Source organism: Hemitrygon akajei, chromosome 10 (assembly GCF_048418815.1).
Source record: "Hemitrygon akajei chromosome 10, sHemAka1.3, whole genome shotgun sequence".
Lineage (NCBI taxonomy): Eukaryota > Metazoa > Chordata > Chondrichthyes > Myliobatiformes > Dasyatidae > Hemitrygon > Hemitrygon akajei.
Genome location: NC_133133.1, coordinates 50,891,281 through 50,963,369, shown reverse-complemented (window position 1 = coordinate 50,963,369; position 72,089 = coordinate 50,891,281).

Genomic DNA, 72,089 nt, shown 5'->3' with positions numbered 1-72,089 from the left:
CCATCAGGAAGAAGGTACAGGAGACTCAGGACTCACACCACCAAGATCAGGAACAGTTACTACCCCTCTACCATCAGACTCTTGAACCAAAGGGGATAACTTCACTCAGTGTCACTTGCCCCACCATTGAAATGTTCCGACGACCAACGGACTCACTTTCAAGGAATCTTCATCTTGTGTTCTCGATAGTTATTGCTCATTTATTTATTATTATTATTATTTCGTATTTTTGTATTTGCACAGTTTGTTGTCTTCTGCACTCCGGTGCAATGCCCTAGTTGGGTGGTCATTCATTGATTCTGTTATAGTTATTATTCTACAGATTTATTGATTATGTCCACAAGAAAATGAATCTCAGGTTTGTATATGGTGACATATATGTACTTAGATAATAAAATTTAGTTTGAACTTTTCTCACCTGCATGAATTTAGACTGTGATTGGGAGCAGGATAATTTTAACAAAAACGCTTGTTAAGTTGTTGTCCATTTCAATTCTCTTGTTGTCTTCATTCTCAGCTTCAGAGAAGAGAGGTTTAATGTTTTTGTTCTATTTTTCAAAGTTCTTCCATTTTCTCTCCCTAGTCATTGAGTGCAAATTGTGTTAGAGTATGGGATCTGTGGACATCACTTTTCCAGAATTCAAGCTTTGGTTATTGTTTGGATTACCTTGGAGCGCATTAAAGCCAAGGTTAACTTTATTCTTCCCGTATTTAAGCAGACAATTATCAGCCACAACAGAAATCTGGAATGGTAGCCCAGGATAAATATTCCCCTATTCTCTTGAGATAAGTGTGATATGTCCAAACCATTTCTGCACAAGACCAGGGATTTCTCAACTTGGTGCCCTGGGAGCAGACTTGGTTGCAATGTTCTTCACAGTAAAATATGAAGAATCATTGTTCATGCCTAAACATGAAGGACGGCTGCTTGAACAAAGTTCTGGATGGTTGCCAAACTACAAGGCCCTTTTGAAACTGCATCCCAATCAGAATCAACGAACTCACAAGGAGCAGTGGGAAAAAAAACTTATATATTTCAAATGATAGCAGATAACATCTTTATTACCATTACTTTTTGTTAATGTTCCCACACCAGCATGAAACACATTCTTAAAAAGTCATATTATCCCTTAATTCAGTTAAATTTATTTTTAAGTATTTTGTAAGGTAAGTTGGTCTTAATTTCCAATTTTCATTTATCTTAGGACCCATTTGCTAGAATGCTGAAATACTGCCCCAATCATCTCTCATCCATAACAGCAAAATATTGTTTTGGATGAGTGCCAGGCCCCTCTCCTTATGCAGTAAAATGTAAGATGCAGTTTCACGGTCATCGCTGTTCTTATAGCCCAGAGAATGGGACCCATTTCAATTCTAGACTGCAGCCTAAGCTTGAATTAATGAATGAAAATATTTTCAAATTTATATTGAATTAAGGAGTCACTTTGACTCAATAGCTTATTGATCTATTATTCTCGATTGATGCTTACTTTTGGGTGTGGCAGTTTTCAGTGAAACTTTATGGCAAACATCTTTTGGGGGAGTTGAGTGAAGGGAAATTGTTTTACTGAGAAATAATGTTATTGAGCAACAGTTTATATGATTGTCTGTAGTTTGAACACTTCTCCGTAACTTCATATCAGCCATCCTTCAACTTCCATATAGATAACAGGTGATTGCTGCAACCATATGGAGTTTACAGGCACTTTTCTATGGCAATAGTGGAAGTGACCAGTTACACAAGGTCCATTATTACATCCCGATTCTTACTCAACATTCCTAGTCGACACTGTAACAGGCCTAAAAGGAGCTTATATGCCTTAATGATGAATAAGAACTTCCTGATATTGAATCATTTTAACATTGATACTAAGTAATTTTTGGTGAACATTGAAAAGTGAACAATATATTAATCATACATTTCAAGGCAATTAGAAATTATAATAAAAATCTGTAAGTAAATAATGATATAACAAAGTAGATGCATTCATATGAAACACACTGTTTACTGTAAGCCAATAGTACTCAAGTAAAACCTGAGGATATCTTCAGCCTGCCTACATTTCATAGGTGAGTTTTGGCAACCTGCTGTTTTGCATGCCACTTGTTATCTTTTTCTGATTTGTCTAGTGATGAATGTTTGCTGAGCTGGGATTTCTTGCTGTTCCTTATCCTTTTCTTGTTCTCTCAACATGCCTCTGACCACTTAGCCTCTGAAATCTCTCCCAGAACCCCAGTCCTTCTCTCTCTCTTTCATACTTTAGATCATCCCTTATAATGACTTTCCTTATCAAATTTCTTCAGTCATTCCATTTAATGCTTCCTGCTTCATTTTTTGCATGACTGTATCAGTGAAACACTTAACATCCTTACTTTGAAGACCCTATGTAAATGTGCATTATTGTCATTGATGACTTCCAAATGCAAATCTTTCTTTATTGACATATCTTCAGATTGAATGCTTGAATTTGTTGCCCTGGGAGAAAAGAAAGCTGAAAGGGGACTCAGCAGAGGTATACAGAATTCTGCGGCACACTGATTGGGTGGATAGTGAGAAACATTTCCTCATGATGGAGATGCCCAAAATTAGAGGGCATATATTTAAGGTTACAAGTACATGAGTTAGAGAGATCTGAGGAAGAAGCAGTTACTCTCACAACATTTAAATAGTACCAGATGAGCATTCAAATTGCCAAGGCATGAAAAATATGCGCTGAGTGCTGGAGATAGAAAAGGCATTTAAAGAAGGCAATATTACAATAGTCATAGGGACTTCAAAATGCTGGTGGATTGGGAAAAACAGGTTGGAGCTGTGTCCCGAGGGAGAGAACTTTCCGAATGCCTATGAGATGGCATTTAGGATAGCTTGTGGTTGAGCCCACTGGGGGAAAGACAATTCTGCAATGGGCATTGTGTAATGAACAGGATTTGATTAGGGAGCTTAAGGTAAAGGGGCTCTTGGGAGGCAGTGATCACAAAATGATAGAATTCACTCTTCAGTTTGAGTTGGAAAAGATAAAGTCAGATGTATCAGTATTACAGTAGAGTAAAGGGAATTACAGAGGCATGAGAGAGGAGCTGGCCAAAGTTTAGTGGAAGGAAACGTTTTCAGGGATGACAGCCGAACAGTATGGCTGAAGTTTATGGTAATTTCTAAGGTAGGGACATGTTTGGCACAACTTTGTGGACTGAAGGGCCTGTATTGCGCTGTAGGTTTTCTATGTTTCTATTAAGTTTCTGGGGACATTTTGGAAGGTGCAGGACAGATACATCCCAAACAAGAAGAAGTCTTCTGAAGTGAGGATGAGGCTGAGAAGTGAAAGCTAAGAGAGCCTAAAAGCAAAAGGGAGAGCATATAAAACAGAAAAAAATAGTGAGAACTTAGAGGATTGTGAAGATTTTAAAAACAAGCAGATGGCAACTAAAAAAGTAATGAGAAAATATGAAATACAAAGTTAAGTTAGGCAATAATATAAAAGTTGATACCAGAAGCTTTTTCAGATATACAGTTTAAAGAGCAGAAGAGAGGTGAGACTGCTGAAAAATGAAGCTAGAGAGGTAATAATGTGGAACAAAGAAATGGAGGACAAACTTAATAAGTATTTTCTGTCAGTTTTCACTGTGGAAGACAACAGCAGTATGTCAGAATTCAAGAGTTTCACTCGGCATAAATGAAGTGTAGCTGCTATTATTAAGGAGAAAGTGCTTGCAAAGCTGAAGGGTCTGATGGTAGATAAGTCACCTGGGCCAGATGGACTACACCCCTGGGTTCCAAAAGAGGTAGCTGAAGAGATTGTGGAGGCATCAGTAATGGTCTTTCAAGAATTCTGAATGATTCTAGAGGACTAGAAAAATTGCAAATGTTATTCCACTATTTAAGAAGGGAGGGGGACAGAATAAAGGAAATTATAGGCCAGTTAGCCTACAGTGGTTGGAAAGATGCTGGAGTCCTTTATCAATGTTGAGGTTTTGGGGTACCTGGAGGCACATGAGTTTCCTCAAGGGAAAAGCTTGCCTGACAAAACTGTTGGAAAATTTTAAAGAAATAACAAACAAGATAGACAAAGGAGAATTGGTTGATATTGTGTACTTGGGTTTTTAGAAGGCTTTAGACAAAGTGCCACACATGAGGCTGTTTAACAAGCTATGAGCCCATGGTATTACATGAAAGATAGTAGCATGACTGACTGGCAGGAGGCAAAGAGTGAGAATAAAAGGGGCATTTTCTGGTTGGCTGCCAGTGACTAGAGGTATTCCGCAGGGGTCGGTATTGGGAATGCTTCTTTTCATGTTATATGTTAATGATTTGGATGATGGATTTGATGTCTTTGTTGCCAAGTTTGCTGATGATGCAAAGATATGTGGATGGGCAAGTAGTGTTGAGGAAGCAGGGAGTCTACAGAAGGACTTAGACAGATTGGGAGAATAGGCAAAGAAGTGGCAGATGAAATATAGTGTTGGGAAGTGTATGGTCATCTACTTTGATAGAAGGAATAAAGGCATCAACTAGTTTCTAAATGGGGCAAAAAATCAAAAGAACTGGGAAGCCTTGTGCAGGATTCCCTAAAGGTTAACTTGCAGGTTGAATTGGTTGTAAGGAAGGCAAATGCAATCTTGGTATTAATTTTGAGAGGACTAGAATATTAGAGCAAGGATGTAATGTGGAGGCTTTATAAGGCATTAGTCAGACTCACGGAGTATTGTGAGCAGTTTTGGGCTCTTCATTTGAGAAAAGATGTGCTGGCATTGAAGAGGGTCCAAAGGAGATTAATGAGAATGATTCAGGGTATTAAAGGGTTAATCTGTGAGGAATGTTTTATGGCTCTGGGCCTGTACACACTGGAATTTAGAAGAATGAGGGGAGATCTCATTCTGAAACATATTGAATATTGAAAGGCCTAGACAGAATGGATGTGGAGATACTGTTTCCTATGTGGATGAGTCTAGGACCACAGCCTCAGAACAGAGGGAAGTCCATTTAGAAAAGAGGTGAGGTGGAATTTTTTTAGCCAGTGGGTAGTGAATCTGTGAATCATTGCCACAGACAGCTATGGAGATTAAACCATTCCGTATATTCAAAGTGGAGGTCAGTAGGTTCTGATTAGTCCAGAGTGTCGAAGGTTACAGGGAGAAGGCAGGAGAATAGGCTTGAGATGGGTAATGGGTCAATGGCCTAATTCTGCTCGTATATCTTATGGTACAAATGGTAGCTGATGGCTGGCATTGGCGTAATAGGCTGAAGGGCCTGATTCCCTGCAGTATGAGCCTATTAAACCAAGGTCGGAAATAAGGATGTGTATTCACATGTAACTGAGGGACTTGCAAAGTTATTTTGACATCATCTCACCCCAAATTTTTGAACTATAGTCTAAGTAACATAAAAAAGTTGTTGAAAAATCATGAGACTGTTATTAGAAGGAAGCAACAGATTCCATTACATTTCGGAACAGCAAAGTACTCCAACCCCATGTCCTTATCAACATTCATCCTTTAACCAACAGAACAACAGATTATCTGTTGAGATTATCCTACAGACTACACCCCCCCCCCATAACTACAGAGACATTAAGGAACAGATATCCATGCAGAACAAAAGGATTTTTATAGTGGGTGGCTTCAACTTCCCAAATGTAGACTGAGCCTAACTTAGTGCAAAAGGTTTAGATAGGGCAGAACTTGTTAGGCACCATCCAACAAGATTTCTTAAATTGAGATGTGAATAATCCAAAAACAGGAAGGCCATACTGGACCTGGTATTGAGGAATGAGCTTGGCCAAGTGACTGACGTTTCAGTGGGAGAACAGTGATCATAGTTTCCTAAGTTTTAAGATAGCTATAGATAAGGGTGGTTATGGACCTTGTGGGAGAGTATTCAGTTGGAGCAGAGCAGGAACCAGGGAGAGTTAATTGGGAACATTTGTTTCTGGGCAAGTCCACATTTGACATGTGGAGGGTGCTTAAAGATCTACTGCACATGTCCAGGACAAGTATTTTCCACCAAGAGAGAAAGACAAAGGATGCAGGGTAGGGAGGGGCCTTGGATATTAAGAGAGCTGGTGAATTTAGTCAAGAAGAAAAAGAAAATGAATGCTAAAATGAAACAGATCCTTTGATGATCATAAAAAAGCCCCAAAAAAAGAACTTAAGAAAGGAATTAGTAAAGCCAGAAGGGACTATAAAAAGTCATTGACATATAGGATTAAAGAGAATCCCATTACATTCTATACATACATCCAGAGCAAGAAGGAGTAGGTAGGATAAAGGCTGCAAACTCTGCTTGGGGACAGAAGATGACTGATGTCCTAAATAAGTACTTTTGCATCTGTTTTTACCAGTGAGAAGGATGTGGAGAATAGCGAATCAGTGTGGGACATACTCATTTGCTAGGACACTTCAAGATAAAGTAGGTAGTGTTGGGTCTCCTAAAAAACTTTAAAGTAAATCAGTCCCTATGGACTGATGACACATACCCCAGGCAAGAGATGAGTTTGCTGGTGCCTTGACAAAGATCTTTGGGTCCTCTCTAGTAACTTACTGCGTGATGTTTCCTTATTCAAGAGGGGAAATAGGGATAATCCTGGAAACCTTAGCAAGTGAGTTTTGTGTCAGTGGTAGGGAAGTTTATGGAGAGGATTCTTAGGGATAGGATTTATGAAGGATTTGCAAAACATGGCCTAATTAAGGACAATCCATGACTTTGTATGGGGAAAATAATGTCATACCAACTTGATTAAGTTTTTCAAGGAGTTGATGAAGATGACTGATGAAGGTAGATCCTGGATGTTGCCACATGGATTTTAGTGAGGTATTTGGCATGGTTCCTCATACTCAGCCAGAAGCTTACCATGCATGGGATCCATGGTGACTTGACTTTGGGCAAGCTAATACTTGGATTCAGTAGTAGCTTGCTGGAGAAGACAGAGTAATGGCTGTTGCCCCAATATAAGAAGAATAGTGAGGCTTTAAAGTGGATGTAGAGGAAGTTTACCAAAATGCTGCCTGGATTAGAGGGCATGTGCTTTCAAAAGATGTTAAACAGACTTGGTTATTTTCTCTGGAGAGGCAGAAACTGTGTCTCTGCTGTACTGTTCTGTGTTTTGTAAGCCCGTATGTTTAATTCTGCAGATGATGTGTCATCTTGTTTCAACCAAGGTCCTTTAACCCGGGTGGGGATTTACACCACCAGCGAACATGCAACTCAACTGTGGGATTATCGGAGATCCGCAGCACGGACCTTCAGCTTCCAAAGCATATGATGTGGGAGAATCGCGATTCGGGCTCGAAGAAGACTGGAAAAATACGGAAGCTTCAAGCAAGAGCAGCGGAGTTCAATCCACCTATAGAGTTGGTTACCGAACCAGGAGCAAATGTTGTGGAGAAGACGGGTTTCCTCAAACTCGCGAACTCTTTCTCCCCTGCTCTCTCCGTGGTTTCGCCTAAATAAAGTAACGAAGCGATGAGAAATACACCGCAGCCCCAGCCCCTGAGAGATTCGAGTAGAAAGGCTCGGTCAGACCTCTGTATAACACCCATCATTGTTATAAAACACACGCGCTCAAAACTGTCTTCCGTTTTACTGGAAAATACAGATTCTGACTACTGTGCATATTATGGAGGGGGCGGGGCGGGGCGGGAAGGAGTAATGTTTAGTATCAATATTAAACAGCAGCGTCCCATTGCTGGCCAATGAATATAATGGACACATTTTTCTAGTGCCTGCCGAATCACTGCTATTTTTAACAGCACCCTGAATCCTTCCTCTATTTAGCGGAAGTAAAGCGATATACGAAACTACATAGGCTGACCGTGACAGAAAAGTTCACGTTAATGACAGACTTGAAGCAAGCGTCGCAGACTGCTTTAAACCACAGAAACAGGGCGGGCTGGAGCGGAGGCGTATCAGGGAGTGGGTCGGCAAGACCGAGCGGAATCCTGCCAGACCTTGAGACAGATTCCCATTGCCTCGGTTGTGAGCCAATGAGCCCGGCTGAGATCTGACACTGTTTCCAGACCTAAATCCCCGGGATTAGTTCAAGAACGCACCCATTCTTCTGTGTCCGCGTTCTCAAATATATTGTGCTTATACCCACGTTCGCGTAGATTTATTTCTGTTAATAGATGTCTTTATTGGATTAATTCACAGCCGGCCGATCGTCCAATCCTGCGAATCCAGACACACAGGATATTGGCACCTGACCATCTCGATCTGATCTGTGCAAAAGCCGCGGGCTGTTCGCAAACCCAGGGTCCTAGCGTAAGGTAACCTGGACGGAAAGCAGAATAAAATCAACGAACTCTGCGATCTTCACACAAACTGCGACTCGTCCGCTCATTTTCAAATGTCCGGTTCACAATACAGGATAATCAAAACATATTTAAGAAGCGAAATTAAATCATTCATTGTCCTTTCAGTACGTATCTCAGCATGAAAATTCACAGGTAGTAACCGATAAAAGATTACGTGAAACATCAACTGTTCTGCCATTAAATTTATTGCATTCGCACAAATTCCTTTATTAATAATCCATGATGTGTTATCTTAGCATTCAAGTGAATATTAACATCGTATTTATCGTCCATTAGCCCCGTGATTTTTTTTTACCTATTCCATATCGCAAACAGCAGTGAAATGAATCAGTATTTTGAATGTATTGATAGTGTTTTGTATTCTGAGCAAAATGATATATATATATATATATTCAGAGAAAACTTCCCAGTACATTCAAGTTTATTATTTAATCTAACAGGCACGTCCACCAAGAATACAATCCTTTCTCACTGGTTGCCTCCTGTTATTTATTTATTCTTTGAGAGATACAGCGTCGAACAGGCCTTCCGGCCCAACGACCCCAGCAACCCGGGCAACACACACACAATGCTGGAGGAACTCAGCAGGCCAGGCAGCATCCATGGAAAAGGGTACAGTCTACGTTTCAGGCAGGACTGGAGAAAAAAAAGATGAGGAGTCGGAGTTAGAAGATGGGGGGAGGGGAGGGAGAACTCAAGGTGATAGATGAAACCGGGAGGAGCAGGATGAACTAATGAGCTGGGAAGTTGACTGCTGAAAGAGATACGGGGCTGGAGAAGGGGGAATCTATTAGGAGATGACACAAGGCTTTGGAAGAAAGAAAAAGGGGCAGGAGCACTGGAGGGAAGCGATGGGCAGGCAAGGATAAGTTGAGAGGGAGAAAAGGGGATTGGAAATGATGTGTGTGTGTGGGGGGGGGGGGGGGGGGACATTACCGGAAGTTCGAGAAATCGATGTTCAACCCATTAGGTTGGAGGCTATCCAGACAGAATATAAGGTGTTACTCCTGCAGCCTGAGTATGGCCTGCCCATTGCCTCCCTCTGCTGCTCCTCCCCTATTTTATTTCTTCCATGGCTTTCTATCCTTTCCTATTAGATTCCCCCTTCTCCCGCCCTGTATCCCTTTCACCAACTTCCCAGCTCACTACTTCACCCTCCTCCTCCCATTTTACCTAGTGTTTCTCCCTCCCCTCCCCCCATCTTCTAACTCTTGCTCATCTTTTTTTCTGCAGTCCTGCTGAAGGGTCTCAGCCCGAAATGCCAACGGTACCCTTTTCCATAGATGCTGCCAGGCCTGCTGAGTTCCTCCAGCATTTTGTGTGTGTTGCTGGGATTTCCAGTATTTGCAGATTTTCTCTTGTTTGAGCCCAGCAACCCACCTATTTAACCCCAGCCTAATCATAGGACAAATTACAATGACCAACTAACCTACTCACCAGTATGGCCTTTGGACTGTGGGAGGAAACCAGAGCACCCGGAGGAAACCTACACACTCATGGGAAGGATGTACAGACTCCTTACAGGCAGTGCTGAAATTGAACTCTAAACTCCATCGAACCACTATGCTGCTGGGGCAACCCAACTGGCGATGGGCAAGACGATGGAATCCTTACTCGATGCAGAAACATTTAGAAATTGTAAAATGTAATAAAGCCTAGACAGCCTGGATTTGTAAAGGCTATAGCAACTATAGCACCCTCACTGAGCTCCACAGAACTTGCAGACTAACACAAGAGACTTTTATATATGGATTTTCAATAGACCTTGAACAAAGCAGAATCATAACTAAAGTCAAGATCACATGGAGTCATGGTATATGCAGCAGAATGGATAGCAAGTTCTCTAAAATAGGAAGAAGAGACTAAAGTTATTGGCTTAGACTTGAAAGGGATAGGAAACAACCCCTTACAATTAATGATCATAGCATCGCCACTGATTAAAAGTTGGGAATCAGAAGCACAATTCCAAAATTTGCCTGTGACTCCAAGTTGGTTTCAGCATGAAACAGGGCCTTGGTCCATGCTAAGCAATGCTCCCACCTAAACCAGTCTCATTTGCCCACATGTCTGCTTTTTACAGAGGAAGAATGCGCCAATGTGATAGAAGCCATGAATGAACTTGCTGAACAGCATGTAATTGTCAAATGAATTTCAATAGTGCTTTGGATATCTTGGGTGTAAAAATAAAGAGACACTACAAATAATTGCCAAAATAGGATAGAAGGAATAGAGAGGGCTACCACATAAGAAACATTAGCAAAATTGGAGACTGTGAGGTTAGTGTGACAGTGGAGGTATGTGTACACAATTGGTAAGAACTATGTCATAGAGTGATGCTGCCCAGCGTATGTAAATAGGGTAGATAATCAGAGTCATTTTCAGGGTGGAAGATTCAAATACTAGAGGACATATCTTTGAGGTGAGGGGGGAATGGTTAATGAATATATCTAAACAATTTTTTTTGCCCAGAGAGTGGTAGATCCCTGGAATGTTTTGCCAGTGGAGACAGTAGAAACAGATAATGATGATGAAAGGGCATTTAGACAAACATAGGAATAGGCAAGGATTAGCGGAATATGGACCATGTGCAGATCGATGGGATCGATACCCTTGTGATTGGTGCAAAATCCAGAGTCTATTCTTACGCTCTGCCGTTCTATATCAACCTTAAATCCTCATCTACTCTACCATAAGCTAATCATAAACCAAAGCTACAGGCCAACTTGAAGCCAAATGAAGACGTTTACTATTGTTAGGTGGCCGGCGATGTCTTCTGGAGCTACAATGACGTTTTTGGGTTTTAATTGTTTGGCACAGACTAGATGGGCCAAAGGGCCTGATTCTGTGCTCTAGTGCTCTATGACTATGACTCCGATCTCCCACAAAAGTGAGCAAAATGATCACTCCAAGCAATGCTGCTTTTATAGGCTCTAATTTGAATGTTTGCACGTCTTATGAAACTTCTCAATCTAATTGTAATAGTAATAGTAAATGTAATAGCAAATTTCAAGTGGTGTTAGTAAAAAAGGAAAAAATGGGCAAAACAATCAGCTAAAATTTAATAGAGAAGAATGAAGGGGTACATATTGGCAGAAAGAATGTGGACAGGCAATATAAGTAAAAGGTTACAATTTTAAAAGCGAAGCAGAAAAGTATACCATAAGACCATAAAACATAGGTGCAAATTAGGCCATTTGGCCCATCAAGTCTGTTCTGCCATTCCATCGTGGCATTTATTTGTAGGGATTTACACTTTTTTGATAGTGTAAGAACAAATTGAGCATAAGATGCTACAAAAATAGAAAATATTAGCTTTATTAATTGAGAAGTAAAGTTCAAAAGTAAGAAACTTATTAATATAAAAATGTTGTCTTGGCCACAACAAATAATTGAGGCAGCAGAGATACCTGGAAAGCGAGGTTGGATGAATACATGAGAGTGTAAAGGTAGAAAGATATGTTGATGGGGTCAGCCAAAAGTAAATGTAAGGAAATTTATGTTGAATATAAACATTGGCAGGGACCTATTAGGTCAATTGTCTTGGTTTTCTGCTTAAATAATACACATCTACCTAATACCACGGCACTTGAGAGGCTGCAGCTGCTGAAATCTGAAACAATACACACAAAACGCTGCAGGAACTGATGAAGGATCGCAACCTAAAATGTCGTCCATCATTTCTCTCCGTAATTACTGCCTGACCTGCCATGTAATGCTTTGCAAACTCAAAATAGTTAAAGTGTTTAAACTTGTGATCTTCAGTGCACTCCCAACTTTGCCTGACTGATACTGGCTACACAGACTAATTTTACAGTATACCTTATAAAAATATTTGTGTTGTTAGAATGGTAACATTGAAATCCATTCTGGATACATTTATAGCCGTGCTTATACTATAGAAGCAGTACATTAATGCTACCACATTACATTGGACCTTGTACCACTTTGTGTTGCAAACAAATACTAGCAACCAGAAATGTTAAAACATTTAAATATTGGAATGATATTTTCAGTTACTAGTCAATCATGTGCCCAGAGCATCACCTTAGTGTATTATGATAATCAGTGAGAATCCTCATGTCGTATACCTCACACGTCAATGGGGTTGGCCTGTCTGTGCTTCAGTCTGAGGTAATTTTCCTATAACTATTGTTTGCAGCTGTTTCAAGTTGCTGACTCTTGATGGTTATCAACCACATACATTTTGGTAATGGTAACTGGCCCATTCAATATTTTCTAAAGATCGCCTCAAAAGTCTGGTCTCACCACAAATCAATGGCAACGTAAAGCAACCACAGCAGACCCCTCCATCCATTATGAAAAGATTTTACGTTGCAAACTATATCGGATAATGCACATCTCTACTAATGATTTGCAGATCCAAAGGTACTGATTACCTCCCTAACTGCAGTTAGACATTAAACTTCACACTGGTTGACAGGTCAGTGGAAAACTCTTCCTGTTGGAGAATGTACTACGAGTGAGGCTGCTGGTGAATCTCTGTGCACAGACTACAAAGCTGACTTCTCCAAACGCGTGAGCTGACAGTGAAAGATCACCTCCAGTTTGCACTCCACTGTATTTCCACGTTGTTTGAAAATGCTGTTGATAGATTTGCCTCCTCTTTCACTCTCTTTTCCCCCATTCTTTCTAACTTATTTAATACCTTTTTATTAACAAATATAGAGGTACGCTGAAGGAGAATTTTTCATTTTTCTGAGGGTGTGGGTCATGTTACCATGTCCATATTTATTGTCCACCCCTAGTTATCCTGACAACTGTTCAGAAGTCTGCAGATCTAAAGAGAACGTATGCATCAGTTTCACAATGTGGCATCAGAGTAATGTATACACCAAAGAGGTGGGGGAAGGGCAGGTTACCGGCCGCATAGGAAATTAAGAGATCAGTTTTTATAATTATCTGGGAGCTACCATTATTATTTTTCTTTATGACAGTGCACAAATCATCAGATGTTTCAAATTCAAATTACAACTTGTTATAATAGTTTTTGCAGTAACAATTTCTGAATCTGTAGTCCAGTAAAAAAAGATTTACATAGAGCCTTTCACAATCTCAGGTCATCCTAATGGATGTCACCACTGAAGCAGTGCATGGAAAGGAAAGAAACTGCTCATTTTCCTATCCAGTCCATACCAAACTATTATCCTGCCTAGTCCCATCAACCTGTACCTGGACCATAGCCCTCCAAACCTTTCCATCCATGTAATTATCCAAACTTCTCTGAAATATTCTAATCAATCCCACATCCACCACTTCCAAACTGTCAATGAAGAACTTCCCCTTAAATATTTCATCTTTCACTCTTAACCCATGACCTCCAGTTCTAGTCTCATCTGACCTCAGTGGAAAAAGCATTCATGCATTTACTCTATCTATATCCCTCATAATTTTATATACCCCTATTAAATCTCCCCTCATTCTCCTATAATCTGGGAAATAAAGTCCTAACTTATTCAACCTTTCCCTATAACTCAGATCGTCAGGTCCCAGGACTATCCTTGTAAAACTTCTGTGCACTCTTTCAATCTTATTGATATCTTTCCTGTAGGTAGGTGACCAGAACTGGACACAATACTTCAAATTAGGCCTCATGAACACCTTCTACAACTGCAACATACCCATGTACTCTGTACTTTGATTTATGAAGAGCAATGTGCATAAGCTCTCTTTGCAACTTTATCTATCTGTGATGCTACCTTTACGGAATTATGGATCTGTATTGCCAGATTCCTCTGTTCTACAACACACCTCAATGATGTTGGTTGAGGAAGCAGTGTTGGGAACTTCTTTGTTAAAGCACCTTAGGATCTGATAGAGATTTGTTTAATGCCTTCAATGATAAGAACATAACAAGAAGAAACACCAGACAAGCAACCCTGAAACTGTTCTGCCAATCCTTTAAATTCTGTTGCTCCTTAGTACATTTCCCAATCAAGTTACCTTAACTCCTATTTCCTTAGTGTTCAAAATTCAGCTGCTCTCACCTTAGGATGTATTCAATAATTGAGGATTTACTAGGATGGCCAACAATAAGCAGATTACAAAAAAAATTATTAAAACTTGCACTCAAATCAGAAAAATGTACTGTAGATAATATGTTTTTTTTTCAAATTTTAGATTCTGTTTCAAATAAGGCATTTGTATCAATTTTGCTTTTGCTCACAGATAACCATTTGTAAGGAGGGGCAGTATACATACTGTTTATAGTAATTTATCTGCAAGTCTACCCATCCCTCCCCAGCATCAACAAGCATTCCCCCATTTTGACTATTTGCTCCTTTGATCCTTTCACTTCACTGTTAATGCTAGCACCTTCTGAAACCTCAGCACAACTACTGATATTCATTTCTTAAATCTCTTTTCCTCTTCACTTTGATTTCTTCCTTCAAGACCTTCCTTAGAACACAAGAGAGTTGAGCAAGGAGTTCCAGGACTTAGGCCCAGTAATGAGGAAGGAACAGCGATGAATTTCCAAGTGATGACAAGTGTAAGAACTGGAGGGGAGCCTGCAGCTGCTGGTTTACCACGGTGCAAGCTTGTCTTGTCCTTGCTGGAAGAGGTTATGGTTTTGGAAACTGATGTTGGGGTAGTGTTTTGTCTGTGCACCAGCTGATATCTTGATATACCTTTTGATTGCACCTGCATAATGCACCATAGACTGTTCTTCTATTATAAAGATCCTGTGGAGATGTGTCGATAACTGTGCATAACCAAGTTAGCATGGAGAGATTTGTGAAGTAGTAGATTGGTAAAAAGCCTCCTGTTTGGTTGATTGTAAGGTGCATTGTAAGGTTTGGCAGTTGTTCCCCATTTAGTTGGAATGGACTAGAACTATATATGTTTGGTGTGCTGTTCACTCTTACAACTGCATTAATAACAAAGCTACAAGAACAAACCAAAAGCAAATTATAGACACGGGTAGAAAACAAAGTATTTTTCTGGAAAAACTCATTACCCCTGAAGAATGGTTGCAGGGACCTTGCAGACAATGAGAATATATGGGACAAGAAGCTCAGTACTGTTAGCTTTAAATTCCAAACTGTGGAACTGCTTGCCAGATGCGCTCACCCACTGTTCCCATGAGTGTGTTTGGCCACATGCTGATATGCCTTCATCACTTCAGGAAACCAAAAAAGCCCAAGGCCTGTGTACTCATACCCCGTTTGCTCGACTTATCATTGGCAGTAGACATGACAAAACACATTGACTGTTACAGTGAAACTGAAGCTACATCTATGAGCCACACTGAAGTTATTTGCTTAGACTATGCAAAAAACACCTCACAAAACTACACTCCCTACACCCAAGAAAGGCAAGGGAAATGGCCATATGGATATATCAGAACCTGAAGATCCCTCCCCTCTCCCCAAGTCAAACACTAGACCAACTTTGGATATACACTCTGTGGCCACTTTATTAGGTACCTCCAGTACCTCCATATGTATGTGTGTGGTCTTCTGCTGTTGTTGTCCACCCACTTCAAGGTTCAATGTACTGTGCATTTAAAGATGCTCTTCTGCACATCACGCATGGTTATTTGAATTACTGTCGCATTCCTGTCAGCTTGAACCTGTCTGGCCATTCTCCTCTGACCTCTCTCTTTAACATAGAACTGCTGCTCACTGGATACCTTTTTCTTCTCAACCATTCTCTGCAAACTCTGAAGACTGTTGTGCATGAAAATCCCAGAAGGTTTGCAATTTTTGAGATACTCAAACCACCCATTCTGGCATCAACAGTCATTCCATGGTCATAGTCACTTAGATCACATTTCTTCCCCATTCTGATGCTGGGTCTGAACAACAACTGAACCTCTTGACCGTGTCTGCATGCTTTTATGCATTGAGTTGCTGCCACATGATTGACTGATTAGGTAGTGGCTTTACCGAGCAGATGTACGGGAGTACTTAATAAAGTGGCCACTGAGTGTGTATTGACATTTCTTCATTGCCACTGAGTTGTAGTCCTGGAATTCACTGTCCAGCCAGACTGTGGGAGTATCATCATCAGAAGGTAATTGTCCTTTATCAAGGACAGAAAAAGGCAATTGTTAACTATTCAACATGCAGGTGGAATCTTAAAGCAGAACCTCGGGCTTGGAAATTTTTACTGTGGAATTCTCCAGAGTGTCACAGATAATTTGTCTTCAATCTGACTGGGGGGCCATGACTAGTGGATGCCCCAGGCACTAATGTTGAGACCTCTGTAAGTCATTACTTGTGTAAATGATTTGGATATGAATGTATATGGTTTGATTAGCAAGTTTGGGGGTAATACTAAATTAGGGGGCCTTGTGAATAGTGGAACAGCTTACAATGAATTGCAACATGATCTCAATAAGTTAGGGAGATGGGCTGTGGGAGGGCAAATGGAGCTCAGCTTAGTTAAGTGTGAGGTGATGCATCTTGGATAGTGAAATTGGGGTATGACTTATACAGTGAATGGCAGGGCAGTAGGAAGTGTAATGGAATAGAGGTGCAGAGGAATATATTGTTGAAAGTAGAGTCACAGGTTGACAGAATAATGAAAAACGTGTGGAGCATGCTGGCCTTTATCAGTCACGTATTGGGTACAGGAGTTCGCTGTGTGTTACAGTTAAATAAGTTATTGGTAAGGACTGCAGTTGGAGTATTGTGTGCAGTTTTGTTCACCCTGTTATAAGAAAGACATTGTTAAGCTGGAGAGGGTGCAGACGATTTACAGTCCTGGATTCCCCCGTGTTGAGGAGTCCAAAAGTAGAGGATACAGATACATGGCAAGAGGGAGATATTTATTTATTAGAGATAGAGTGCAGAGCAAACCCTTTGGGCCCAAGCAGCCATGCTGCCCAGCAACCAATGTTTCCTCTAAGCTGCGCATGCACACATCTTTTGCTACTAGCGCAGAAAGGATTTTAAATCGCACACTAAAGGTTGTCACCCTTTACCTCATTGGCATGTTAAGTATATTTCACAGTTGTAGACAATCACATTTCCTCTTCTGGTTTCTGATGCAGACGGTGTTGACAATGTGGATTTCGTGATGAATGTCCAGTGCGAATGTGTTGATGTCACTGGGCAAAAAAATCGTAATGTGTACGAGGAATGAACTACCCGAGAAAGTGTTCGAGGCAGGTACAATTGCAACATCTAAGAGGCAACTGAAAAGATTGGTGGAGGGGAGGGGCTTGGAAGGTTATGAGCTCAATGTGGAAACTAGGACTAGCAGGGATGATGCTGTGATCAGCATGGACCAGTTAGAACTGACATGGTGAATATCATAAATGACCTGACTTGGTCTAACCAAGCAGAGTCCACTGCCAAGACGGTCCACCAGTGCCTTTACTTCCTGAGAATGCTGTAGAAATTTGGCCTGTCCCCTAAAACCTTCACTAATTTTTATATGTGCACCGTAGAAAGCATTCTTCTAGGGTGCATCACAACCTGGTATGGAAGTTGTCCTGTCCAAGACTGGAAGAAGCTGCAGAAGATTGTGAACATAGCCCAGCACATCACACAAACCAATCTTCCATCCTTGGACTCACTTTACACCACACGCTGTCGGAGCAGTGCTGCCAGGATAATCAAGAACGAGACCCACCCAGCCAACACACTTTTTGTCCCTCTTCCCTCCGGGAGAAGGTTCAGGAGCATGAAGACTCGTATGGCCAGATTTGGGAACAGCTTCTTTCCAACTGTGATAAGACTGCTGAACAGATCCTGACCTGGATCTGGGCCGTACCTTCCAAATATCTGGACCTGACTTGCACTACCTTACTTTCCCTTTTCTATTTTCTAATTATGATTTATAATTTAAATTTTTATTATATTTACTTCGATTTGTACTTCAGGGAGCGCGAAGTGCAGAAACAAATATCCCTGTGATGATTGTACGCTCTAGTATCAATTGTTTGGTGACAATAAAGTAAAGTTTCTGGTGTACTACTCTGTGACTATGACGTCCACCATAAGTCTGCTGTGCAAACAAGCTTAATGGAGGTGGAAAAATAGGAGAGGTAATGTTCTGAGAGAGTAAGTGAAAACACAATGAGGTATTAGCTCTCAAATCTGTCAACAATAAAGGAAGGTTAATGCCCCAAGAACTTCAATGAACTTCAAATATCTTTGTTGCCTCTGTATTCAGCTATCTCAAGTTCTCCTGGCTGGTCTTCCATTTTGTATAAAATTGAGCAAATCTAAAACTGCCCACATTCTTGCTTGCTCCTGGTCCCATTCATTTGTGTTTGTTGAAGAATATTGGCTCTTGGTCATGCAGTGGCTTCATACAATTATTTTCAATACCTTTGATTGTGCCATTATTTGTAAGTCCATCCAACCTACAACCCTTCATAAGCTTCGAGTTCTTCTGCATCTTTGACTTTGGTCATTTCCTCAATAGCAGCACTATCTTTGGCTGCCTAGGCCAGAGATTTGAAATCCTCTCCCTAATGCTCCATATCATTTGTCCCCTTTGAGTTTCAGCCTAAACCTTCCCCTTCAACCAAACCTCCTGTCATATCTACCAATATTTTCTTATACAGGTCCTCTCCAAGTTGACAGGTTTCTGTTCCTGTGAACTGATCATAATTTGTAGTTTGCAAGTCAGAAGTGTGGCTGCAAACGGAGTTCTCACATGGTAGAAGATTTCTGCATCCTTGCAGCAGCCAGCAAATCCATTCTGCTGCTCTCCTCAATGTTTGTTTATAAATACAGGCTATAGCCAAGTGGGGTATTCATACACAATGTATGAGGGCAAAAGCTTTTTCATCCTATTTCAATGATAACTACACTCACCTTCACTTGTCCCATCATTGAAATGTCCCCACAACCAATGACCTCACTTTAAGGATTCTTTATCTCATTATCTCATGTTCTCATTACTTATTGCATTTGCACAGTTTGTTGTCTTCTGCACTGATCCTGTTATAGTTACTGTTCTATAGATTTGCTCAGTAAGCTCGCAGGAAAATTAATCTTTGACATACTGTATATGTACTTCAATAATAAAATTTGCTTTGAAGTTTGGACCTTCTTTAATCTCGAAGCAGGAATGTAATTGCAAATTACTGTTTTTGTTGTTGTAAGAAAGGCTTATCCACCAAGAATGAGCTTAAAATGTCTTCCAATGAATGTTGGAGCTGTCCCATTTTTCAAAAACTGGATAATGACTTTACCAAAATATCTACTGTGCTGCTCCTTGGAAATTGTCAATTCTTACCTTAAAGTATGCCTCTGCTTTATTCTTATCCATGACGTACAATTACTTGATGTACATTTAAATGCATGCAGTGGATTTATTTGATTTTATGTCTTTATGTGACTATGATTGTTGAATCTTGCTTCCACTTTATCCTGTCAGATGCTGTATTACATTCAACATCTAACCTATCTCAGCTTGGAAACGTCTCTCAAAAGTACATTTCCTTGATGGCGTCAGTGTTTCACTGACAGCCTGCTGGGTTTCTGGAAGTCCTCCACCTTGCTTTGCATCCACTGACGTTGCAGCCAATGCTATCCAATAGGCTTTACGTGCTTTTTTCAGGAGAATCCAAAATTATTTGATGGTCAGACAAGTTGTTGGTTCAAGAGTCCTGAACTTGATCTTTGCAGAAATTGATCATGATACCAGTCTGCCTGACTGCACAACATTGAATCTCTGCTTGTGGTGCCCTGTTTAATTTTCTAACACTTCTAAGCTGGTCAAGAGCCAAAAAAGCAATAACTGCTCTATCAGCCACTTTCAGGCATGAAGGTTAGAGCAAAAGTTCTATACATTCTGTACTTTCCTTTTCTCACTCCTTTATCCCTCTGCTTGAAGTCAGGGACAACCAGAGGTTTTCCATTCCTAAACAATGGGCCCTTTGTACTCAGGCCTTCACAGTGGGAGACTGTGCTTACATGAAGGTCCCTGCTCCCTCTGTATTCATCCGTATCGAGAGAATGCGCTTTCAACTTGTTGATAATACAGGCAAAGTCACACTTACTGACCATACCTCATTACTTTCAGAATGTATTGTGGACCTTATCCATGAACCACTATAATTTAATACAAATACTTCTCCAATGACAATTTTGGACAAAGAATTCCAAGATTGTGAACCTTACATATCCCTAAGAATACAGATCAAGATGCCAACTTGAGTGATTATATTCATGTGCTTTTCCATTTCATGATTTATTTTTTGTGCTGCTGTGCAAGCCTGGAATTGTGACCAAGAGATGGTAAGTCACTGGGACAAACTACATGTATTTATGTTACACGCCAAGTCCCCGGGAAAGCCTCCATCTTCACCAGCACCCACTTCTTTGATACGTCCCCAGAAAATTATGACAAAGGTGCTCATTCAATTCCAGTCAAAGGTTTGAATTGTTCAGGGATGTCACAGGAAGACTTCATTTCATGCTGATTAAATGGTCTCTTGTCTTGAAGAAGAATAGCAAAGAAAGTGGACAAGTGACATGATTATACAAGTTTATAGTTCCACTAATGTACCACAAGGTACAATATGAAAATGCACTATCCTTGAATTAAGTTCTTATAAAAGCTGTTAGTGATCTCATTAATTGCCACAAACGGCACCTAATTATAATATCATAAATCCCAAGTGACCCAATCAAGGAATCATATTTTGCTGTGCTAATGTATCATTGGATAATCTGCTTTATTACTCATTAGCTTATAAATTTTTCTGCCCATAAGTAGCTACACTAACCTGCACCACAGGGAGACCCGGCTCCTGTTCAATCTAGTGTGCTTATGTATGGTTTTCAACCATGTTTAGCCTGTTACATGGTAAACAGATTAATATGTGACTGCCACACACCTGTAAGAGACATCCATCACTGATTAATGTCAGAGCTCCTACTTTTAAAGGTAACTTACAGATAGCCACACACATCCAGTCCTTCCTGAGTGCAATTCTGCAAAGATTCTGACCAGGTTCAAGCGGGCAAGCAGTTCTGACCTCTATATCCTGGCTGAGCATATGCAACGGCAAACACTCCATGCAGTAAAATACCTAGAGCTGAGTTTGGGAGGTGACCAGGGAAATCAATGCCCGAAGTGAACCAGCTTGGAAGAGGGGAGACTGCACTTAACGTTCCTTAAGCACAGTTGAGCAGGCTGAGATTGGAGTTCCGATGGTCGAACGAGGTCCTGCAGTGCATTCTGTTCCACCACGTGCACATGCGCCCAAACCCGAATATATGACCAACAATGATAATAATAATACATCGTTTCATCAAAGCTCAAAGTAAACCTAAGGAAGAGCGACTCACTGCGTAAATACTACCTTTTGGGCTCAACATCTAGTTCAGCAACGTTACATTTCAAGAGCATTTCTAGCAATTTTATTTCAAATTTTTCGGTTACACATCAGTACCCTCAGATAATTACTCTGCATTTACACCTCCTCCGGGATGATCTTTTATTTTGTATCCTATTTACACCTTCTTTCACCTTGCACTATTATCATTTTGTCAGTTCATCTTTCTTGCCTTCCATCCACAGTATTCACACACTTCCCTTTTGTCCCCTCCTTTCCTCCTCACTGTAGTTCTATAGTGAGAAAACTTTACTTATGCATTCAGTGCGGAACAGGCCATTCCAGCCCATCAAACCACACCACCCCAGCAACCCACCTAGTGAACCCTAGCTTAATCACAGGGCAGTTTACAATCACCAATTATCCTACTAACCAGTACGTCTTTGGACTGTGGGAGGAAACCGGAGCACTCAGAGGAAACCTACGTGGCAATGGTTCTAATGTATAAGCTCCTTACAGACAGGGCTGGGTTTGAACTCTGAACTCTATAAGCTTTAGAAGCATCGCGCTAACCACTACGCTACAGTGGCATCCGGTTTATCTTTAACTTGTCCCAGATTTGGCGTAAGGTAATCAACCTGAAGTGTTAACTCTGTTTTTCTCTCAGCTGTCTGGCCAGCTGTGAACATTCAATATTTTCTGGCTTTATAAGAAGGCCATAGTTGGAAGCAACTTTGTATCAAAAGACGGGCAGGAAGGCATAGGTGGTGATGTTCGTAAGACATGCAATTATATGTATCTTTAGAAAGCGGTAACATAGGGTCAGAGAATGTTGAACCTTTCTGGGTGGAGTTAAGAAACAGCGAGGGTAAAACAAACCATTATGGGAATCATATATAGGCCTCCAAATAGCAGCCAAGATGTGGGGTTGAGATTGTAAAGGGAGCTGGAAAAGGCATGTAATAACGGTAATGACATAATTGTAATAGGGGACTTCAACATGTAAGGGGATTGGGAAAATCAGATTGGTGACAGATCGCAAGACAGGGATTTTGAATTTAACCCAGATCTTATTAGGGAGTTTAATTAAAGGAACCTTTAGGAGGCAATGATTATTAATATGATTAAATTCATACAGCAATTTGAGAAGGAGAAACATAAGTCACATGTATCAGTACCGCAATGGAATAAAGGGAATTACAGGGGCATGAGAGAGGAGCTTGTCCAGGTGGATTGGAGGGTTATACTCGGGGGGATGACAGCAGAGCAGGGATGGCTGAAGTTTCTGGGAATAGTTCCCAAGGTGCAGGATAGATACGTCCCACAGAAGAAGTTCTCAAATGGCAGGGGTAGGCAACTGTGACTGACAAAGGAAATTCAGGACTGCATAAAAGCTAAGGAAAGGGGACATAAGGTAGCAAAAGTGAGTGGGAAGTTGGATGATTGGGAAGCTTTGTAAACCCAACAAAAGGCACCTAAAAAAGCTACAAGAAGGGAAAAGATGAAATTTGAGGGTAGAATAGCCAATAATATAAAGCAGGATACTAAAAGTTTTTTTTTAGTTATATAAGGAAAAAAAGGGAGGTGAGAGTTGATATTGGACCACAGGAAAATGATGCTGGTGAGGTATTAATGAAGGACAAAGAAATGGGAGATGAACCTAATGGGTACTTTGCATCTGTCTTCACTGTGGAAGACACTAGCAGTGTGCCAGAGGTCTGTGAATGTCAGGGAGCAGGAGTCAGTGCCATTACTATTACAAAGGAAAAAGTGCAGGGCAAACTCAAAGACTTAATGTGGATAAGTCACCTGGACCAGATGGACTACAGCCCAGAGTCCTGAGAGAGGTTGCTGAAGAGATAATGGATCCATTGGTCGTGATCTTTCAAGGAGCACTTGATTCTGGCATGGTCTCAGAGGACTGGAAGACTACAAATCTCATTCCACTCTTTAAGAAGAGAAGAAGGAATAAGAAAGGAAATTATAGGCCAGTTAGACTAACCTCAGTGCTGGGAAAGTGTTGGAGTCTATCATTGAGGATAAAGTTTCAGGGTACTTGGAGACTTATGATAAAATAAGTCAAAGTCAGCATGGTTTCTGTAATGGGAAATCTTGCCTGATAAATCTGGGGTCAGTATTGGGACCGCTACTTTTCACATTGTTTTTCAGTGATTTGGATAATGGAATCGATGGCTTTGTGGCAAAGTTTGCTGTGGAGGGGTAGGTAGTGCTGAGGAAGCAATGTGATTGCAGCAGGACTTAGACAAATTGGAAGAATGGGCAAAAAAGTGACAGATGGAATGCAGTGTTGGGAAATGTATAATAATACATTTTGGTAAAAGAAATAATAGTGCGGACTATTATCTAAATGTGGAGAAGGTTCAAACATCAGAGGTACAGAGGGACTTAGGAGTCCTCGTGCAAGACTTCCCTAAGGTAAATTTACAGGTTGAGTCTGTAGTAAAGAAGGCAAATTGAATGTTGGCATTTATTTCAAGGGGAATAGAATATAAGAGCAAGGAGATAATGCTGAGGCTTTATAAGACATTAATCAAGCTGCATGTGGAGTATTGTCAACAGGTATGGGACCCATATCTCAGAAAGGATATGTTGTCATTGGAGAGAGTCCAGAGGAGGTGATTCTGGGAATGAAGGGGTTAACATATGAGGAGTATTTTGCAGCTTTGGGCCTGTACTCACTGGAATTTAGAAGAATGCATAGGGATCTACCAAAACCCACCGAATGTTGAAAGGACTAGATATGGTGGATGTGTGGGGTATCCAGAACTAGAGGGCACTGCCTCAGAATTGAGGGGTAATCTTTTAGAACAGAGGTAAAGAGGAATTTTTTTAGCCAGAGAGTAGTGAATCTGTGGAATGCCCTGCCACAGACTGTGGTGGAGGCCAAGTCCATTGGTATATTTAAGGAGGAAGTTGATAGTTTCCTGATTGGTCAGGGCATCAAAAGATATGGAGGGAAGGCAGGTGTGTGGGGTTGAGTGGGATCTGGGCTCTGCCATGATGGAATGGCAGAGCAGACTTGATAGGCTGAAAGGCCTAATTCTGTTCCTATGTCTTATGGTTTAATGTCGGATTTCCTATTTTCATGGAACTTTGCTTTTGAATATTGTTACAGCACATGGATAATTACTCTTCCTTTTGCCTTGCATTATGAGGTTGCAAGAAACCACAAGGCTTGCAATAATTAGTGGAGCCTTGCAAAGCTATAGACAAGCTCATTCTCTGGCGATATGTTCAGCATTACTCAGTACTTAAGAGCTAATAGTCCATCAGTGCTGACCAAGCTATGAATGCCTACAGTATTTTTGGTGAACATTGATGCAATGGTCAGGAAGCCTCCTTCGGCACCATGAACTTGAAAAGTTCTATGATGTCATGAAACACTTGGCCTATTGGTAGAATTGCTATTTGAAGAAAGCTCATACATAATGTTTTGGAAGAATGGCCCATTGCAAGTTAGCAGCACTTCTGAAGGTGATTTTTGTTCAGTACACAAGCAAAGTATGACTGATTGAATTTTTTTCTTAATTGTGAATGTTGGAAATCAGAAAATGGGGAACACCTGGAGCAAAATTCTCCATTGGTTTTCCCTGAGCTATTTCTGGTATTTTTGCTTATGTTTTAATAAAGAAGTCAAACATCATGTAGCCCAGGAAGAGAACAAGATAACAAACTCTGCTGCTTTGTTGAACAGGCTAAGAGTTGTACAGTAAACTTTACAACATTCCCACACCATAGCAAAATCTTAACACAACAACTTTATTTTGCAACATTTGAAAATATTGATATTGCTCAATTAACCCTCATTTAGGCACAGTGGCATTTAGCTTTCTTAAATTGTAGATCTACACTTATTGGCCACCTTATTAGGTACTCCAATATATCTGCTTGTTAATGTAAGTATCTACTCAGTCAATCAGCAACACAATGCACAAAAGCATGCAGTCATGGTCAAGAGGTTCAGTTGTTGTTCAAACCAATGATTTTGACCAATGACCTGGAATGATTTTTGGAGCTAGGTGGAGTAGTTTGACTATCTCAGAAACTGCTGATCTCCTGGGATTTTCATGCACAAGAGTTTATAGAGGTTAGTGCAAAAAACAAAAACATCCAGTGAGTGGCAAATCTGTGGGAGAAAATGCTTTGTTAATGAGAGAGGTCAGAGGAGAATGGCCAGACTGGTTCAAGCTGACAGGAAGGTAACAGTAATTATGATAATCCCTGTTACAACTGTGGTTGTCATGGACTTTAAAAAAAAACAATTGTAGACAAATATGTCCCCACACAATCACTCAAAGTCTTTCCTAACCAGAAGCCCGGGATGAACCATGAAGTCCACACTCTGCTGAGGACCAATTCAGAGGCATTCAAGGCTGTTGACCAAGAAAGTTTCCAGACCTCCAGGTATGCTCTCCAGAAAGCCATCTCACAGGTGAAGTGGCAATTCTGGACTAAACTTCAATAACTGAAGAATGCTCCACAGTTGTGGCATGGCTTGAAAACTATCCCCTCTTATAAATTTAAATCACACAACAGGCCAGAACAGGGCTTTGCTTCCAGGTGAGCTCAACGCCTTCTATGCTCACTTTGACCATCAAAACATGGAAGAGCTACCAAAGATTCCCACAGCCCCTGATGATACAGTAACTTTAGATGTATGTGCAATCTTCAGGAGGGTGAGCACACAAAAAGCATCCGGACAGATGGGGTACCTGGCCGAGTACTAAAGACCTGAGCTGATCAACTGGCTGGAGTCTTCATTGAGACCTTTAACCTCTCATTTTGGCAGTCTGAGGTACCCATATGATTCAAGCAATCTTCAATTACACTGGTGCCTGAGAAGAACGTGCTAACCTGCCTCAATGACTATTATCAATTATCACTCACATCAACTGCAATGAAGTGTTTTGAGAGTTTAATGATGAAACATGTCAACTCCTGTCTGAGACGTGACTTGGATCCACTCCAATTTTCCTACTGGAGCAACAGGCTCATAGCAGATGCCATATCATTGGCTTTTCCCTCAACCCTGGAACACCCGGACAGCAAAGATGCATACATATATCAGGATACCATTTATCATCTACAGCTCGGCATTCAGTACCATCATAGCCTCAACACTAATCATTAACCTTCAAGACATTGGCCTCAATACCTCCTTGTGCAATTGGATCCTCGATTTCCTCACTTGCAGATCTCTGTTGGATCAGATTGGCAACAAGGTTTCTACGATCTCCATCAGCACAGGTGTACCACAAGGCTGGGCTCTTAGCCCCCTGCTCTCCTTGTTTTACACATAGGACTGTGCGGCTAAGCACAGCTCCAGTTTGCTGACGACACCACCGTCATAGGCCAAATCAAAGGTGGTAACGGATCAGCCCATAAGATTGAAAATCTGGCTGAGTGGTGCCATAACAACAACCTCTTACTCAATATTAGCAAGACCAAAGAGCTGTTTATTGACTTCACAAGGAGGAATCTAAAGGTTCATGAGCCAGTCCTCATCAGAGGATCAGATAGTTTAAATTCCTCGGTTTTATTATTTCAGAGGATGTATCCTGAGCCCAGTACGTAAGTGCAATTGCAAAGAAAGCGTGGCAATGCCTCTACTTCCTTAGCAGATTTGGCAAAATGTCTAAAACTTTGACAAAGTTCTATAGATGTGTATGGAAAGTATATTGGTTGTCTGCATCATAGCCTGGTAAGGAAACACCAATGCCCTTGAACAGAAAATCCTACAAAAAGAATTGGATACAGCCTAGTCCATCACAGCTAAAGGCTTCCCCACCATTGAGCATATCTACATGAAGCTTTGTCACAAGAAAGCAGCATCCATCATCAGGGTCCCCCACCGCCCAGGACACGCTGTCTTCTATTTGCTGCCTTTAGGAAGAAGGTATGGGAACCTCAGAACTCACACCAACAGGTTCAGAAACAGTTATTATCGCTCAGCCATCAGATTCTTGAACCAAAGGAGATATTTTCACTCAAATTCACTTGTGCCATCATTGAAATGTTCCCAGAACCTATGGACTAATTTTTAGGGACTCTTCATCTCATGTTTTCAATATTTATTTATTGTTTATTTATTTTTTATTATTATTATTTCTTTCTTTTTGTATTTCCACAGTTTGTTGTCTTTTGCACACTGGTTGAATGTCCAAGTTGGTGCATTCTTTCATAGATTCTACTGTAGTTATTATACTGTTTTGGGTTTATTGAGTATGCTCGCAAGAAAATGAATCTCAGTGTTGTATTTGGTGACATATGTGTACTTTGAACTTTAGAATAGTTAAACCAATGCATCAAGTGTTTTTTAAATTCACAAAACTGCTGATGCTGGTGATGGGATATAAAAAGTACTGGAAACACTTAGCAGATCAGGCAGAAGGTTTGGAAACAGCCTTGAGTGTTCAGGCCAAACTTTGCCCTGAAACATTAACTCTGCTTCACACTCCACAGCTGCTGCCCGACGCGCCGAGTGTTTCCAGCACTTTCAATTTTGTTTTCAGCAATTTTGTCACTAGCCATTTCTTCTAATGAAGTCCAGCAGGAGCTCACAGATGCAACCATTTGCTCATTGTCCTTGCACTGATTTCCCTGTGTTCACTTCCAATACACAGTTTTTTAAATTCTGGAATATTCGTCATATCCTTGGTCATGAAGTAAAAGATACCTGTTTAATGCATCTATCATGCTCTTGTTTTTCATTAATAGTTACCCAGCCTTTATGCTCCAGAGGACAAATGTTCCCTATGCATTTTCTTCTTTTCTAAGTATCTATAGAAACTTTTACTAGCTGCTTTTATATTTATGGCCAGTTACTGTAGATCTCTTGTTCTTTTCTTTAATTTCTTATTATTATTTTGGTTTTCAGTACAATTTTTAAATATTCTGTCCAATCTTCTAAACTGTTTTGCACAATTATATGTTTTTTCTTTAGTTTGATACCTTCTTTAACTACTTTAGCTCACCACAGATGGTGGGTATTCCACTGGGATCTTTCTTCTTAACTGGAAGGTATCGATTCTGTGCCACTTAGAAAGATCCCCATAAATATCTGCCTTTGCATCTGGATGTACTGATCCCTTGACCTAATTTGCCAAAGCACTTTAGTCAGTTCTGCTTTCATAGTTACCCTAATTTAAATTTAGAATTATAGCATTGAAGGCATTCTACTCTCTCTCAAAGTGCATGAAAAATTCAATAATAATAATATAATAATAGTTAACAATCTGGGTAACCTTTACAATAATGTCATTAATTAATCCTCTGTATCGCACAATACCATATCTAGTAGAGCCTGTTCTCTAGTTGGCTCCAGGATAGGCTGCACTAAGAAGCAATCCCAATATACACTATGAAATTCTCACTTCAACAATTCACATCATTGTCAACAGAGAACTGAGATGCTATACCAGCAGAACAGACAAGTTTCTGCAAAGGCTCTGACCAAGTTTCTGCGAGACTGTGTGTGTTTGCTGACCTTGTAAGAAAATTGCATCAAATGTGAAAGGTTGAGCTCAGCTTCAGTGAGTGTCACATTGCGAGTGCCAATGGAAAAGAGACAACCAGAAAATTAAAATTTTATTTAGTTTTATTCAGGGAAGACTAAAATGAGACAGGAAATGTTGGAAGATTAGATGCCCATATATTTGAAGTGAATGAAGGTGCTTTTCACTGTAAACAACATGACAAAAGTAGAAATAGGAAAGGAAGTGAGAAACATATAGAACAGGTCCCTTATGACCCTTTCCCATAAGATTCAAATAAATTTTTGAATAAAATCTTGCTTATATCCCAAGATTTGTCCACAGCTGGCAAGGGCTATATGTTTCAGCAAGGTTGTCTTGTCCCATACAGATAATCAGCTGGGTGTGGACCTGGCAAAAAGAAGCTTCTGGAAGGTCAGTACTCAGAAAGACATGTGTATACACACAAAATTATACTTTCTACCATGACTAATGCAAAGTCTCGATCTAAAATGCTGACCAGCCTTTTGCCCCACAGATGTGGCCTCACCTGCTGAGTTTCTCCTGCAGTCTGATTTTATTCTGAAAATAAGATTTTGCACCAAAGGCTTTTGATTAAGATACAGCAGAAGTAATTGAGAAGAGCACTCTCAAACATCTAAAATAGAAATGCAGGATATACTCATTAGGTCCGGCAAAACTATGGAGAAACAAACAGTGGTAATGATTTTGGTCAATAACTCAAGAGACATTGAATTTGGGGAGGTGAATATACTTTTGCTGGGTAGAGCAATCCCAATGTCACTATCAAAGTCTCAATCATCTTACTGCAGAAGGCACACATTGACTACAACTCAAGAATGTAAGCATAAAGTGGGGACAGTGAATGAGTATTCCCAGGATATTTCAAGGACACATCTTAAACAAGCTCTGTGCACAGAACCTTGGCCTGGTGTGTATGAGACACTGTTCTGCAGTTGACTGAGGTATTGGAGATGTTGTTACTACATGTTTACATTGCAAAGACTGTAATGTTAGTGTCTGAGGATGCCAGTTTAGATATGGAAGAGATCTTCCAGGACATTTCAATTGAGCAATATTGACTATAATCAAATTAGATTGGACAGTTTACTCATATCAGTAAGCAGTTTTACCAGATTGTTGGAAATAAAACAGTACCGTCCTGTAGCTGACTTTCGCAACTCCTGGGCTGCCAGAATAACTGCTATTACTGGTATTAGACCAAAAGCCATTGCTCCTTTCCAGTCAATTTGAGAAACTTCTGCACAGGAACATCATAAAACACAGACTTGCTTCTCCATATTAATTCAACTAGGATGCAGCAGCAGGAACAGCTAAGGAACAAGTTAGACAGGGAATTCATCCTGCAGGGAATTGCAACCTTCCTCATGATGCAAAAGACACACTCCCTCCAGCACTGGCATCCCTTGGCTGAGAGCTGTCAGTATAATTGTTGCTTATTATCTGTCTCAATAACATACTGTATTTCCATTCTACTAATGTTAGACTAACCACTCTGTAGATTTTTGCTATGTTTCTTATATATACTAGGGTTACATTTAATCCCCTCCAATCTACTGAAGCTATATCATATATCATAAACTATAGAATTCAAAAAAATTATAACCAATGTAATCTCCTTTAGTATTTCAGGATGTAACTTAGTAGGCCTAGGAATTTATAGTCATTCAATGCCACAAATTTTTCCAGTACTAGTTTCTTCCTAATACTAATTTCCTTTAGTTCCTCACTTCTTTTAGGTGCAATGGTAAGTAGTTGACATCTCTCTGTTTTTAATATACTTTATAGAAACTTTGAGGAGATACTGGAATTGACAATCATGCTTGTTGGTGCTCCTGAGCCCTGGTAAACCGGCTTAGGTGGTAACAGTTTAACCCAACGGAGAACCCATTTACTACTCAGCCATAATTTGACACTTCACCAAATCCAATGTATCTCACGAGTGTCCACATTGATCAGCATCTCCATTTGGTTTCCCTGATAGAATATTCTCATCTTTATGTCCAATTTCCTCCTGATCTTTCTAATCATTGCTGCTCTACAGTTCATCTTTGTCTTTAACTTCTTTTGTGTTATCTCCTCCATTTGCTCTACCGCTAGCAGTAACTTAAGCCTTGTACTCAGGAATTTCCTTCAAGATCCCTTCACTTTCTTCCCTGTTTCCATACTTTCTTTAAAATCTCCTCTTAAACCAAGTTACTGGTGTTTTAACAATCCCACCTATGGCTTAGATTACTGTCTTTCCTTACTGAAGTGTGGAGTATATGGGACATTGTTCTGTGTTGAGATGTTTTGTGAATAGAATTAGTTATTATTTACAGTGAATATTTCAACAGATACAATGGAGCTGGTAGGAAGAGCTGCTTTTGTTGATTATGGCAATGCCAGCACAAACTGAGCATTGGCACAGTATATACAGCCTGATGAAGGGTGGTTGCCTCCTGCAAATTTATTGAGTAACAAATGAAAGATTCAACTGGGTCATTTTTTCAAGTAGAGTGTATGATGACAGATTGAATGATTGAAAGGTTGAGATTTGATACAGGGATTTGGGTGGCATCTCAATATAGTCAATGCCTTGCAAGTATTCTGTGATAGCATCATATAAATATTTAACAAGTTACGTCCAAAGTCCTTCTATTTGTTATTTTAACCTATGTTTTTCCTCATATTTTCTTATTGCACTGAATAAGATTTGGACCTGTTGAGTCTAAGTGTGCTCTTGGAGCATTTACAACAACCCCAATCCCCTACTTATTCAATTCTAACATATTCTCTCATTCATTCCCATTAACAGCGTCGTCCTCCAGCTCCCTCCTCTTGATTCTCCCACCACCCACCAATGTTCGGGCTAATTTACAGTGATCAATTAACCTGAAAGCCAGCACATTTTTGAGATGTGGGAGGACTCTAGAGAACCCAGTTTGCCAGGATGCTGCCCAAGAGAGATTCGACAAACTAGGATTGTTTTCTCTGGAGCAGCAGAGGCTGTGGAGAGACCTGATATAAGTTTATAAAATAAAGAAAGGATAGATAAAGTTCAAAGTAAATTTATTATCAAAGTACATATATGTTACTATATTATTGGTAAGACTCTTAATGTAAAGAGTCTTTGAGAGCAAGTATCATTCTTTCCAGAGTGGAGATATCTAATACTAGAAATGTGTGTTCTATGTTCAGCTTTGGGTCGCTCACACCCCACATAGGAAGTCAGATTCAAACTGAGATTTCCAAAGCTTTGAGGAAGCTACACGTCTGTCCTGCACTTTATTATATGTGGGCACACTCTTCTATTGAACGAGCCAACGAAAGAATTTTGATCAACACTTAAAGAATTGTGCATAATTTGGAACAATCATATTACCATCTGTCTGACCTTCAATGAAGTGTGAGCCCTGGGCAAAGGCATAATTTTTTTTTCATCTTTAGGGAACATTTTATGCTTCAAAACTGTTTCATGAACATTAAGGATGAGCTTTTAATGCCTTGAACAAATGGTATGTCAGTTCTATTGTAGAATACAGAAGCTGGAGTTAACTGATACGGTAGGTCTAAGCCAATTTTCTGGGGAAAATAAGGTGAGTGATTAGGGTGACATCTCAGATGACAATGTTGTTCATGTTCAGCACTCAATATGTGAGAACATTTATTTTTAAGTTAGCAAAGATTTACAAGTCTGTTCTATTTTGCTTTGTTCGCACAGCATCTCCCATGAAAGTCTGTCCAACTAAAAATTCAAAATTCTGCAGATGTGTATTATTACAGAGAACTCCCAATAATGGCATGCAGGCTTTGTAAGTAGAATGGAACAACCATTGTGTTCCACGTTTATCTGCATCATTAAACACTAAGAAAATATCCACTATGACGTTGTCTCCGTCAACTCTGTTTTCTTTTCAAGCATCAGTATATCACCAGAGGGTATCACTAAAGATGTTAATATATGCAAAGATACAGTTTATCTGTAATCAGTGTGCTTATCAATATCGGATTCAAACAATTCCAGGTCAGATATAACAGTGAATGGAGTTAACACACAAACAATGGAGTGAATCACTTTACCTTGTTTTCTCTACAATTGGAGAGTACATTTGTACATAAGGTCCTCATGTTCCTAAATGTTAACCCTTTAACAATGATTTTTTTTTCTAATCAGTATTTATAAATCAGCATCTGCTGTTATTTGGACACTCCTTCACGTGAGGGACCAGAGGCTGACACTGCAGTTGCTAAAACTTTAATTGCTCAGACTGTAATTGCTCTTGAGAAAACTTTCTGTTACACTGACTAGACAGACTTCACATTTCTTACACGTGCCTTTATATCTCTAACATTTATGTTCCTATCCTAAAGGTACCCTCTGAAATTATCTGCATAGTGCATGGTATTATTGACCTCCCTATTGCTCGTACTGGTGGCTCATGGATGCTAGTGAAGCCTCTCTGTAGAAATGTACGACTTGAACTTTATACTAAATATGGAATAACCTGATATTCCATGTCAAAGAATACTGCAACAGACAGTTGTTGACTCTCACTGTTGGATGACATCAGCACATTTGGTAACGTTCACTCCTTTCTCCTGCCTCCACCCATATCATTAGATTATGAGTGGCTACTTTCAGTGCATTAGACATGATGACCCACCAATATGCTGTCCCTCTCTGTTCTGGGCTATGCACCATTGGATCAGCTTTGTAATCTGTAGAGCAAGCGGAAAATATATTTGCAAGTGAAGTACTACATCACAGTAAGTCACCGTTGCCTTTTAAAGTAATTGTATGGTGAAGTATTTTGCTATTGTTACTCCCGTTGTAGCTGCTGGACAAACCTTAGAGTTTGTATTATGAATTTGGAATATGTCAGCTGGATCCATTCTTCCTCCACATTCTCTAAAGGAGTATCTATAGCTGTCACTCTATTGACAAACTCTATTTTGATTGTGTTGCTGGTCTTTCTGTTCCAGTGGTTCTCTGTTGCTATACACCATGTTTTTCAGTGAGAATGGTCTGAAAAAGAATTATTAAGCAAGTGCTTTCAGAAGACAAATGTGATGGGGATTTATTTTCCTGAATTATTGTGTCACGCTTGATTCCAATATTATGAGATTTCCTTTCAAAAACTATGCACCAATATAATGCTAAACATATCTTTCTCAATATACTATTTGAGATAAATTAGATCAAGATTTATGAACACAATGCGGAGTGAAGGTTGTAAGGTTTGCAGTTCATTTCCATATTATCTTCTTTGCTATTGTCAAGTCCCGATATAAATCCTATATATCCCACATGGGGTCTGGTATTTTTTAGTTCTATCATTTTATTCAGAATATTCAAACAGCTGGGATACAAATTTAGTTAGTGAACTGTCCTCTGGTTTAAAATAATTCATCTCATATCTCATGGTAATATTCTTCCTTTAAAGCTTTTCATATTTCAGTTTTATACTGTAACTGCCGTCTGTCCTTCAAGCGAATCATTCAATTTGAGATTCCTCCTGTTCATCTTGTTCTGAATCTTTAGAGTAAGGGGATGAGTTCAGTCAGGGAACTAAGGTTTCTGAACGTCCCAAAGAGTATTGTTGATGCCATGGGTGATTATTGTATCCAATAAGAAGAAATCCAGTGCAGTAACTAGTTTAAGTGACAAGTGAAAAGAAATGTGTATTTAAATCTTAACTAATTCCACAGTTATAGCAGGATTCAAGGAAGGTTTAAAAGTAGGGTTGTCAACCGAATAATTGTTGAATTTGGCAACATCTATTAGTTGTTGGCCTAATCACTGGCTTTATTACTTTTCTACATTATTAACTGTTTAGAAAATTATCAATGTTGTAGTATCGTACTACACTCTTAATGTATTACTGTAAACTTCTTCTAATTTAACCAATAGTGATTGACCATAGCTAATTGTACTTCACCCAAGACTTATTTGCACAAAATCTTCTCTCCAAACACAAATTGGAGAATCTATAATTATACTCACAAGCATACAATTAAATTGGGCCCAGTATGGGAATGTTATCCATCCACCAGTCTGAAATTTCAGTGATAATTCTATGTAAATAACATGTGGCAACTCTTGCTACCACTATTGTTGCTTATGTTGGGCCCCAGTACAGCGCTGGATAATGTCATGCAGTTGCCATTGCCTGATAGTCAACAAGACTGTTATAATCTGTTGTGAAGAGTTTGCAGTCTCTTCCTCCAAGTTCTGTTTGTTACCCATTCATTGGATTGTCTTTCAGTGGAGACTGATAAATGTGATGAAGGCTGAGGCTTCCTTTTCATCTGGAATTTTAATTGGATTACAGCCTATAACTACTGTGACTAAACTAACACTTAAAACTGGGTCGTAGTTTACAGAGCAAAGGTTTACGGTTTGTGGATTAGGCCCTGTAGTTCACATAGGATGTGTTTCTGGTTTCGTGAAGCTCCATTTTTTGTTGCTATTTTGAATCAGGGCTGCCTACAGGTAACAAACAATAAGCTGAAATGAAGTTGCCTGGACTCTTTCCATCTTTGTTTCGTGGCTGTCTGTGGGGAAGACGAATCTCAGGGTTGTACACTGCATACATGCTTTGATAATAAATGTATTTTTAATCTTTGAAAAGCCACAGAAGCACTTGTGTAGGTTTTCAAAAGGAATTGTGAAAATGATCTGCAACAGGAAGAATGAATCATAAACACAAGAGATTTTACAGATGCTGGAAATCTTGAGCAACAAACACAAAATGCTTGAGGAACTCAGCAGGCCAGACAGAATCTAAGAAGAGGAATAAACAGCCAAAACCCTTCATTTGGACTGGAAAGGAAGGGAGAAGACAGAATAAGAAGGGAGGGGTTGGGAAGGAGTACAAGCTGACAGGTAATAGGTAAAACCAGGGAAGGGGAAGGTGGATGGCGTGGGGGAGGGGGATGAATTTAAAAGCTGGCAGGTGATAGTGGGGAGCTGAAGGACTGAAGAAGGAGGAATTTGATAGAAGAAGGCAGTAGACCATGGGAAAGTAAGGAGGAAGAGAACCAGGGACAAATGATGAGCAGGTGAGGAGAACATTTGGGGTAAGAGGGTGCCCGAATGGCAAATAGGAAAAGAAAGATTGGGGAGGATGAAAAACTTACTCGAAGTTAGAGAAATCGATGTTCATGCCATCAGGTTGAAGGCTACCTAGAGGGAATGTGAGGTGTTGCTCCTCCAGCCTGAGTGTGGTCTCATCATGACACGTGGTCATGGATCAACATGTTGGAATGAGAAATGGGAAATCGTACCTTTTGTGCCGAATAAAGTGAAGCTGCTTGAGGAAGCAGTCCTCCAGACTACACCGGGTCTCATCAATGTAGGGGAGGCCGCACTCGGCTCACCGGATTCAGTAGATGATCCCGACAGTCTATGATACATACCTCATAGGGAAATGATAAAATATATTAATATGTCACAAGAAATGTTCTTTTTTGTGTCTGTGTATGTATGATTAATGACTACTTTTGTATGTTAATGTAAGCCTCTGATTTGTGAGAGGACATGAGTAATGGTAAACAGACCAGACAATGTGCACATTGTGGAAATAACGCATTTGAAATTAACACTTCAGTCAATCTAAATGTTATCGTATCTAGAAAATACTGAGAGAGTTTCACTCCATGTTGTGTAGAATGATAAACATATTTACACAGTATACTTGATCAGAGCTTCCCACTGCAAGAAATTAACAAGAAAGGAAATTTGCACCAAAGACATGTATGTCTTTATAAATAAGTGTACCCAGTTACTCCACCACAACTCTTGGTCTGAATGGACTGGAGATTTGTCGCAGCCATTCTGCACCAAAACTGGCAGCTCGGTGAGATAACTCTGGGGCCCCGAACGCCGAGGATGCAAACAGCTATGCATCTGCCATGTCAGGAATCACCCTTGGTTCCCGACTTGCCATGGCGTTATTCTAATATAGACTGTTTAGAAACGCAGAACGCAACAACCAAATCTCCTGTGATTCTCTGTTTGGTCAATCTCTCTTTGCAAGTGGTAACTTGTAGACGTGCAGTTGTGTAGGTAATGAGTCTGATGCCATTAAATTCTTCAAGCTGCCAGCAATGAATCCAGGATCAGGTTTAATATGACTGGCATAGATCATGAAATTTGTTGTCATTGCGGCAGTAGTACAACAGAATACATAACAATAGAAAAAACACAAATTAAATACGCAAACACGAGAAAATCTGCAGATGCTGGAAATTCAAGCAACACACACAAAATGCTGGCGGAACGCGGCAGGCCAGGAAGTATCAATAGGAAGAAGTACAGTCGACGTTTTGGGTCGAGACCCTTCGTCAGACTAACTGAAAGAAAAGATAGTAAGAGATTTGAAAGTGGGAGGGGGAGGGGGAGACCAGAAATGATAGGAGAAGACAGGAGGGGGGAGGAATAAAGTTAAGAAATGGAAAGTTGATTGGCAAAAGGGATACAAGGCTGGAGAAGGGGGAGTATCATAGGTCGGAAGGCCTTGGAAGAAAGAAAGGGGGAGGGGAGCACCAGAGGAAGATGAAGAACAGGCAAGGAGTTTTTGTGAGAGGGAAAGAGAGAAAGAGAGAGAAAAAAATTACTTTTTAAATTAAAAATTAGGGATGGGGTAAGAAGGGGAGGAGGGGCATTAAATGAAGTTAGAGAAATCAATGTTCATGCCATCAGGTTGGAGGCTGCCCAGATGGAATATAAGGTGTTGTTCCTCCAACCTGAGTGTGGCTTCATCTCGACAGTAGAGGAGGCCATGGATTGACATATCGGAATGGGAATGGGACGTGGAATTAAAATGTGTGGCCACTGGGAGATCCTGCTTCGTCTGGCGGAAATATGTATATATTAAATAGCTAAATTAAATAAGTAATGGGAAAAAATAGGTACGTGGATTTTAGGGGTATGGAGGGCTATGGTCCCAGTGCAGGTCGATGGGAGTAGGCAGTTTAAATGGTTTGGCATGGACTAGATGGGCCAAATGGCCTGTTTCTGTGCTGTTCTTTTTCATGACTCCATAACTCTCTCCTCCCTAGTCCATCACCCTAGCCTTCTGTCCAGCTGCTAGAGCCTGGCAACCAAACCCGAGGCCGAATGGCCTTATCTATCTCTGCAAGATGCGGGGCAGGTTTTAATTTTATACTTGAGCAAAAACTTTCAAGGAGAACAACCAGCTTGGAGTCAAAGAGACCTTTGACTCCAAAGTGTCCTCTTCAGTCTAACCTTGGAGCAAAAACTCTTCATTACTGGAATCACTCTAATAATTTTTTACTGCATTGTCTCTGGGACCTTGCCCTCCTTCTTAAAGTTAGGAGACCAGTGTTGGATGCAATATTCCGGTAATAGCCTGCTTTCCACAAGTGCAGTATAACATCTCTCTTGTTTTCTGCTCCTTGATTAATGGAGCTTAGGATATTACAACCATTACACTTTTATTTTCAAGGATTCTTGCACACATACACACAGGTCCATCTGCTTCTGCACACCCTTTGTTAATCCTTTAAAGAGATTTTCTATATTTCTTGATTAGTACATCAAAGCATACAGTGAAACACATCGTTTGCATCAGATCAAATCAGCGTGGATTGTGCTGGGGCAGCCTACAAGTGTTGCAATGCTTCTGGTGCCAACATAGCATACCTGCAACTTACTAACCATAATCATAAATCTTTGGAATGTGGGAGGAAACCAGAGCACCCAGAGGAAACCCAAGTGGCCAGAGGGAGAACATACAAATTCCCTACAGATAGCGGCGGGGAATCGATCCCTGATAAATGATCGGTGGTGCTCGAAAGCAATTGTGCTAACCACTACTCTACCATGCTGCTCCCACACTCCAGATTGATCTCGTTGTAGGGATGGTGAGATTAATGTGGAGTGTGCTACTACGGTAGGGCATTTTGAGATAAAGAGGTTGTGTTGGGTTTCTTAAATAACATTAGGATGGATAATTACTCTGCACCTGATGGGATATACCACAGATTATTGAGATAGATGAGATTGCTTTGGGCCTTGACCTAGATGCTCAAGTCCTCTCTTGCCACAAGCAAGGTCCTGGAGGACTTGCCAGTAGCTAACGCTGTTCAGAAATAGGGACAATCCTGGAAACTGCAGTGTGATGAGAGGATTCTTAGAGTTAGGAATTATGTGTATTTGGAAACCCGTGACATAAGTAGAGAAAGTCAGCATGGCCTTGTGTGGAAAAAGTTGTGTTTAACTAACTTGATTATGTTTTTTGGGGAGATGATGATGGTGATTGACAAAGGCAAAGCTGTAGATGCTTTCTACATGGATGTTAGTGGGGCATATGTAAAGGGAGCCTCATCTGAAGATTACAGTGCATGGGATCCACAGTGAATTGGCTGTTTGGATTCTGAATTAGCTTGCTCAGAAAAGACAGAGGGTAGTGGCTGATGGGATTTATTCAGCCCAGAGCCCCATCACTAGATGTGCTCTGTAAGGATGCAGACAGGGAGGCACCGTGGACAGTACACAGGATTGCCAAAGGGTATAGCAGGATATGGATTAGCTGCAGATATGGGCAAAGAAATGGCAGATGTAGATTCATCCAACTGAATATAAGGTGTTGCACTTTGGAAGGTTAATTATAAAGGGACAATGACAGGACCAAGGGATCTTGGGGTCCAAGTCAACAGCTTCCTGAAAGTGACGACACTGGTTCTTAGGGTTGTCAGGAAAATGTAGGCATGCTTGCCTTTACTAGTTGAGGCACTGAGTTGAAGAGTCAGGAAGTTTCACTGCAGCTTTATTGAACTCTATTTGGGCCACATCTGGAGTTCTGCATTCATTTCTGGTCCTCATTAGAAGAGGGATGTGGAGGCTTTCGGGGGGAGCGGGGGTGCAGCAGAGATTTACCAACATGTTGCTTGCATTAGAGGGTATGTGCTAAGAGAAAAGGTTCGACAAACTTGTATTGTTTTCCCTGGAAAGGCAGAAGCTGAGGGGAACCTTAAACAAGTTAATAGGATCATGTGAGATGTAGTTATTTACTGAGATATAGTGCAGAACAGGCACTTTGAGCCTTGCCACCCAGTAACCCCCCAGTTTAATCCTAGCCCAACCACAGGATAATTTACAATGACCCATTAACCTCCCAATAGCTGTGCATTCGGATTGTGGGAGGGAACCAGAGCATGCGGGGAAGGCCAGGCGGTCACGGGGAGAACTTAGAAAGCAGCAGGAATTGAATGTGATGAGCAAGCCTTTTAAACAGAGTGCTGGGTGCCAGAGTCAGTAGTGGAGGAAAATGAAGCTTCACAGTAGCTGATTAAGTCTCTAAGATAAGCACATGAATGTACAGAAAATGGACATTGTGTAGGCAGAAGTGATTAGTTTAGTTGGGCACTTAATTGCTAATTTAATTAGTTTAGCACTTCACGGGGGCCGCAGGGCTTCTTCCTCTGTGTACTGTTCTATTTATTTATTTATTTTCCCATCTCTCTCTCTCTCTCTCTCTCTCTCTCTCTCTCTCTCTCTCTCTCTCTCTCTCTCTCTCTCTCTCTCTCTCTCTCTCTCTCTCTCTCTCTCTCTCTCTCCCCTCTCCACTTTGTCCTTTTACCTCTTTTCCTCACTTGCCTATCACCTCTCCTGGTGCACCTCCTCCTTCCCCTTCTCTCATGGTCCACTCATCTCTATCAGCTTCATTTTTCTCCAGCCCTCTGCTTTTTCCACTTATCACCTCCCAGCTTCTTACTTCACCCCTCCCCCACCCACATGGCTTCACCTATCACCTTCTAGCTTGTCCTCCTTCCCCAACCACCCCCCTCCCCAACTTTTTATTCTGGCACCTTTCCTCTTCCTTTCCACAGCCTGAAATCTTGACTGTTTATTCATTGTTGTAGGTGCTAGATGCAGCCTGACCTGCTGAGTTCCTCCAGCATTTTGTGTGTGTTTGGTACTGTTCTGTGTTCTGTTCTAATTGCTAGACGGATTGAAGTTGAAGAAATCTTTTTCTACCTAAAGAACAAAAGATGTCAGAAATACATGGCCTGGTGACTGGTGGAGTCACAAGTTTTCATTACATTTAGGAATGATCTTGCTGTGATCTACAAGGCTCTGGCCAATGCTGGAAATTAGTATTAGTTTTAATAGCTTTTTACTGGACACTAGGTCACTGCTTCATGAATTCTTCAGTGTAGTCTTTGGCTCAATGATTTCAAACTCCTTTATCAGTGATCTTCACTCCATCGTAAGGTCAGGAGCTGATGTCTGTAAAACATTCAGCTCTTGTTCTTTCAGAAAATGAAGCAGCCCAAGCTGGCATGGAGCAGGACTGAAGAACTTTCAAGCTCTGACTGGTAAGTACCAAGTAAAATTTGCATAGTACAAATGCCAGGTAAGGCAAGGTACTGCTGGAATTTAGTATCAACATCCTGAAGATCAGCATTGACCAGAGGTTCAACTGGACCATGCATAGAATTTGCCATAGCTTCAAAAGCATATTAGAGTTTGGGTGCTATCTGGTGAGTGATTCATCATCTTAAACCCACACTCTTTCCAATATTTGCACAATAAAACACAGGAGTTTGTGAAATAGAGTCCACTTGCCTGAATGAATGGAATTCTAACAATTCCTGTATACGTTTGTAAACAAATCCAAAGAAAATGAAACTTTTTTTCATGGTCCACTGTCCTCTCCTATCAGATTCATTTTTCTTCAGCCTTTTACCTCTTCTACCTATCACCTCTCAGCTTCTTACTTCATCCCTGTTACTTCTTACTTCACCCACCTTCCCCCTCACCCTGGTCTCACATATCAGTTGTCATTTTGTACTCCTCCCCTTCCCTTTACCTTCTTATTCTGGCTTCTAACCCCTTCCTTTCCAGTTGATGAATGGTCGACCTGAAAACATTTATTTTGCTCACAGGACGCTGTCTGACTAGCTGAGTTCTTCCAGCATTTTGTGTGTGTTTCTCAATATTACCAGGATTTATGGAATCTCTTGTGTTCTCTGATAGGTGTTCAATTCACTTCTCTATATATCCATTCCCTCCACCACAGATACGGTAATGCCATCGTAAGCACTATTTACATATTGTGTGACAACAACCTGCCAACACTTCTTTGACTGCATCACGCTCCTACTGTCTTCAAGGTTAAGGGAAATTGATGTCCACTGGACTTTCTAATTATCATTGTGAAAGCTCATGTCCATCTTCTCAAGGCAAGTAAGAGATGGGTACTAACTGCTGCCTTTGACAATGCTGGCCCCATCCAATGTATGATAGAATAAGAATTGTCAGTTTTCAAAGTATCGATTCTTCCAAAGGTTTAGCTGCTGGGAACTGAGCATCCTTAACAATGAGTTTCAGCAGATTACAACACTTTGAATGGCATTACAATCTAGCTTGATCCTGATCTGTGGTAATGTCCACATATACACACGTGCTTTTTTTTAACTGGAGGTCACTAGTTAGAGATCAGTAGTGGATATTTCTTTCAGATTTCCTCTCTAAGCCTACAGATACTTAGGTCAATTATAACAACAAGCTGTTATCCAAATGAGATCAATTGATTCAGCTCGTTGCGTTACTTTCATTAAATCTTGGTCTTAAAGTGATAACATTACTTGGGATCCAAGTACATAGCTCCTTGCAAGTGGCTTCTTGTGTCGATAAGATGGTTAGGGAGGCTTACGGAATGCTTACTTTTATTAGTTGAGACTTTGAGTTCAAACATCAGGAGGTTATGTTGCAACTTTATAAAACTCTGGTTAGGCCACAGCTGGAGTATTGAGTACAGTTCTGGTGGCCCCACGATAGGAAGGACGTTGAGACTTTGGGGAGGGTGGAGGAGAAGTTTACCCGGACACTGCCTGGTTTAGAAGGATTGTGCTACCTCAAGAGGCTGGATGAACTTGAGTTGTTTTCTCGAGTGTCAGGGGCTGAGGAGAGATCTGATAGAGACTTATAAGGTTATGAGAGGCATAGATAAAGTGGACAGAGAGTATCTGTTTCCCAGGCTTAAAATTTCTAATACCAGAGGGCATAGATTGAATGTGAGAGGGGGTAGGTTCAAAGGGGATAGGAAGGGTAAGTTTTTTACTTGGAGTTATGGATGCCTGGAATGTACTGCCTGGTATGTTGGTAGAGGCAAATACATTAGAGGCTTTTAAGGGATGTTTGAATAGGCACATGGATGGGGCGATATGGACATGGTGTAGGTAGGACATGGTGTTTGAGTGTTTTTAATTTGCTTTTTAGCTGATCTTAGCACAGCATTGTGGGCCGAATGGCCTGATCCTGTGCCTCTTCTATAGCCCAATGACCTCTTCTATGTTCTTTTTAACATAGTTAGGAGCAAAGCGGAGTTCCATATACAGAGATACAAATAAATAAATATATATTATATATACACATACACATTCACACCCATAATCATATTTTTCCTTGTACCTATATACAGTATATATAAATATTTGTGTAGTTTCCTCTCTGTTAACTCACTATTGTTTCTGAGAGACCTGTCTGATTCAGTTACCCTGCAAATAGTTCCTTTATTGTACTGCACTGACAGTTTACAGAAGAGCAATTAATGCAGATGCTGTGATGAGTGGCAGCACTAGCTTGCAAACTGAGTGGATTTTTGTCCTACAATGCTCAAGGCGTAGGAACAAGGTAGTGTTCTGTGGAAGGAGTGAATACACGGAGGAAACTTCAGTGACCAGCTGCGGTCACTCATTCTATTTTGAAACACTTGGAGCACGCTCTTGCACTTAAAGGCTGTGAGTTCTACCAGGCAGATGACCCAAACAGTTTGTGTCTTAGCAATTCCTTTGATCTAAGCAGCATTAAACTTGGCTCTGATAGAAATATGCTAATTGCTTAGGGAAAAAAAAAGAGCTACACTGAAAATACAGGTAAACTCAGACGGAGTGTAATATAAACTGTATATACACCCAGTGGCCACAGGTACCTAATAAAGTGGCCGCTGAGTGTATGTTCATGGGCTTCTGCTGCTGTAGACCATCCACTTCAAGGTTTGATATGTTGTTCATTCAGAGATGCTCTTCCGCACACCACTGTTGTAATGCACGGTTATTTGAGATACCCCCGCCTTCCTATCAGCTTGAATCAGTCTGGCTGTTTTCCACCAACCTCGATCATTAGCAAGGCATTTCCCCCCCACCAAAACACTGCTCACTGGATGCTTTGTGTTTCTCACACCATTCTCTGTAAACTCTACAGACTGCTCTGTGTTAAAATCCCAGGATATCATCAGCTTTCAAAATAATCAAAGCATCCCATCCAGCATCAACTGCCAAAGTCAATAAGATCACTTTTCTTCCCCATGCAGACATTTGGTCTGAATGACAACTGAACCTCTTGCCCATGACTGCATATTTTTAAGCACTGAGTTGCTGCTACGTGATTGGCTGATTAGATAATTGCATTAACAAGATGTCCAGGTGTACCTAATAAAGTGGCCACTGAGAGCATATTCAGCCTCTAACTATATTGTCATGTTGCTTCACCTGGAAAGGATAGGGCAATTCTGGAACATTCCACCACAAGATAAACAAAACTTTCAGCTGTTCTATTCTGTATATCAGTCAGAAAGTTTTAAAATAGAAAACGTTCTACTGAGTGAATAGATTCATTCATAATTTCTCCTCTCCAATTCTCCCCTAACATTCAGGTCTTTTAAATAGTCAAAGATAATAACAATACTGTAGACACAAGTCCTATGCCGCATGCAACTTTATCATTGTATCTGTACCTCACTGTTCTTGTGCAATAGAAAATAAACTCGACTTGAGGTTCAGTTAGACCTTTGATGAGAGATAAAGTTGCATTTCACATGGAAGGCAAGGGAAGCCCTAATGTTGCTTTCACATTTCCTTACAGGTGAGGGAGTGGACAGACAGGAAATCCCTGGATATATAAACTTTCTCAGCAGGTTTCTTTGAAAAGCAATTTTCATAATTTTTATCTCTTTATATCAGTAATATTAAAGGACAAGAAGATGTTGACATAAAAACAACGGTGTAGTTTCCACTTAGCTCTGCATAATGAAGATGCAAATATTTACACAAATTATATTTACACAAATTATGCAATTCTATGCCAAGAAATGAAATATATATTCTCCCTACTATTCTGATGCCTTGGTAGAGAAATATACAGTGTAGTGTAACTGAGATACTGAACTTTGTTTGATTTTCAACCACTGATATCAAAAGTAGCAAGGACCATGCAAAAACTGATTGGGTTATAAAAGAGAAAAATTAGTCATAGTTCACAGTCTTGATTGTTATCCGGCAATTCCTTAGAAAATTACACCAGTGTAATATTAAAAAAACGAACAGGCTACAATGCAATGCATTATGGGAAAACTGTCTTCTTCAGTTCACATTGAACCAATCACCACTTTCTTCCCAGTGATGCGGACATGTTCTGGTACTTTTAACATTACCTCTCTTAGGTAATGTCATTTTAGCATTTCTTTTGGCTCTTCTGAGCAATTTTAACCCCTAATCTAAGAAAGGATATACTGGCATTGGAGAGGATTCAGTTGAGGTTCACAAGAATGATCCCAGGAATAAAAGGGTTAACATATGAGGAGCATTTAATCTCTGGGCCTATGCTCACAAGAGTTTACAGGCATGAGTGGGGTCCTCACTGAAACATGTTGAATAATGAAAAGTTTAGGTAGAGTGGACAGAGAGTATGTTTCCTATAGTGGGGGAGTCTGGGGAAAGAGGGACAGCTTCAGAATATAAGGACACCCCTTTAGAAGAGAGATATATCCAACGCACACGCATAGATATATAGGATAACATTATTCAAGGGAACACTTGCTCAGGGTGGCACGGTTGTGTAGTGGTTAGCACATCACCTTACAGTACAGTGACCTGAATTCAAGTCCTACCACTGTCCAGAAGGAGCTTGTACATTCTCCCCACGAAGATGTGCGTTTCCTCCAGGAGCTCCTGTTTCCTCACAAGATCCACAGATGTACCAGTTGTAGATTAATTTGTCATTGTAAATTGTCCCATGATTAAACACAGAAACATAGAAAACTCACAAAGCTGTGCCGAACATGCCCCTACCTTAGAAATTACCTAGGTTTATCCATAGCCCTCTGTTTTTCTAAGCTCCATGTACCTATCCAGGAGTATTTTAACAGACCCAATTGTATCCGCCTCCACCACCGCCGCTGGCAGCCCATTCCATGCACTCACCACTCTCTGTGTAAAAAACTTACCCCAACATCTCCTCTGTACCTAATTCCTAACACCTTAAAACTATGCCCTCTCATGCTAGCCAATCCAGCCCTGGGGAAAAGCCTCTGACTATCCACACGATCAATGTCTCTCATCATCTTATACACCTCTATCAGGTCACCTCTCATCTTCCGTCGCTCCAAGGAGAAAAGGCCGAATTCACTCAACCTATTCTCATAAGGCATACTCCCCAATCTAGGCAACATCCTTGTAAATCTCCTCTGCACCCTCACTATGGCTTCCACATCCTTCCTGTAGTGAGGTGACCAGAACTGAGCACAGTACTCCAAGTGGGGTCTGACCAGGGTCCTATATAGCTGCAACATTACTCCTCATCTCTTAAACTCAATCCCACGGTTGATGAAGGCCAATGCACCATATGCCTTCTTAACCACAGAGTCAACTTGTGCGGCAGCTTTGAGTGTCCTGTGGACTCGGACCCCAAGATCTCTCTGATCCTCCACACTGCCAAGAGTCTTACCATTAATACTATATTCTGTCATCATATTTGACCTACCAAAATGAACCACCTCACACTTGTCTGGGTTGAATGCCATCTGTCACTTCTCAGCCCAGTTTTGCATCATATCAATGTCCTACTGTAACCTCTGACAGCCCTCCATTCTATCCACAGCACCTCCAACCTTGTCTGATCAGCAAATTTACTAACCCATCCCTCCACTTCCTCATCCAGCTCATTTATAAAGATCACGAACAGTAGGGGTCCAGAACAGATCCCTGAGGCACACCACTGGTGACCGACCTCCATGCAGAATATGACCTAACTATAACCACTCTTTGCCTTCTGTGGGCAAGCCAGTTCTGGATCCACAAAGCAATGTCCCCTTGGATCCCATGCCTCCTTACTTTCTCAATAAGCCTTGCATGGGGTACCTTGTCAAATGCCTTGCTGAAATCCATACACATTAGGTTAGGATTAAATGGAGGGTTGCTGGGCAGTGCGGCTTGAAGGGACAGAAAGGCCTACTACTTGCTGTATCTCAATAAATTAAAAAATCCTCACACAAAAAAACCTTCCAGCTTGAATAAAGGTGGAAGAGTGAATTTTATATGTGTCAGTATTGAAGGGACAAACTTGGCTGATGATAAAGGAAAATAGCTGCGAGGCACCGTTGCAGGGGGAAACACAAACAGAATCCAGTCTCACATTCAGATACTCCACAAAGTGATCCCTTGAATGATAAGGAAAAACTGCATGCAAAAAAATTTCCCAAATTATATTTCACATTTGTGCCCAAGAGGAGGCAAAAACATATTCTGTAGCTGATCAATGGCATAAGGTGCTTGGGTTAGGGAAGTTGATTTTGATATTCCATTGCTTTATCATCAGTTATATTCTTCTTCAGAGTTGAGGAATTTTTCCAATTTGGACATTTGATGAATGGAAAGTCCAGTGACGATGGAGCTAAATATTACTCTGCGGAACCCTAACAGTTATCTCCTATGCTGAAGTGACTTTCATTGGACGAGGTATGATTCCAGATGATATTGAGTATTCCTTTGCTTCACAAACACTTTTACTTGGGCTCCTTGATGCCAAATTCAGCCAAATGCTGCCTTGATGTTAAGATAAGGAAGAAAGTGTGGAAGGAGGAGGAGCAGGAGAGGTGGTGATCCAACCCATATGTTTGAAATACAAACTTGATAGTCCCTGGTAGTCAGCGGGGCTTTTCCTTTCCATGAGGCTTAGTACCAAGAGACTTTATGGACTCAGAGTCAATGAAGAGACTCTCACTGTGCCTCTAAGTTTAGTGGGTGTTTCTCCTGGTGGTGTACCAAAGGATTGCGATGGAGGAGTTTGGCAAATGGGTGAAAAGTACGATGGTTAGCTGAATAATATGACGTGAGCATAGTAGGATCAGACTGTATATAGAACTAGCTATATAGCTCTTCCTGTTCTCAGTTTACACATATTTTCTCAAACAGCTCTGTATGGCTTCACTAAGGTATTGAGAGTAACTCAAAATCTCCAGTTCACTGTTCACTTTTTGAATGGGAAATGATTTAGAAGGTATTGCAGTTTCTCAAGAAGCAGCATGTGCATGAGATAATGACACCCAGTGGAAGCAGGGCACTGAGATTTCCAAAACACTTTTTATACAATGTCACATTAAAAATAACTCTGGAATGGTTCCGGAGGACATGAAGATCACAAATGTCACTTTAGTCTAAGAAAGGAGGGAGAAAAAAGTCAGGAACTGATAGGTCAAATAGGCTGATTTCTGTGGTTGGCAAGATGTTAGAGTCCATTATTAAGCAAGAGGTTTGGCATTTTTGGAGGCACACAATAAAATAGGCCAAAATCAGCATGGTGAAATCTTGCCCCAAAATCAGTTGGAATTCTTTGAGGAAATAACAAGCAGGATGCACAAAGGAGAGTCGGTGCAACATATAAGGCTGCTCTACAAGAGAAGAGTCTATGAGATAATGGAAAAGATACTACTATGGACAAATCATTGGCTGACTGGCTGGAAGCAAAATGTGGAATAAGTTTTTTGCTGGTTGGCTGCCAGTGACTAGTGGTGTTCTGCAGGAGTCGATGTTGGGCCCACTACTTTTCAGTTATATGTTAATGATCTGGATGATGGAATTGATGGACTTGTGGCCAAGTTTGCAAATAATACAAAGATAGGTGGAAGAGGGATAGTGTTGAGGAAACGGGGAATCTGCAGAAGGATGGATAGATTATGAGAAAGGGCAAAGAAGTGGCAGATGGAATACAGTGTAGGGAAGTGTATGTTCATGCGCTTTGGTATAAGGATAAAGGCATAGACTATATCCTAAACAGGGATTTTGAATTTAGCAATCAGAGTTGCAAAGGGACTTGGGATTCCTACTGCAAGGTTTCCTGAAGGTTAATTTGCAGGTTGAGTCGATAGTAAGCAAAGCAAATGCAACGTGAGCATTCATTTTAAGAGGACTGGAAAATAAAAGCCGTATGTAATGCTGAGAACGTATAAAGCATTTGTCAGATGATATTTGTAGTATTGTGAGCAGTTTTGGTCCCCGTATAAAAGAAAGGATAAACTGACATTGCAGAAGGCGTGAAAGTGGTTTACAATAATGATCCTGAGCATGAAAGGGTTAAAGTGTGATCAGCATTTGATGACTATAGGCCTTTTCTTGCTGGATTTTAGAAGACTGAGAGGAGATCTCAATGAAACCTACTAAATATGAAATGCCTAGATGGAGAGAGCATTGACAAGATTGTTTCCAAGTCTAAGGCCAGAGGGAACAGCCTCAGAATAAAACGACATCGCTTTGGAAAAGAAAAGAGGATGAATTTCTTTAGCAAGAGGGTGGTGAACTTTGTGGAATTCATTGCCCGCAAATAGCTGTATAGGCCAGGTCGTCGGGTATATTTAAAGTGGAGGTTAATAGGTTCTTGATTATTAATGGTGTATGAAGCTATGAGCAGAAGGCAGAATGGGGTTGAGATAGAAAATAAATCAGCTGTGGTTGAATTGCAGAACAAACTCGATGGGCTGAATGTCCTAATTCTGCTCATATGCCTTATGTTCTCAATGTTACCATGAAAAATATAAAAAAATGCAGCAGGCAATACATTGGTGTAGATAGAAGATTGGCTGCTCAATAGGAAACAGAAAGCAGGCATAAATAAGCAAATGCTTTTCTACTAGGCAATATGCAATGTATGGTGTGTCACAGGGATCAGTGCTGTAGTCTTAATTTGTACAGTTTATATAAACTACTAGGATAAAATATGGAAGTGGGGGTACGGATGCTAAATTTGCTGATGACACATAAGTAGATAGATTAAGTTATGAGGAGGATTGAGGACAACAAAGAGATATACTGTAGATAAGTTAAGGGAGTGAGCAATCTGTCAAATGGAAAATATGAAATTGATCACTTTAGCAGTAAAAATAAGTTGAAAAAATTATACAGATAGATGAATGGGAAAAGATTCAACAACGAGTGCAATGAGGGAAAATGAGAAATTGTCTTTTATAGGCTAGAAAATTAAATAAGTATATTTTCTAAAAGGTGAGAAGTTGCAGAGTCCAATATACTGAAGATCTGGATACCTTACTGCATTATTCACTGAAGGTTTGTATGAAGCTACATCGAGTATTTAGTAAAACTAATAGAATTTTGTCATTTATGCTAAGGGGACTGAATCTAACTGCAGGAGGATTATATTTCAGTATATTTCAGGCTATATCTGAACTACTCTGTGTAGTTTTGATCATATTACAGTGTCTATTAAAAGTATTCACTCCCTAGGAAGTTTTCATGTTTTAATGTTTTACAACAATAAAATCGGGGGTGTTGTGGATAGTGTGGAGGGCTGCCAGAAGTTACAACGGGACATTGATAGGATGCAAAACTGGGCTGAGAAGTGACAGATGGTGTTCAACCCAGATAAGTCTGAGGCGGTTCATTTTGGTAGGTCAAATATGATGGCAGAATATAGTATTAATGGTAAGACTCTTGGCAGTGTGGAGGATCAAAGGGATCTTGGGGTCCGAGTCCACAGGACACTCAAAGCTGCTACGCAGGTTGACTCTGTGGTTAAGAAGACATATGGTGCATTGGCCTTCATCAATCGTGGGATTGAGTTTAAGAGCCAAGAGGTAATGTTACAGCTATATAGGACTCTGGTCAGACCCCACTTGGAGTACTGTGCCCAGTTCTGGTCGCCTCACTATAGGAAGGACGTGGACACCATAGAAAGGGTGCAGAGGAGATTTACAAGGAAGTTGCCTGGATTGGGGAGCATGCCTTATGAGAATAGGTTGAGTGAACTTGGCCTTTTCTCCTTGGAGCGACGGAGGATGAGAGGTGATTTGATAGAGGTGTACAAGATAATGAGAGACATTGATTGTGTGGATAGTCAGAGGCTTTTTCCTCAGAGATGAAATGGCTTGCATGGGAGGGCATAGTTTTAAGGTGCTGGTGAGTAGTTACAGAGAAGATGTCAGGGTTAAGTTTTTTTACGCAGAGAGTGGTGAGTGTGTGGAATGGGCTGCCGGCAGTGGTGGTGGAGGCAGAAACGATAGGGTCTTTTAAGAAACTCCTGGATGGATACATGGAGCTTAGAAAAATAGAGGGCTATGAGTAAAGCCTAGGTAGTTCTAAGGTAGGGACATGCTTGGCACAGATTTGTGGGCTGAAGGGCCTGAATTGTGTTGTAGCTTTTCTGTGTCTATGTTTCTAACATTGAATCAGGGTGGATTTAATTTGGGTTTTTTTTTACACTGATCAACAGAAAAAGACTCTTTTGTGTCAAAGTGAAAACAAATCTCTACGAACTGAGCTAAATTAATTATAAATATAAAACACAAAATAATTGATTACGTAAGTATTCACTGCCCCCCCATTACCACCCATTTAATATGACACACCAAATCATCACAGGTGCAGCCAATTGGTTTTAGAAGTTACATAATTAGTTAAATGAAGATCTGTAGCGATGTACTACATACTGAGCTAGAGACGACACGCAGTCAGTAAGTCGTTTCGAGACTAGTTTATTCAAACTTCGCGGCGCTGGCATTTAATCCCTAGTGCCCGCCCTCTCCGAGCGGAAATGATGTCAGAGGCGCATTACCAAAGTCTCCCCCCGCGCGCTGGGTATTTGTGAACCGGTTCGTCAGCGCAGGAAGTGGGTCGCCACAGTTCTGGTTTTGGAGACCCACGTTCAGTCAAGGTGTTTCAATTGATTGTAGTAAAATCACACCAGTCTCTGGAAGGTCCAACTGCTGGTGAGTCAGTATCCTGGCAAAAACTACACCATGGAGACAAAAGAACACTCTAAGTGATTCCATGAAGAGGTTATTGAAAAGCACAAGTCAGGAAATGGATACAAGAACATTTCCAAGTCACTGAATATCCCTTGGAGTACAGTTAAGTCAATCATCACGAAATGGAAAGAATGTGGCACGGCTGTAAATCTACCTAGAGCAGGCCACCCTCAAAAACTGAGTGACCGTGCAAGAAGGGGACTAGCAAGAGAGGCCACCAAGGGACCTATGGCAACTCTGGAGGCTTCAGTGGCTGAGATGGGAGAGACTGTGCATACAACTATTGCCCATGTGCTTCACCAGTCACAGCTTCATGGGAGAGTGGCAAAGAGAAAGCCACTGTTGAAAAAAAACGTATACATTCTCGGCTAGAATTGCCACAAGGCGTGTTAGAGATTCTGAAGTCAGCTGGAAGAAGATTTTATGGTCTGATGAAACCAAAATTGAGCTTTTTGGCCAACAGACTAAATATTATGTTTGGAGTAAGCCAGACACCTCACTTCCTCAAAAACACACCATTCCTACCAGGAAGCATGGAGGTGGCTGCATCATGCTGTGAGGATGCTTCACTGCAGCAGGTCCTGGAAGGCTTGTGAAGGTTGAGGATAAAATGAATGCAGCAAAATACAGGGAAATCCCAGAGGCAAATCTGATGCAGTCTGCATGAGAACTGTGACTTGGGAGAAGATTTGTTTTCCAGCAAGACAATGACCCCAAGCACAAAACCAAAGTTACACAGGAGTGGCTTAAAAACATAGAACATAAAACACAGAATAGTACAGCACTGTACAGGCCCTTCGGCCCACAATGTTGTGCCAATCCTTAAACCCTGCCTCCCATATAACCCCTTACCTTAAATTACCCCAGAATCCTCTGCTCCTCCACACTACCAAGTATCCTGCCATTTACTTTGTACTCTGCCTTGGAGTTTGTCCTTCCAAAGTGTACTACCTCACACTTCTCCGGGTTGAACTCCATCTGCCACTTCTCAGCCCACTTCTGCATCCTATCAATGTCTCTCTGCAATCTTCAACAATCCTCTACACTATCTGCAACACCACCAACCTTTGTGTCGTGTGCAAACTTGCCAACCCACCCTTCTACCCCCACACCAGGTCATTAATAAAAATCACGAAAAGTAGAGATACCATAACCGATACATGTGGGACACCACTGGTCACAACCCTCCAATCTGGATGTACTCCCTCCACCGCAACCCTCTGCTTTCTGCAGGCAAGCCAATTCTGAATCCACCTGGACTAACTTCCCTGGATCCCATGCCTTCTGACTTCCTGAATAAGTGTGGAACAAAGTTAATGTCCTGGAGTGGCCAAGTCAGAGTCCAGACCTCAACCCAATTGAAAATTTGTGGCTGGACTTGAAAAGGGCTGTTCACTCATGATCCCCATGCAATCTGATAGAGTTTGAGCAGTTTTGTAAAGAAGAATGGGGAAAAATTGCAGTGTCCAGATGTACAAAGCTGACAGAGACCCATCCACACAGACTCAAGACTGTCATTGCTGCCAAAGGTGCATCTACTAAATTCTGACTTGAGGTGGTGATTACTTGGGCAATCAATTATTTAGTGTTTTATATTTGTAATTAATTTAGATCACTTCGTAGAGATCTGTTTTCACTTTGACACGAAGGAGTATTTTTCTATTGATCAGTGTCAAAAAAAGCCAAAGTAAATCCACTGTGATTCAATGTTGTAAAACAATAAAAACATGAAAACTTCCATGGGGGTGGGGTGAATACTTTTTATAGGCACTGTAAGTAAAATATTAAGTGCTAGGTAATTCAGGAAACGTTTACTGTCCAGGGTCTCCTGAGTACAGATTGAATTGTATCTGCTGTGAGAGGTGACATGATTGAAACCTATAAGATCCTGTCCAGTCCTGAAAAAGTGTGTTTGAAGAACACTTCCTCTGGGACAGACTCCGGAGTCATGGCTTCAGAACATGGAGTCATCTACTAAAAGGCAGAGATGTTTTCTCATTAGTCTTGCTTTGGAACTTTTCCTTAAAGGACAATAAAAACGGTCTTTGAATATTGTTAGACGCTGATAGGTTCTTAATAAGCAAGGGGTGAAAGGTTACTACGGCTGAACAGGAAGGCAGAGCTGAGGCTACAATCAGATTACCCACAAACTTACTAAATATTGGAGCAAACGGGAAGGGCCGAGTGGTCTCTTCCCGCTCTGTGCGATGATGATTATGATTTTGACATTTTCAAAATCCAAGTGCCAATTCACGGACTTTACATTGTTCCCAAACCAGTCTCGGTGAATAAACGCTGAAAAACACCAAGGCCAAACACATTTAAAATATAAGAACATAGTAAAATGGGATAAAATAGAACTTCTGTGAGAGAACGCGGAAGGAATACAAATCAGCAGGAACACGGAAAGGCACTGAAGTTTTTTTTTAAAAAAAAACCTTTTTACACAACGTTTATAATCAGTCAGTTAGGAAACTCCCAATCCGGAAGTCCCCACCCCGTCTTTTCTGCTTTCATAGTTCGGGTGGGTGGATAATCCCTTTGGTTCGGCCAATTGGACGTCTGTGAAGGCCCCAGAATTTGGGCTGTGGCTTCGTTTGCGGTCTTCTACCAGAAATGAAACACCGGCAGACGAAAACGTCCTATTAAATTAAATGATCTACAATTATCTGCTGCTTCTTAAATGTTATTTTAGTTTTGTCTAACACATACTTTATCCTAACTTGATCTATACTTATCATGTTAAAATTATCAGTGACCGTAACTAATCTACTTCTCTGCTCGAGGACGGTTTTAAGATTTCCATTGGGTAAAAAGTATTTTTAATGGCCAGTTTCTCAGACAATTAAAAGCCATCACAAGACTAAAACTGAGCAGGTTTACCTTTGACGATACGTGAAATTCAAACATGCTTTGTTATTGCGGTGACCTGCTCTGGTCAGTCCTGAATATATTGCACAACATCGGTCAACATAGGCACGTTAACTGATCGCTTCTTATCAGGGTCTCCAGGGGGATAACCTTCAGTGGCTGCAGACGCTGGGACGGTCCTGTTGACAAACCTTACGGTGATAATGGTCTGGTCTGCAAGCTGGAGACTTTTTCATTTCGTTTACGTTCAACCTGCACACGCCGGCCTGACCAAGTCAAGGACTTATTAAACTTTGCGGCGGATTGTTGGCCCATTGCATCTTTATTGTGCCTGCACCGCCCTCCCCACCCGAGCAGACTGGGTCTTGTAGCTGAACAGCGTTCAGACGCCACCCGGGCTGCTTTATCGACAGCATATTTCCTTTGCCGCTCTGCGCTCTGAAAACCCGCGTCCGCTGCAGACGTGGGGTTGTGAGACCGGGGAGAACGTCCATAGAGACTGCACTCTTTTTCCCCCCCAGCAGGTAAACGTATCCCTAACTGTGCTTGTGGTTGATAAAAAAAAACCCCTAAAGAAGTGAAACAGCTCAATCCGATTGTTTATTTGACGTTTAACGCAGCAGCCTGGATCAAACGCCTGGATTAAATTTGACAAAGCAGCAAGTGCAGAGTCGCGGAGCTCCCGAGTTTACTGTTAGCGGACTTGGTCACCTCAAGCATTCCAGGAACCTAATGTCCAATATAGATTTCTCATGTTTGTTGCATTTGAGCCCAAGTTCCACAGCTGAAAGACGAATGTAATGGGCTGCTCGACCCTTTCCCCGGGGTCAATGCTCGTTAAAAATGTAGCCAATATAAAATAGTAGGTCAGTGTTAAAACATCACGAATTCCCTCATCCCCCGATGACCCTGTGATTTAAGTCCGACGTGATAGCATCCTTCAGGAGGATTAACCCACGGGAAGTATCCGGACGGGGTACCTGGCCGAATACTAAAGACGTGCTGATCAACCGGCTGGAGTTTTCACCGATATCTTTAACCTCTCGCTTCGGCAGTATGAACTACCCACCTGCCTCAAACAGGCTTCGATTATACCGGGCGCCCTAGAAGAACGTGGTTACCTGCCTCAGGATGTAACTATCACTTGCATCCTCTGTGATGAAGCATTTTGAGAAGTTGGTGATGAAACATATAAACTGCCTGAGAAGCGACTTGGATCCTCTCCAATTTGCCAACCGGCACAGCAGCTCGACAGCAGGTGTAATTTCTCTGACTCTTCGCTCTGTCTGAACAACAAAGACACGTAAACAGGATGCTCTCCACTGACTAGAGCTCGGCAGTCAATACTACCACCCTCTGAAAACTAATCAATAAGCTTCATGTACCCCCTTGTGCAATTGAATCCTCGTTTTTTCCCTCACTTGCAGACCCGAGTCAGTTTGGATTGGCAACGTCATCTCCTCCACCGTCTCCCTCAGCACAGGTGCACCACGAGGCTGTGTGCTTAGCCCCCCGCTCTACTCACTTCACACCTGTGAGTGTGAGGTTAAGCACTACTCCAATGCCATAGTTACGTTTGCCGACTACACCACTGTCGTTAGCCGTATCAAGAATGGCGGCGAATCAGCATAAAGGAGGGATATTGACCATCTGGCTGAGTGGTGACGCAAAAACAGCTTCTCACCCAAAAGACCAAGGAGATGATTACTGACTTCAGGACGAGGATACCGGAGCTCCCTGAGCCAGTCCTCATCAGGGGAACAGAGGTGGAGAGGGTCAACAACTTTAAATTCCTCGGTGTTATCACTTCGTAGGACCTGTCCTGGGTCCAGCGTGTCAGTGCCATTACAAAGAAAACATGGCACCGCCTCTCTCAGCAATTTCCGAAGTATCAGCATGCCATTTAAAACTTTCACACATTTCTATGGAGGTGTGGTGAAGAGTATATTTACAGCTTGCATCACAGCCGAATAGAGAAACACCAATGCCGTTGTAGTAAAAAGTAGTGGATACAGCCCAGTGCCTCACGGGTGGGGCCCTTCCCATTATTAAGCACAGTTACATGAAGCGCTGTGGCAGGAAAGCGGTATCTGCCATCAAGGACCCCCACAACCCAGGCCATGCTGTCTTCTCGCTGCTGCTAACAGGAAGAAGGCGCAGGAACCTCACGACTCACACCACCAGGTTCATGGACAGTTATTACCCCTCAACCATCACGCAACCAAAGGGTTAACTTCACGCAACTTCACTCGCCCTATCACTGAAATAGACTCACTTTCAATGTTTTTTTTTTACCTCATGTTCTCGTTATTTATTGTTTATTATAATTTCTCTTTTTTGTTGTATTTGCACAGGATGTTTTGTTTTGCGATTGGTTGTTGCCCGTCCTGTTAGGTGCGGTCTTCCATTGATTCTATTGTGTTTCTTGTATTTACTGTGATTGCCCGCAAGAAGATTAAACTCAGGATTATATATGGAGACATGTATTTACTTTGCTAATAAATTTACTTTGATCTTTGTTCTCTATTGGGATTAAGTGAACAGCAGAATGCTAACAATTGAATCTAGCAGCCAGTGGCGTATTCCTGTAATTTTGTGATTTGTTTTGCCAACACAACCCAAATCTTGTTTTTTTTTTATATTAGGTCTGCCATAAAGGACCTATCCATAACACTTACCTCGCAATAATATAATTCATGGGAACTTTGCGTGAATACTGTCATTGACTGTTTGTGCGCGGTACTTCTCCCGGAACAGCTCCCTCTGTTGGTGCAACAGTCAGCGTCCTCTGCTGAGAGGACGATCAGGACATGCAAAGTCTCGTTGGAGGCATTGCACAGGAGTGGCCTCCAACGCCCCCAGGAGATCAGTTCTGTAATGTCAAAGAAAAATGGAGCGGAGCACTCCGGGCCTCCGATCGATCGTCCCTTCTACACTTTTTCTTCGGTGTCGCAATTAAAGAATCCTGAAATTATTTTGTTTAAAATGGTTTAAGACTTCACTTTAATAGCTAAATTACTTAATTTGTTCTGCACAAATCATCTCACGGTTTCAGTGACCAGGTTGCTGGTCCTGTCTCTGAAGTTTGCATATTTTCTCCCTGACCATGAGGGTTTCCTCCTACATCTCAAACATATGTGGGTTGGTAGGTTAATGACTTACTGTAAACTAGTGTGTAAGTGAGTGATAGAATATGGGGAGTGTGGAGGGGCACGTAAGGAGCATAAAATAGGATTAGTGTTCATGAGAACCTAATGGGTCAAATAGCTTGTTGCCATGCTGTGTTATTTGGTGACCTCTCTATCTGCAACAATTCACTGATTCAATCATAGTGACCTCAATCATATCATGCTCTGTTGCTCCTTTTGACACTACATACCCCCATTCCAGGGCACTGCAAGTTTACATACACTACATACCCCCATTCCAGGGCACTGCAAGTTTACATACACTACATACCCCCATTCCAGGGCACTGCAAGTTTACATACACTACATAACCCCATTCCAGGGCACTGCAAGTTTATGCCTTCCAAACCCATTTACTCCCTTCCACTTCCATACCTCAAATTTCCCTGTCCAATACTGATGCACCATAATATTTCCTGTGAGTAAACTTGTGCATAGTGGATTATTGTTTAAGATTGCAGATTCAGGTAGGCAAAGATTATACCAGACTCTGAAACATGAAGCATTTAATCAAAATTAGAGCAAGTCAACCATCCCACCTAATTCTTACTGTATTAAACAATCCTCCCATAAATGAACAGCATTCAAAGCTCATCCAATTACCTTTTCCATAGGTTGCTGATTTTACTGCTACAATGACCTTAGCTCGTTTCTTCAATTAATGTTTTCCCATGTATTTCCGCCCACTCCTTTCCTCTTACTCACCAACTGGTTGGATTTCCTCATCTACACCTAATCTACAAGCTTCTTCAGAAACCGCCTTTAAACATTAAGACCATTCCACTGTCTTCATTGAAGGTTCTTCTCAATGCAGCCATTTGACCCCATCTGACTTAAGGAATAATAAATCAGAATCAGATTTATTTCTGCTGACTTACATGATGTGATATCCGTTACTTAGCAGTAGCAGTGCAACACAAAGACATAAAAATTACTCCAAATAAATAAACAGTGCAAAAAAAAAATCAAGATAACAAAGCAGTGTTCATGGAGTTTACAGAAATCCGAGAGCAGAGGGGAAGAAGCTGCTTCAAAGTCATTGAATGTGGATCATCTACCTCCTCCCTCATGGTAGAAACGAGAAGAGGGCATGGTGGGGTTCTTAATGATGGATGCCATCTTCCCGAGGCACGGCTTCTTAAAGTTGTCCTCGATTGTAGGGAAGGTTGTGTCCATGAGTCTACAACCCTCTGTAGCCACGTGCAATCCTGTGCATTGGAGCCTCCAGACCAGTCAGAATCCTCTCCATCCTATGTCTATTGAAATTTGAACAGAGAACATAATAGCACAGTACAGGCCCTTTGGCCCACAATGCTGTGCCGACCCTTAAACCCTGCTCCCCATATAACCCCCCTCCTTAACCTGTCTAGTAGTCTCATAAACTTCACTAGTGTATCAGCCTCCACCATTGACTCAGGCAGTGCATTCCATGCACCAACCACTCCCTGAGTAAAAAACTTTCCTCTAATATCCCCCTTGAACTTTCCACCCCTTACCTTAAAGCCATGTCCTCTTGTATTGAGCAGTGGTGCCCTGGGGAATAGGTGCTGGTGTCCACTCTATCTATTCCTCTTAATATCTTGTACACCTCTATCATGTCTCCTCTCATCCTCCTTCTATCCATAGAGTAAAGCCCTAGCTCCCTTAATCTCTGATCATAATGCATACTCTCTAAACCAGGCGGCATCCTGGTAAATCTCCTCTGTACCCTTTCCAATGCTTCCACATCTTTCCTATAGTGAGACGACCAGAACTGGACTCAATACTCCAAGTGTGGCCTAACCAGAGTTTTATAGAGCTGCATCATTACCCCATGACTCAAACTCTATCCCTTGACTTATGAAAGCTAGCACTCCATTAGCTTTCCTAACTACCCTATCTACCTGTGAGGCAACTTTCAGGGATCTGTGGACATGTACCCCCAGATCCCTCAGCTCCTCCACACTCCCAAGTATCCTGCCATTTACTTTGTACACTGCCTTGGAGTTTGTCCTTCCAAAGTGTACCACCTCACACTTCTCTGGGTTGTACTCCATCTGCCACTTCTCAGCCCACTCTGCATCCTATCAACATCTCTCTGCAATCTTCGACAATCCTCAACACTATCCACAACACCACCAACCGTTGTGTCATCTGCAAACTTGCCAACCCACCCTTCTACCCCCACATCCAGGTCGTTAATAAAAATCACGAAAAGTAGAGGTCCCAGAACCAATCCTTGTGGGACACCACTAGTCACAACTCTTCAATCTGAATGTATTCCCTCCACCACAACCCTCTGCTTTCTGCAGGCAAGCCAATTCTGAATCCATCTGGCCAAACTTTCCTGGATCCCATGCCTTCTGACTTTCTGAAGAAGCCTACCGTGTGGAACCTTGCAAGGATATTTGAAGTCATACCAAATCTTTACAACTCCTAATGAAGTAGTGTCACCACCTTATGATTACATCAACATACTGGGCCCAGGATAGATCCTCTGGGTTAATGGTGCTTGAAGCTACTCATCCCTTCCTCTTCTGACGTCTCAATGAGGACTGGTGTATGTTTATCCAAGTTCCCCTTCTCGGTCCATAATCAATTCCTTGGTCTTGCTGATGTTGACTGTGAGGCTGTTGTGGCAACCCCACTCAACCAGCTGAATGATCTAATTTCTGTATGCCTTATAATCACAGTCTGAAATTTCACCAACAGTGCTGTATTTGGCTAATTTAGAGATGGCATTTGAGCTGTGCTGGGCCACACAGGAATGAATGTGAAGAGAGTAAAGCAGTAGACTAAGCACACGTCGTTGAGGTGGGCCTGTGTTGATTGTCATGCCAGCTAGGCAGGATGTACCTTCTTGGACACCTCAAGGATCAGTGCTTCAGCAAAGTACACTCAACGTCAGTGACGTAGGGAGTGATTGTGATGTCTTCAGATTTGGTTAAGCAAAGGTTGGGTGCAGAGTAACTGTAAGTAGGGTACATGAGGCTACAAAAGATACAGATAGATTTAATGTGAGTGGATGAAATATAATATGAAGAAAGTGAAAATGTCACCTTGGTGGGAAATTCAGTAAAGCAGAAAATATTTCAATGAAATGGTAGGAGAAGGCAAATTCACATGAACTGGGTGTCTTTGAACATAGATCATCTAAAGTTAACATCGTGGGTAAATGGACAAGGAAAGCAAATGGTATGCTGACCTTTATTACAAAGGATTAAAACATTAAAGGAAAGATATGTTGCTGCAATTAAATACAGTCAGACCTTGGTGAGTCAATATCTGGAATAATGACTCAGAATCAGAATCAGGTTTATTATCATTTACATATCACAAAATTTGTGTTTTGTGGCAGCAGTACAATGCAATGCATAAAACATTACTATAAGTTACAATAAGAAATATATATATAAATATAATGTACATAAAGCAGAAAATCAGAGCAAAATCGTGTTTATGGGTTTATGGACCATTTAGAAATCCGAATGGTGAAGAATCTGTTCCTAAAATGTTGAATCTGCATCTCCAGGCTCCTGTACCTCCTCCCTGATGGTAGTAATGAAAAGAAGACAGGTCCTTGATGGTGAGATCCCCAATGATGGATGCCTTCTTCTTGAGCCACCACCATTTAAAGACAGCCTTCATGTGGGGGGGGGGGGGGGGGCTTGTGTCCATGATGGAGCTGGCTGAGTTTACAACTTGGCATTTTCTTTGATCCTGTGCATTAGAGCCTTCATACCAGGCAGTGATACAACATCTCAGAATGATCTCCATAGCACATCCGTAGAAATTTGCTGGAGTCTTTGGTAACATAGCAAGTCTGTTCACATTCCTAATGAAGGATAGCCACTGCATGCCTTCTTCATAATTGCTCAGGATAAACCATCTGAAATATTGATGCCCGGGAACTTGAAGTTGCTCAACTTTTCCGCTGCTGATCCCTGAAAAACTGTATTCAGCTTTGCACTTTCTAACCCAAGGAAGAATATTACCTTGGAAACAGTGCAGCAGAGACTTGCCAGGTTAATTATTGAATTGAGGTGATTGTTACATGGGGAGAGGTTGAGTCATCTAGGTGTAATTTTTCTGAAAGTTCAGAAGAATGGCTTGCAATCACATGAAGGATAAGATTCTTAATTAGTCTGTTTGGCATGATGTTGGGAGGATCATTTACGCTGGTTGAGGAATTTGTAAAATGTTGTCTCAGTGTAAAGAAGCTGCCATTTAGAACTGGACAGGAGGAATTTCTTCACTTAAAATCATAGAACATAGAAGGTACAGGACAGTACTGGACCTTCAGCCTACGATGCACTGATCCTTAAACTTAGTTCAAGATCGGTCTCCCACATAGCCCCCCATTTTTCTTTCATCCATGTGTCTACATAAGAGCGCCTTAAAAGGTCCCTAATATATCTGCCTCTACCACTGTGGTGAACTACATATACCTGTCTGGACATGCCCCCCCCCCCCCCCCTCCACTGACTGCTCCTGTGGCTCCTCCCACAGACCCCGGTATAAAGGCGATTGGAGGCACAGACCCTTCCTCGGTCTCCAGGATGTTGTGTGGTGGTTGCTTGCTGCTTGTGCTTTCTTCCAGCCAATAAAAGCCTACCTTAACCCACGTCTCTGAGAGTTATTGATGGTGCATCAACCATCACCCCTGGCTACCTTCCAGTATTGAATATCCAGATTCGGAACAAGAAGGCAGCGGGAGAGCACCTAAGGATTTCCAGCGGGAAGATGTTTTGAGTTCTCAGGGGAAGAGAGAGGCCAGACTGCGCAGGCGCGTGACGTCAGCCAGTTGAGCGCAAACAGTTTAAAAAGAAGGCAGCCATATCCAGCAGGCAGCGTTGGGAGCGGGCAGCAGAGTGAAAGGGTTTTGGCTTAACGGGCTCAGCGGTGGTAACGGGATGAGGTGAGGCAGTTGTTGATTGCAAAAGGAAGTAGTATGTGTGTGAGGCTGGTTTTCTGTGGTCGGTGTCAGATGTGGGAGGTCCTGGTCTCCCAGCGTCCCGGGTGGCCACATCTGCACCCGGTGCATCGAGATGTAACTCCTACAGGACCATGTTAGGGAACTGGAGATGCAGCTCGATGACTTTCGTCTGGTCAGAGAGAGTGAGGAGGTGATAGAGAGGAGTTACAGGCAGGTGGTCACTCCGGGGCCACGGGGGACAGAAAGATGGGTCACAATCAGGAGAGGGAAGGGGAAGAGTCAGGTACTAGAGAGTACCCCTGTGGCTGTACCCTTGACAATAGGTACTCCTCTTTGAGTACTGTTGGGGGAGACAGCCTACCTGGGGGAAGCGACAGTGGCCGTGCCCCTGGCAGAGTCTGGCCCTGTGGCTTAGAAGGGTAGGGAAAGGAAAAGGAAGGCAATAGCGATAGGCAACTCTATAGACAGGGGGACAGACAGGCAATTCTGTGGATGCAGGAAAGAACTCAGATGGTAGTTTTCCTCCCAGGTGCCAAGGTCCAGGATGCGGTGGGAGGGAGAAGAGCCAGAGGTCATGGTACATATTGGTACCAATGACATAGGCAGGAAAAGTGAAGAGGTCCTGAAAGAAGACTACAGGGAGTTAGGAAGGAAGTTGAAAAGCAGGACCTCAAAGGTAGTAATCTCGGGATTACTGCCTGTGATACGCGACAGTGAGTATAGGAATAGAATGAGGTGGAGGATAAATGCGTGGCTGAGTGATTGGAGCAGGGGGCAGGGATTCAGATTTCTGGATCATTGGGACCTATTTTGGGGTGGCTGTGACCTGTACAAAAAGGATGGGTTGCACTTGAATCCCAGGGACACCAATATTCTGGCAAGCAGGTTTGATAGAGCTTTTGGGGAGGGTTTAAACTAGTTTGGCAGGGAGGTGGGAATTAGAATGTGAGTGCAGGGATTAAGGTAGAAGGACAAGGGCATGATGCTAAGAATTCTGAGTTGATGAGGAAGTACAGGCAGGGGACAAAACATAATTGTAGCCAGTTAAAGGGGTTGAAATGTGTCTATTTCAATGCTAGGAGTATTAGGAACAAGGAGGATGAACTTAGAACATGGATTAGTACGTGGAACTATGATGTTGTGGCCGTTACTGAAACTTGGTTGGAGGAAGGGCAGGATTGGATGATGCAGGTCCCGGGGTTCAGGTGTTTTAAAAGGAATAGGATGGGATGTAGAAAAGGGGGGGAGTGGCATTGCTGGTCAGGGATAGTATCACGGCTATAGAAAGGGAGGACGCTGCAGAGGGAGTGTCCACTGAGTTGGTGTGGATGGAAGTCAGAAATAGGAAGGGATCAATCACAGTGCTGGGAGTAGTCTATAGGCCCCCAAGTAACCCTCGGGACACCGAGGAGCAGATAAGCAGGCAGATTTTAGAATGGTGCAGGAAATACAAGGTTGTAGTTATGGGTGATTTCAACTTCCCTCATATTGACTGGCACCTCCTGAGTGCAAGGGGGATAGATGGGGCTGAATTTGTCAGGTGTGTTCAAGAAGGATTCCTGACACAGTATGTGGACCGGCTGACGAGAGGAGAGGCTATACTGGATCTAGTTCTGGGTAATGAATCTGGTCAGGTGACAGACCTCTTGGTGGGGCAGCATTTTGGTGAGAGTGACCACAACTCCCTTAGCTTCAGCATAGCTATGGAAAGGGATAAAATCAGACGAAATGGTAAAGTGCTTAACTGGGGAAGGGCTAACTTTGAAGGGATGAGGCAGGAACTAGCGAGAGTAAATCGGAAACAGATGTTCAAAGGGGAAAGCACAGAAGTGGGAGAAGATTAGGGACCACTTGAGCTGGGTTCAGGATAGGTTTGTCCACTGACGCAAGGAAAAAATGGTAGGAAAAGGGAACCGTGGCTGATGAAACACGTGAGGCAACTCGTCAAGAGGGAAAAGGGAAGCATATGTTAGATATATGAAGCAGGAAGTAGGAGGGGCTCATGAGAAATATAGGGTAGCCAGGAAGGAGCTAAAGAAAGGACTTAGGAGAGCTCGAAGGGGGCATGTAGGATTAAGGAGAACCCCAAGGCATTCTATGCGTATGTGAAGAACAGGAGGATGAAGAGAACGAAGCTAAAGGATAAAGAGGGCAACATGTGCTTGGAGGCAGAGGAGGTTGGGGAAGTCCTAAATGAATACTTTGCTTCAGTATTCACAAGTGAAAAGGATCTTGATCAGGGTAAAGTCGAAATAGAGCAGGCCTATGTGCTGGACAATGTGGAGATTACAGAAGAAGAAGTGCTGGATCTTCTTAAAAACATTAAGATTGATAAATCCCCAGGGCCGGATATGATACACCCCCAGGTTGTTGTGGGAATTGAGAGAAGAGATCGCTGGAGCATTAGCTATGATCTTTGAATCCTCTTTGGCTGCAGGGGAAGTGCCAGAGGACTGGAGAATGGCAAATGTAGCTCCCTTGTTTAAAAAAGGTAATAGTGAGAAACCTGGGAACTATAGACCGGTGAGTCTTACGTCAGTGGTCTGCAAACTACTGGAAAGGATTCTTAAGGATAGGATCTACGAGCATTTGGAGAAGTACAGTCTACTCATGGATAGTCAACATGGCTTTGTGAAGGGAAGATAGTGCCTCACAAGCCTGATTGAGTTTCTGAGGAGATAACAAAAGAATTTGATGAGGGTAGGGCAGTGGATGTGGTCTACATGGACTTTAGCAAGGGATTTGACAAGGTCCCTCTTGAGAGACTCATCCAGAATGTCATGAGGCAATGGATAAGTGGAACCTTGGCTGTTTGGATAAGAAATTGGCTTAAAGGAAGAAAACAGAGGGTAGTTGTGGAAGGTAAGTATTCTGCCTGGAGGTTGGTGACTAGTAGAGTGCTGTAGGGATCTGTCCCGGGACCCCTGCTATTTTTGATTTTTATAAATGACCTGGATGTAGAGGCCGAAGCATGGGTGAGTAAGTTTGTGGATGACACAAAGATTGGAGGAGTTGTGGATGGAGCTGCAGGTTATTGAAGGTTACAAGAGGATATAGACAGACTGCAGAGTTGGGCAGAAAAATGGTTGATGGAGTTCAATCCAGATAAGTGTGAGGTGATGCATTTTGGAAGGACAAACCAGAAGACTGAGTACAGGATTAATGGTCAGTTACTTAAGAGTGTGGATGAACAAAGGGACCTTGGGGTTCAAATCCATACATCCCTCAAGGTCGCTGCACAGGTTGATAGGGTAGTTATGAAAGCATATGGGATGCTAGGCTTCATTAACAGGGGGATTGAGTTCAAGAGTAGAGAGGTTAAGTTGCAACTCTACAAATCTCTGGTGAGACCGCACTTAGAGTATTGTGTTCAATTCTGGTCACCTCATTATAGGAAGGATGTAAAAGCTATGGAGAGGGTGCAGAGGAGATTTACCAGGATGTTGCCTGGTTTGGAGAACAAGTCATATGAAGCAAGGTTAGCAGAGCTGGGACTTTTCCCTTTGGAGCACAGAAGAATGAGAGGGGACTTGATAGAGGTCTACAAGATTATTAGAGGCATGGATAGGGTGGATAGTCAGTACCTGTTTCCCAGGGCACCAATAGCAAACACCAGAGGGCATATGTACAAAATTAAGGGAGAGAAGTTTAGGGGAGACATTAGGGGTGAGTTCTGTTACACAGAGGGTTGAGAGTGCCTGGAATGACTTGCCAGAGATGGTAGTGGAGGCTAAAACATTAGGGTATTTAAGAGCCTCTTGGATGTTAAATAGAAGAGCACATGGATGAAAGAAAAATAGAAGGTTATGTGGTAGTGTGGGTTTAGTACTTTTTTTTTAAGGATTATATGGGTCGGCACAACATGGAGGGCTGAAGGGCCTGTACTGTGCTGTAGTGTTCTATGGTTCTATCACCTCCTTATGGAGCTCACCTACAGACCATTATTCAACTTTCTTTGTCTCCATTTCAAACCAAGGTCACCATGTCACCAGGCAAATGATGCATGTGTTTATAAACATCTAGGTACCACCTTCAGAGCACGTGAACTACACAACATACACTAAATAAATGTTCTCTACTCAACCAGACCTCTGTTGCACCTCATCAGCTCCGAATAATAAAGGTTCATGACAACACCCTGCGCACATGGACTATTTGCATATCTTAGGAGCTACCTCACAGTGAAGTTGATGAAATCCTTCATAGTCTCTGGTGGGCCAGCACGAGTATTTGACAAAAAGCATGTTCAACAATTAAGAGCTTAAAAACTGGTATAAATTGTGTAGTCTTTCAGGCAGCGTTGATCTCCATTTGTTTACGTGCTACAAAGCCAAGCCTACAGCAGGCATCAAAAAACACTAGTGCTGCAAAATCCTACAAACCCGCTAGCAGGATAAGAAAATAAAAATTGGTGTTATCTCCAGGACCAACATCAACATCAAGGATTTTATTAAGCTTGACTGTTTCCAAGAGGCAGACACATTATTCACATGTTGGACTGTTGAAGCAAGCATTTTACTTAAGATGAAAATGGGAACTACTAATTTTCTCAGTCTCTTCAGAAATAATGCAACATGCCCACTGACTCATGGCAATGTCCGGCCCATGACTAATCAAAATTGCAGAAGGAGCATGGTAGCCCAGTGAAAAATAGCAGAAAGTCACACCACCTCCCAAATAACCCACCTGTCCCAGTTGTGGCAGTAATAGTAATAGCACCCTCTCTCATGCCACCATACAGTACTGCGACAGAAAAATCATCATTTCCTGCCCTCTCCCTGACTTCACATTGTCCCCTTCACTTATCTTAAAATTCAGAAAATTTGAGTTGCAGCAAACCATTCATGATTGTAAGTGATTGCCTAAGAAGAAAGAGTTGCATTCCATATATCTCAAAGTGAGAATTTAGACATGCAGGTCAAAGGATGAATTATCAGCAATAAACACCTCTCATTTTAAATTAAATGGAAATGCTTTTTCAGAATCAAAAAATCAACAAAAAACATTATTTGAAATAACATCAAGAAAAATGGCTTGAACTATTAATTTTCCCCTTTTCTCTGTTTTTGCTGAACCACGACTCCTTGAATAAAGGTAATCTCCAGTACAATGTGGCCTTTCTCTATGAGACCCTAGGCATGTCTCTGCAGTCAATGTATCTGAGTGCATTTGGTGTGACATTTTATTTATTTCAGTCACAATCTTGGCTGTAAATTGTGCATTAAGTTTCATTCAGTAAAAAAAACAAGGAATTCTGGAGGCAAAGTATGTTGGTGCTATCAGTTGTACAATGCCATGCAAAAATGGCTATGCTCCTGCAGGAAGGTCAGAGCCAGCCCAAACAGAGGAGGCTGGGATAATAAACACGTCTGTAATGATTTTTTCGAGTATAATATATAGAAGTAGGAATATAACAAATAAATCCTTCAATTTGGTCTATTGTTCTATAAGTTCATGGTTGAGCTGATCTTCCTCTCAACTCCTCTGACCCCAACTTGGCTCCCTATTGTTGAAGAATCTGGTTCAGACCTGAATACAACCAATATCTCCATCTCCCCAGTTCTTACAGGAAGAGAGCTCAAAAGAATCCCAACATTTAAAAAAGAAGACAGTCTTCATTTTCACATATACTGAGTGATACTCTACTCTGAAACTATACTTAAAAGCTTAGTTTGAGGTTCTCCTCTTCTCCCCTCTCAGCATGTACACCATAAATCCCCTCAGAATCTAGTATGTTTCAATATATTACTTCTCACTCTTTTCAGTGATAAAAGGAGATATTCATGGTTGAAAGAAGATCATAGCTGGGAGCTTAACATCCAGGAACACAATTTGTATCAAAAGGACAAGCAGGTAGGCAGAGGGGATGGGGTGGCTCCGTTGGTAAAAAACTAACTCAAATCCTAAGAAAGAGGTGACATAGGATTGGAAACTGTAGAATCCTTGTTGGTATAGTTAAGAAATTGCAAGTATAAAAAGACCCTGATGGAAGTCATATACAGGCCTCCAAACAGTAGCCGGGATGTGGGGTGCAAATTACAACAGGAGATAGAAAATGTATGTAAAAAGGTCAAGGTTACAATAGTCAGATGGGATTTCAATATGCAGGTAGATTGAGAAAATCAGGTTGGATCCCAAGAGAAAGTATTTGTAGAAAGCCTATGGGATGGCTTTTTAGAGCAGCTTGTGATTGAACCCACTAGGGAAAATGACAATTCTGGATTGGGTGTTGTGTGATGAACTAGATTTGATTAGAGAGCTTAAGGAGGCAGTGATATGATAAACTCCAGAGGCATGACAGAGGAGCAGGTCAAAGTTGATTGGAAGGGAATACTAGCAGAGATAACACACAACATCAGTGGCTGGAGTTTCTGGGGGCAATTCAGAGGGTGCAGGACAGGATTGGGGAGATTTTAAAAATCAACCAAAGGCAACTAAAAAAACTTAAATGAGAGAAAAGATGAAATGTGAAGGTAAGGTAGCCAATAATTTAAAAAGAGGATACCAAAAGATTTTTTTTCAGATATATGAACAGTAAAAGGGAGGTGAGTGTAGATATTGGGCTGCTGGAAAATGATGCTGGAGAGAAAGTAAAGGGGAGACAAAGAAATGGAGGATGAACTTAATAAGTATTTTGCGTCACTCTTCACTGTGGAAGACTGTAGAAATCAGCCTTTACTTCCAGTAAAATGGCAGAGCATACGAATGCAGCGGCCTTTCGGGGGCCAATCAAAGCTGCTTTTTCCTTTGTAAAGTCTTTTTTTTTAAGATCCAAAGACAATTTGGCTCCAAGAATATTGGGCATTGTAGGGGTACTCCATCAATGAGCTGTTTGTTGATTGGAGTAACTGAACGGGTGTCAGACGGGCCCACTGGGGTGTCGGAGGAGCCGGTTCAGGTCCAGAGGAGCTGACCTGGCTGCAGACTGTGTTGCTGTCCGCTACTCAGAAGCATCGGAGTTGGTGCAGTATAACCGTGGGAGATTGTTTCAGCCATTTCACTTGCAATCACAAGGCTCTGCTGAACAGTGATAATGTAAGTCGCCACGGGCTTATTACCCTTGTCTAGTGGTGGGACAGTCGACATGGGAGCTGTGTAGCCTCAGTTGTGGTGAAAAAGAGGCCTCAAGCCTCGGACTTGTCTGCTCCTGCAGACAAGGTGAGAGATGCTCAGAGGTGCTACAGCGCGGTTGAGCTTGACTGGGTCCGGGCATCGCCTTTTGGTGCTGACCTCCCGTGTTCGAACGGCGAGATGACAGACTGGATTACGTGCCAGGAGACTGTACCATTGGTGCTCAGGGTTTTGGGCAAGGTTTTTTTCTCGAGTGAATGCGCTTCTTTGCTCACTGGTTTGAATGTTTGCTTGCTGTTTTGTATGTTTTGCACCTTGGCCCCGGAGGAATGCTCTCTCATTCTATGTATGATTTGAATGATAACTCAACTTGATTTAATTTTGATTTTGATTTTTGGAAGTCACCAGCAGTATGCCAAAAATTTGAGAATGTTGGGCGGTAGAGGTGAGTACAGTTCCTATTACTAAGGAAAAGGTGCCTGGAAAGCTGAAAGGTCTGGAGGTGGTTAAGGCACCTGAAACAGATGGTCTACATGCCAGGGTTCTAAAAGAGGTATTTGAAGATATCGCAGAGGCATTAGTAGTGATCTTTCAAAAACCACTTGATTTTAGAATGTTTCTGGAGGACTGGCAAATTGCACCTATCAGTCTATTCTTTAAGAAGGGAGGGAGATAAAAGACAGGAAACAATAGGGCAGTTAGCCTGACTTCAGTACATTGGTAAGTATAAGGTTACGTGGTACTTGAAGGCACATGATAAAATAGATTGAAATCAGCATGGTTTCCTTAAGGGCAGATCTTGCCTGACAACTCCGTTGGAATTCTTTGAGGAAAAAGCAGGCAGGACAGACAAAGGAGAGTCAGTGCATGTAGTTTACTTGGGTTTTCAGAAGGCCTTTGACAAGGTCATAGAGGGATAGAACACTACAGCATAGATACAGGGTCTTTGGCCCATTGAGTCTGTGCCAAACTACTAATTTGTCTAGTTCCATCGATCTGCATCCGGATCATAGCCCTCCATATCTCTCCCATCCATGTTCCTGGGTCCATATCTCTCCCATCCATGTTCCTGGGTCCATATCTCTCCCATCCATGTACCTGGGTCCATATCTCTCCCATCCATGTTCCTGGGTCCATATCTCTCCCATCCATGTTCCTGGGTCCATATCTCTCCCATCCATGTACTTCCCTGCACTTATTCTATCCACACCCCTCATAATTCAGAATCAGAATCAGGTTTATTATCAATGGCATGTAATGTGAAATTTGTTAATTTAGCAGCAGCGGTTTTATGCAATACATAATCTAGCAGAGAGAGGAAATAATAATAATAATAATAACATAATAAATAAACAAGTAAATCAATTACGTATATTGAATAAATTTTTTTTTTAATGTGCAGAAGCAGGAAATACTGTATATTTAAAAAAAGTGAGGTAGTGTCCAAAGCTTCAAAGTCCATTTAGGAATTGGATGGCAGAGGGGAAGAAGCTGTTCCTGAATCGCTGAGTTGGAGCCTTCAGGCTTCTGTATCTCCTACCTGATGGTAACAGTGAGAAAAGGGCATGCTCTGGGTGCTGAAGGTCCTTAATAATGGGCGCTGCCTTTCTGAGACACCACTCCCTAAAGATGTCCTGGGTACTTTGTAGGCTAGTGCCCAAGATGCAGCTGACTAGATTTACAACCTTCTGCAGCTTCTTTCGGTCCTGTGCAGTAGCCCCTCCATACCAGACAGTGATGCAGCCTGTCAGAATGTTCTCCACAGTACATCTATAGAAGTTTATAAGTTTATGAGAGTTTTAATTTTGCATACCTTCATCAAATCTCCCCTCATTCTCCCACACTTTAGGGAATAAAGCCCTAACCTATTCAACTTTTCCCTATAACTCAGGT